The sequence below is a fragment of the Monodelphis domestica genome, chromosome 3, assembly GCF_027887165.1.
Source record: "Monodelphis domestica isolate mMonDom1 chromosome 3, mMonDom1.pri, whole genome shotgun sequence".
Lineage (NCBI taxonomy): Eukaryota > Metazoa > Chordata > Mammalia > Didelphimorphia > Didelphidae > Monodelphis > Monodelphis domestica.
The window spans coordinates 11,921,487-11,990,938 of NC_077229.1; the positions used below are offsets into that span (position 1 = coordinate 11,921,487).

General features: G+C 41.5%; 1 protein-coding gene across 4 annotated transcripts; it reads right to left on the bottom strand.

Moving 5' to 3' along the window:
- Positions 1-14,231: 14,231 nt before the first annotated feature.
- On the bottom strand, positions 14,232-58,917 carry LOC103099696 (zinc finger protein 420-like). 4 transcript variants are annotated; one of them, XM_007490772.3, is made up of 9 exons: positions 58,332-58,917; positions 58,064-58,186; positions 55,363-55,500; positions 52,941-52,997; positions 52,018-52,144; positions 48,836-48,931; positions 45,098-46,531; positions 31,662-31,666; positions 14,232-18,196 (listed from the first exon to the last, which is right to left on the bottom strand). In XM_007490772.3, exons 1-9 carry the CDS (start codon positions 58,482-58,484, stop codon positions 16,184-16,186), a joined length of 4,146 nt encoding a protein of 1,381 aa, XP_007490834.2. In that variant the 5' UTR covers positions 58,485-58,917; the 3' UTR covers positions 14,232-16,183. The 4 variants fall into 4 exon arrangements, 3 of the variants coding, with proteins under 3 accessions (XP_007490834.2, XP_056676512.1, XP_007490795.2); XR_008917146.1 differs by lacking the exons at positions 31,662-31,666; positions 45,098-46,531; positions 48,836-48,931; ... (3 more) ...; positions 58,064-58,186; positions 58,332-58,917 and adding exons at positions 20,919-21,014; positions 24,107-24,233; positions 26,946-27,083; positions 30,248-30,370; positions 30,516-31,101 and having other exon boundaries at positions 14,232-15,301; positions 15,777-18,627; XM_056820534.1 differs by lacking the exons at positions 45,098-46,531; positions 48,836-48,931; positions 52,018-52,144; ... (2 more) ...; positions 58,064-58,186; positions 58,332-58,917 and adding exons at positions 20,919-21,014; positions 24,107-24,233; positions 26,946-27,083; positions 30,248-30,370 and having other exon boundaries at positions 14,232-18,627; positions 31,108-31,836.
- Between the last annotated feature and the right edge of the window lie 10,535 nt (positions 58,918-69,452).

Below are 69,452 nucleotides of genomic sequence, written 5' to 3' on the forward strand. Positions count from 1 at the left end.
GAATATCTGTTAGGGGATTGAATTCTATGTGGCACTTCCTCTTTCTTTCACTGAGCTGGGTTATCAATGGTGTCAGGCAATCTAGACTACAGGGTAAGTCTTTTCTTCCACAGCCTCCTTCTTAACTGATAGATTGAAATTCCCCTCCTTCTACATAAATTCTGAATCAATCTCTGGTATAACTCAAGGTGTCTAATTTATTGGAGTATAGAGTTGTTGAAAGAAGAGGAAAGGAAGGAAAGGGTAGAGGGAAGGGGAAATCCCTGAGATTTTCTTTCCTAATAGCTCTTGAGGATTTGACCAAAGAAGTTTTTCAGGGCTAAGCTCTGGGTTCCCTTAAGGGGAAAAAAAGAGTCTGTATCCCAAAATTAGTTTCAGCAGATAACTGAGATCTTCATTCAATTCAAGCAAAAGGATTTTGAGATGGGTACTTCTTCCACCCAGCTCCCCAGAGTCCCAGATAAGTTTTCTTTGGCTCCAACTGCTTTTGAACTTGGATGGAACTCTCCCATACCCTGCAGGCCTTATGAAGGTTCCATTTGCCCCTCTTCTCAGCATCTCTTCAGATTTCTTTTTGTTCTTGGTCATCCCCTTATTCACAAGAGGGAGGTCCCAGGGCACAGACTGACATCCATCATTCAGGTACAGGAACAGAGTGATTTGTTCTATGTTGTTGCTGAACTAGAGGAAAAAAAGAAAGGACTGGGATGGCAAAGAAGCCAAAATAATAATTGGGCTGGGGAGGTTGGGTGGAAGAAAGGTGGAGAGTGAAGTGATTTCCTGAGGCTTCCCTCCACCACTGATGAAGGAGATGTAGACACTGGGGAGCATTGCAGTCTCCCGGAGCTAAGGGTATGGGCAGGACTTCCTCATGGGTACTTGTTTGTAGTTATGTTTAATTTAAGAGAAGATAGTTTGCTCTCTTGCTAAAACCCATGGCGGGGGGGGGGGGGGGGAGAAGGAAGAAGGGACGGAAGGAGGAAGAGATGCAAAGACAGAAGGAGGAAGAGAGACAGATTAGAGAGAAAGAGATAAAGAGCAGAGGCAGAAAAAGATAAAAACAAGAGACAGAGAGAAAAAACATGAAACAGGAGGACAAGAGAAAGACAAAAATAAGAGAAACAAAGATGAGAGAGAGAAGGAGAGAGAGAGAGAGAGAGAGAGAGAGAGAGAGAGAGAGAGAGAGAGAGAGAGAGAGAGAAGAGATTGAGAGAAAGAGAAAAGGGGAGAGACAGAGAGAGGGAGTCAGAGGGGGAGAGTTCTTAAACTTCATGTGGTTACTCTTTACAAAACGATAGCTGGAAATTTTTCAGCCCTTGGAGACAGGGAAGTGAAATGTGAAACTGCTTCCCCAAAAACCTTGTGAGATAGGTAGAGAGAGGTTTAGGAGTGGCTTAAATGAACACAAAAGATCTGATCAGGCCTTTGGATGGGGACAAAAATGGATTCTGCTCTTAGAAAGGGGACAGGATAAGGTTATTGTTAACTGAGAATTTTCAAACTGAGTAGTGATTAAATGAGATCTTTTTGTTCTTTTAGAGTGGCAACAGTTTTGAGGAAGAACTATAATGCTGTGAAATCCAATGATTCTGCCACAATTGACTATCCATGGGATTTCAACTGTCTAAAAAAGGGTAATATGAAAATATGGGCACTTAAAAGGTTTAGTATCTTACTTTATTTATGGTTGTTTAACTTATGTTAATGGCAGGTCTTCCTTGTCCCACATTCTACCAAGTATCTCAAATTTGGCTCCTACCTGGCTCCTATAATCTAGTTTCTTTTCTGTCTTTCATAGTGTGGCAAACTTTCTATAGTCCTGGCTACCAATTGAGTAAATGCATAATTGCTTAAATCATTTTAATTGGGCCCTGATTCAAGGACCTGTTATAGATTTATTTTTCCTTTACTTAGAATTTTTACACATAAGATAGTCTATTTTTTATACTTGATATTTGATAGTCTGTATTTCATCCAGAAATTATCTTTTTTATTTGGATTTTTAAAATTTTTTTTATTTCTCTTGCCAATTGATTCATATACCTCATAACTCAGCATGCATTCCTAAGTGATCCCTGTGGTTTTCAATCACCCTCTTCATGGGGTTATGTATAATTATTATAATTATAAATTGCAAAGTTTAAATTCTTTTTGAGAGTAATTTTAGATTAAGAAACATGCTACTTTTCCAAATCCAGAAAATGAACTCTTTGGAGAAAGCACCATGAAGATGTTTCTACAGACCACAAGCTGCATCAGGAGATCCAGAATGAACTTTGGGATGTGGTGGTGTGAACTTTGTGGAATTGAATGCATTTGTTTTGTATGCTGAAGGGGACTGCCCACTAACTGCTTTTTGTCAATGAGCCTAGCAATCATTGGTTTTGTTCTCTTTTCCTCTTATCCTCAAATTATTGTAATTTCAAAGTTGGTATGTTTACAAGACCCATTGGAGAGACTAGTCTTCCTCAGCTCTCAGGAGGTATGTATAATTGAAAATCTGTTGCCCTAAAAAAAGAACTACATTTCCCAAGAGCCCACTGACTTCCTGTAGACAGAGGATATAATTCGAGGATGGGGAAGAGTCCTGCTTCTTCTTGTACTTGTAGTCAGCAGTGCTGGTGGTGAGTAGGGATTTTAAAAATGGCTAACCAGCCATGGGCATGTGGTTTTTATTTTGTAACCTCCTTAATCCTTGATTTCTAATGATCTTTAATAAATGTACATAAAATATAATATTTCTATTATTAGAGATTTAATTTTTACAGTATTTTCTTTCCCAACTTGTGTAACAGTTAAAATTCAACTGTTATGATTAAAAATTAGGGGAAACTGAGGCAGGTAGAAATTAGTTTCTCTCTGCAAGGAGTATTATATTTTTATGAGGTTTATTAAAAGTTAAGGATTAAAGAAAATACAGAATAAGAAAGCATGTATCTAAGCCCAGAGAGGCCTGGACAAACTCACCTACATCATGAAAGAGATGCGTCTGCTGGGAAGCGGAAGTAGGAAAAGCCCCTCAGTAGGCAGAGAACTCCTTTAAATAATAATTTGTGATCTCGCCCAGGTGAGAATTCAGTGTGATTACAAAGCATTCTAAGAAGTGAGCAAGGACTTCTAGGGATTGAAGTCCTGGATTCAAGACCCCATTTTTAGACTTGGGAAACACTAGTGACTATCTATTGCAGTTTTATATATTGGTTTATATCTGAGAAGACCAAAGAAAAACCTGGTCTTTGGTTTGGACTTTGAGTCTTAATAGACTGAGTCTACTAAGACTCAGAGTCCTAACTGTATTCTTGTTGAGAATCAACTAGCTAGCCTTTGCTATTTTATCATTTGAAGGTGAAGTTAAGATTTATAAGGATAATACTGGTAGTTTCAATTTAGATAGTATAAATTTGGGTTAGTCAGATCAGGGAGGATTAGTGTAGCCTGTGCAACACAGGAGAATCAGTTCCTTGCAGAACCTGGGAGTTTATTTGGGTGGATTTAGAATCCCTTAGAATTAGAAATCCTTTATTTATCCTTATATATTTCAATAAATATTTTATGTTTATAATAAGAGCCTCTTTAGCATCCTTGAGTCTGGCCCTGAAGGGAAGTTTACATTTGAGCTTCACTTCATCACTGAGGATACTTTTGATTACCTCTATCAAAAGTAACCAAAAGTATGCAAACAGTTTGAACCTGATTGGCAAGTTAAATCGTTTTTAAAAGTTTTGAACCTATATTGGAACTGTTTTTCTATATATTTTATTTTATAACTTGCCAATTTTATTTTTACAATCCCCAGAAAAGAGGGTGCCTTGCTTCTTGCTTAAGAAGGGAGTTAGCGTGATAGTTCAGCCTTAGGATGTACTGAGACCCTGTTAGTTGATATTTCAAGAGACAAGGTGGACTTGGAGACCTCAAATCCTCCCTTATTACTTCTTCAGAGGAGTTAAGACTTCTGCTCAGACCCAGAAATCAGCCAACTGCATCATGAGTCTGGCAGTGCCAAAAGTGAGTGCCAGTTAACGAGGAAATGGCTAAAAAAACTGCAGTGAGATGAATGCCAACAAAGACTAAGGAAGAATGACAGGCATTAGGATTTCAGAGAAAAAGTCTCTGTGATTGTAGTATTTTTACCACAATATGGAATTTGGGGTGTTTAAGAAGGGCTCCCCTGTGGGAAAGTCTGTGATATCTGTGCTATTACAAAATGCCTTTTCTAGTGAATTGGAAGCAATGAATCTTATCTCTAGCAGAATGTGTCCAATGTATAGTCAAGTAGGAAATTAAAGTGAAGGCCTACCATTAATCATTCTAGAAAGAAAGTTGTTCACCATGAATCATGTTTAACCATGGAAAAATACTTTAAAATAATTTCTAAAATTAAAATAAAAAATAAAATCCTAAAATATATATATATACTTAGATAACCAAAAAGAATGTTATTCACCACTGAATATATAACTCTTCTCCATCATTACATATTTTATTTTCTGACAACAATTTTGTGTAAAAGTGATATCTAATATTATAAAAAAAAAATTGTGAGTCTTGGATTTTCTCCTCCATGCCCAAGAGATGATAAGCCTTAGAGATCCGAGCCAGCGGTCTCTTCAAATGCAGGGTCCTCTGTCTAGGTGGAACAGTCAGTAGAGTAAGTAATGAGAGACACTGTATGCTCAATCCTGTGTTTAGGCATCACACAGTGTTGTTCTGCCATACATGGAGTTTGGTTTATTATATAGGTTCAATGATTTTCTGGCATACAATCATTTTTCAACATACACGTTTCCATAGAACCTAACAAGAAATACAAAGCTAGTCAATGAAACATTGTTGCTACAACAGAAATGGAGATAAATGACATGGATAGTGTGATCTGGAGGTTAGGTTCCCCTGACCTGTGGGATGACTAGCTAGGAGAATCATTGATTTTGATCAGCTTTCACAATCAATCACAATAACTTGGGAGATGGGAAACAAAACATTTTGTAGATAGGTACAGGGCTAGAGGGTAATTTAAGACAGACTAGAATTGGTATTTTCCAAGTCACATTTTTCTTGTTTGATTCAGGCACCTGGCAAAGTTGCCTGGTTATGGTAAACATAATGAATCAGCGAAGTGTGGCAATAGCTTGTGTTTCAGAAGAGTGATTAATTTACCTGTCATGCTTTGCCTGCAATGGGTGTGGGGCCTCTGAATGTATCTCTGCTAACAGAAAGAAAGGAGGGGTAATGGGTAGTGACCTTTGAGTTTTAATTTTTTATATTAGATCTAAAAATAGACCTAGCTTAAGGGCTTTTGCCTCACAATAAGTATGGGTTAAGTATTTTTTCAATGTTCAGTAAGGAGTTTTACAACTTTATCTTCCCCTTAAGGTATGCCTAAATATGGGTGGAGTAATTTTAAAGTTCCCAATACATTCCTGATCAAGTATCTCCATTGTTTAAAATGGGGAGTAGCCTTAACCAAATGTTCTAAGGTAGAGTCTGAGAAATTTTAAGATTCATAGTCTTCACAATCTAGTGAGGTACTAAGTAGGGATACTTAAGTTATTATTAACCAGAGTGTTAACTCAAAATAGACAAAGGGAATAAAGGGTTCTCGTTCACTAGTGAAAACTCAGATTAGACAAAGAGAACAAAGAATTCCTTTTTCACAGAATGAAAGTATACACATATATGATGAAACTGTATCATCACATGGAGATGTGTCTAAGCCATGGTGGTGTTCTAGAGCATCACTTTTAGGTGTCCCAGTAGAAAATTACATTTTATCAAAGGTATATAAGATCACATAAGACTGAAAAACAGGCCCAATATCTCTCATAACCCTCTGTTAAGCAAAAACAAAAACAAAAACTGAGAACTATTAAATATTTAGAAAAACCAAGTCTTTAATCAGGAGAGGGATAGTGTTTAATATTTGGGCCTCCACACAGAGTCAAGCCCCCAAAACCACACAGAGCCAAAAGCCTTGGCAGTCTGGCAAACCATATCCCTGGGAGAAATCACCATGCTAGGTAATAACACTGAGGAACAAAAGCATTTGGAGAACTTCTATCCCATTTGGGGAACAGAGGGACAGGGAAATAGGACTGATTGACATGACCATGGCTACAAGGAAATGGGGGTATACAGGCTACACTGACAGGCTGGGAAAGGAACCAGAGCTAGAGGCTGGGCTACCAGGGAGAGGCTGATACTTTACAAGGGATACAAAAGGGAAACATACAGACCAGGGCTGAGGTACCTGAGAGAGGACTTTGACACAATGGGAGAAACTACAAAGAGGGTCCTAAGCATTTGCTTAGGTGGGTTAGTCAAACGCAAGGAGGGCCATTAAGTATCTTAAGATTCAATATGAAATAGCTAAGTCTGAAACTTCCCTCAGTGTATATTCTCAAGGGAACAGGAACAAACTTGGGGTCTCCAGTTTTCAAGCTGACTAAATATAGGGTTTCCAGATTCCAAGCTGACAACTCCAAAGGCTATATTTTGAGAGAAATCTTTCCCGCAGGCAAAATCTAGTGATGAGGATTTCTCGTCCCTTTCTTCCTATTTTCTAGTATTACAGAGATCCAATGAGGGATGGAGGGGAATATATTCAGTTTGGGCACACATATCCCTTATTTTGTGTCTCAGTTTTTCCAGAACTCCATGTCCAGGGGAAGTAGGAACTTTGCTAAAGTCTCAGTGGTAGACAGAAACACCCTCACCTAGTGAAAGGTCCAAGACTCCAAATCTGGATCTGTTATCCTGAAATGCAGGATAGGCTGCTTCTTTCCCAAAGAGAAAGTACCAATCTGCCAAAAAAGAACCATCAAAGCAGGTAAAAGTCTTTAATCAGGACAAGGGAGGTACTGCTATTACAGCCACCATTCAGAGTCAGACACACACACACAGAGACACACACCACAATGCTACTGAGCTCCAAGACTGTGAGAACACTCTGCAGGAAAAATGCCCCAAATGGGAATTTCTACTGAATGAAAGAACTTGAGGTTATACTTATACTTTAGGGCCTATATGAAAGGAAGGACAAGGATGTGTAAACCTCAAAATTTCTTAGACTTATAAATGTTGGAAATTTCACCATTGGGAAATTTCATACTTGAAAAATTTCCTATTGATAGTGGGTCTTGGCTATTGGAATGTGAACCCCATTGGCATGAGAGTTTCCTCCTCTTCCCTTCTTAAGATTACTTTAGGACAGAAACCTTTTGCTGAACAATGGAAAGGACTTTGACCTATGCTTAAGCATAGAACAGGAATTTCTTTGAGTCATGATTGATTTTAGAATTGATACAATGGAGATACTTGGAATCAATCTCCACCCTATTCAGTCCTAACAGGATTGAGTAAGGGCTGCAGCCTAGATAAAAATTTAATTATTCCAATCTCTACCCTACTCAGGTTAACAGGATTTAGAAAGGGCTGTAGCAAAGGATCAAAGATTTAATTATTTGAAAATATGACCTTCAACAGACATGTGCAAAGCCAGAGACCTCTGGGCGGTCCTGGGTTAAGCTAGAGCCTCCATTGGCACAGGGAAATTGATGGACAGGTGATTGGTAGATGTGAGGACTGAGGGGAGGGAACTTGGATGGTTTCCTTAAGGATAGGGGGGTCTGAAGACTCGAGGGGGAGAGGAGTTGGTCGGAGTGGTTGCAGTGTGCTCTGAGAAGCTTGCGCTGAAGGAAGCTGAAGGTGGGGGCCCCTGAGACTGTTTCTCCATTTTTGGTCACGTGAGTAATAGGGACTGATCTCCTTTCATTGCCCCAGCTATCTAAGGGCTTGGGCCTTTTGGCCAAGCCTAAACAGAAGGGGTATTTAAGCCCTATTCCCTTCTCTCCCCTTTCTCTTTCCCTCTATCTCTCTATCTCTAATTCCTTTCTTCCTCCTGTTTGTAATTAAAACTCCATAAAAGGTTGACGGCTGACTTGAGTTTTCATTAAGGAATTACATAGCTGAATTCCTTGGCGACCTTAAATTAATATATATCAGTCTTTTAAAAGTGATTTCCTTGTCACATTGTGGCTGACCACACGGGATTCTAAAGAATCCTCTCAATAAACTTCTGAAATTCCTTGCCTTTTTACTATACGTCTCACCACTTAGTCCCTTTAAAAAAAAAAAAACTTGGCTTAAAGACACAGCTGCTAGAACACGTGAGTATAAAAACCTTTTTCTCTCTTCTCTTTTCTCCTTAAGTTAAATTGGAATCAGCAGTTTTTTCTTTTTCTTCCCTTTAATCTTAAGGGACAGCTGGGTAGCTCAGCGGATTGAGAGTCAGCCCTAGAGACAGAAGGTCCTGGGTTCAAATCGGACCTCGGATACTTCCCAGCTGTGTGACTCTGATAGACAGAAAAGAGCTGTTTTAAATCTCAGCAACAGGACTCTAAAGTCCTGGCTGGAAGAGCTGTTTCTAAATATCCTTTCCCTTAAGGAACAACTTCCTGGATTAGAAAAAAAAAAAAACCCTGTGGAAAGTTTGTTGCTTTGACCTGCTCCCCACATGTTTTGTGAAATTACAAAATATATATATAAAAATGAGTACTACATTCTTTGACAATTATATGGCAGCTGAGGAAGTAGGGGCATTGAGGAATGCAGGATACCTCCAAATTTTTATATTAATAGGTATTGTCATTTTTGTACTCCTCAATACTATATTTAGAGATGATAAAATAAAAAAAATTGAGGATAAAATGGGAAAAAGTGAGGATAAAATGCAAGCCCAATTAGAAGATCTAAAAAGTTTCTTACAGGATCAATTGGCAAACAACCACTCTACCAGAAACAGACCTGTTTCTGAACCTTTGAATGAGGAAATTTCCTTCCCTGAAATAGAGATGGAAAACACCTTCCCTATAGCCCAGTTAACAGACTGCTTCTCTCGTGTAGTGCAAATCTTGTCTGAATTTAATCCCCAAAACCCTTCCCCTGCAATCCCAGCTTCTCATGTTCCTTCTCCTACAGAAAACCAAATTCCAATGCAAGGGAGATCTTGTCCTCCTAGAGAAACCTGTCCTTGTCAAACTGACCCACAGGTGCAAAATTCAACTAGAGGCCTGTTTCCTCTAAGAGAAGTACCTGAAATAGAACGGAATGGGGATGTGGTGACTTTAAGACATAGGATACCGTTTACTCCCCAAGAAATAAATGAATTTACACGAAATATCCCCACATATGAACAAGATCCTTTTCTAGTAACAAAAAAGATGGGAGACATATTTTTTCAGTATAATCCGTCTTACAAGGACGTTGAGAACTTACTACAGGCTTTTTTAAGTGAATGTGAAAAAAATAAAATAATTGCTCATGTCAACAAAACCCGGGGGCGTAATGCAGCACATTGGCCATCTCAGGATCCCGAATGGGACTATAACAATCCTGAGGATTATCTACAACTATACCGTTGTAGAGAGGCCATCCTCACGGCAATGAAGGAATATGCAGACAGTACAGATAAGTGGATGGAACTGGAAAAAATTAAGCAAAAGGAAGAAGAAACACCCTCCAGATTTATGGACAGAATTATTGAGTTTGGGGACAGATACTTAGATTGGGACTTAACTAAAGAGAGTAGTTTAAGACAAGTTAGAAGAATCTTTGTAAACAATTCTTGCAAAGCAATTAAGAATTATTTTTGAACACAATGCCCAAGATGGTCAGATATGGACCTTGAAGAATTGCGAAAAACAGCTATATATGTTTTAAAGGGAAACAAGGAAAAGGAGGAAGAAAATAATGATGACATAGAGGAAAAAGAAAAAAATGATATATTTAATAGATAGGATGACTAAATTAGAAAGTGGGCATGATAATGAACCAACGACAATTGCCCCTCTCCAGAAATCCAATTATCAATCCATTACTTGCCACTTCTGTGGGAAGAAGGGCCACAATATGATGGAATGTAGAACCTTTCTTAAGATGTTTGGAAGGAATACACAGTTTAATAATAGTTTTAGAAATAATAACTATAGAAATGATGATAATGGTTATAGAAACCAGAATTCTAGAAATTGTAATAAAGACTATGGAAATAACTATAATGAATATAGAAATAAGAACTTTAGAAACCAGAATTATAGAAATAGGAATTGGGAAATTAATGACAATGTTCCAATTAAAGAAAATTATAATGATAATGAACAACAACAATATATGAGAAATGGAGCTCGTGCAAAAAATACTCGAGGTGCTAATGATCCTCAGAGAGGTGCCCTTCAGGAGGGTGCCCAGGGAACTTCCCAGTATAATAAAGATGATTCTTCTTAGATTGTATTGATTTTGTTGATATTAATTAACCTTTTTCAGTTTTTTTTTCTCCTCTCCAAATAGTAGGAAAGATGAATAAAGAACTTAAGACTATGATTGCCAAATTATGCACTGAGACCCATTTAAAATGGCCTGAAATTCTCCCTCTGGCCCTATTTTATCTTAGAAGCAGGCCTAGAGGAGACTTATATATTTCACCATTTGAGATGCTTTTTGGACATCCGCCTATACAGGCTAAGCCTTTCTCCCCGGCTTATACATCGCTATTAGGGGGAGATATTACTATTGCTTCCTATATACAGGAGTTACAGCACAAACTACGTGAACTTCATGAATCCGGAGCTGCAGTACAAGCTGGACCATTAGACTTTTCTCTGCATGACCTGAACCCAGGAGATAAAGTTTATATCAAGAATTTCAAGCGAACTGGAGCAACTGAACCTTCATGGGAAGGACCATTCCAAATATTATTAACTACTCCAACATCTATAAAGATTGGAGAAAGAGACTCTTGGATTCACTGCTCACATGTGAAGAAAGCATCTTCTGCTGAGACTGATTGACTCTATCCTATCATATGAATTGTGACTCTATCTTATCATAAGAATTGGAGATAATAATCCATAGACAAATGGATGCTGTTTTTTTTCAAGAATATATTGAATTACTGATTTTTTTCTTATTTTTTCTTATTTCTTTTCTTTTATTTTTTGATCAGAATATTTGATTTTTTTCTCATGTTTTGTACTGAAGGTACACATAATTAATATTAATATTATTTTTCTCTGCAGTAATACAAGTTAATATATATACTCTTGCTATAATATCAATATATGCCTAAAAGCTTTAAACTATGGGAACCTGCCATTTATTGATAAAATATTATAGGACTGTGATTAATGTTTGTGTCTGATTCCAGGAAAAGGGATAAAAACAAGGAGCACAGACTAAACCTGAATAGTGCCAATAGAGCACACATGAAATATTAAAGTGAGACTCGAGGTTGCGACGCTTAACTTATGTTTAAGTCGTAGGACTTCCTTGTATCTACACTCTTTTCGAAGTACTCAAACAAGTACAAAGCTTGACTATCATGCTGGCTCCCTATATCGCTGAGGAAAAAATCAGACAAGGGAATGACATTTCCCCATCAAAATAGAATTCTAATTCTTTTCTTCTCATATTATGGCAACTTCCTGTAGTCTTGGCTACAAATGGCTAAGTGAAATATTACTGCATTCTGTCCTACATACTTGTGGGATAGAAATTACTTTAAACTGGACCTATACAAGGCCTATTTTGAATTTTTCTTATGTTTTTGATTATTTTTCTATTCTTTTGATAATTGACACATACACCCCCATAACTGAATATTGCATTCTGAGCTAAACTTGATATTTTTTTAATACTTACTTCAGGGGGGATTGTATTTTAATTTAAAATCTAAGAATTTTTGAATTTTTTTTGTTTGAGAATGTATTTTTATAAAAATCCAAGAATTTTGTTTAAGATTTTACTTTTATAAAAAAATTCAAAGATTTTGATTCTGTTTGAGAAAAGATCTTCAAGAAAGAAGCTTGAAATTTTTATATCCAGAGAATGAATTGTTGCAGAAAGATGCCGAAAACCTACACTTCATCAAGAAGATCAAGAATGAACTTTGGATGTGATTGATTGGACTGAACTTTGGATTGAACATTTATTGTAACTGTACACATTTATGCCAAAAGGGACTGCCCCTAATTTGGCTTTCTGTCAATGCGCCTAGCAAACATTGGTTTTGCTTTTTTTCTTTTCTATTTCCTCTCTCACTATTCTAATTTCTCTTAGAAAATTGAATATTGTGTATATCTTTAGTTAGAAGTGAATTTAGAACTACAAAATGATTATGTTAAATGATCAATGGGGGAGACTAGTCTCCCAATGATCATCAGGGGGGATTGTAAACCTCAAAATTTCTTAGACTTATAAATGTTGGAAATTTCACCATTGGGAAATTTCATACTTGAAAAATTTCCTATTGATAGTGGGTCTTGGCTATTGGAATGTGAACCCCATTGGCATGAGAGTTTCCTCCTCTTCCCTTCTTAAGATTACTTTAGGACAGAAACCTTTTGCTGAACAATGGAAAGGACTTTGACCTATGCTTAAGCATAGAACAGGAATTTCTTTGAGTCATGATTGATTTTAGAATTGATACAATGGAGATACTTGGAATCAATCTCCACCCTATTCAGTCCTAACAGGATTGAGTAAGGGCTGCAGCCTAGATAAAAATTTAATTATTCCAATCTCTACCCTACTCAGGTTAACAGGATTTAGAAAGGGCTGTAGCAAAGGATCAAAGATTTAATTATTTGAAAATATGATCTTCAACAGACATGTGCAAAGCCAGAGACCTCTGGGCGGTCCTGGGTTAAGCTAGAGCCTCCATTGGCACAGGGAAATTGATGGACAGGTGATTGGTAGATGTGAGGACTGAGGGGAGGGAACTTGGATGGTTTCCTTAAGGATAGGGGGGTCTGAAGACTCGAGGGGGAGAGGAGTTGGTCGGAGTGGTTGCAGTGTGCTCTGAGAAGCTTGCGCTGAAGGAAGCTGAAGGTGGGGGCCCCTGAGACTGTTTCTCCATTTTTGGTCACGTGAGTAATAGGGACTGATCTCCTTTCATTGCCCCAGTTATGTAAGGGCTTGGGCCTTTTGGCCAAGCCTAAACAGAAGGGGTATTTAAGCCCTATTCCCTTCTCTCTCCTTTCTCTCTCCCTCTATCTCTCTATCTCTAATTCCTTTCTTCCTCCTGTTTGTAATTAAAACTCCATAAAAGGTTGACGGCTGACTTGAGTTTTCATTAAGGAATTACATAGCTGAATTCCTTGGCGACCTTAAATTAATATATATCAGTCTTTTAAAGGTGATTTCCTTGTCACAGATGTTAAATGGAGGCTTGGGGGAGAGGTTGTAACCCCAGAGTGGAGTACCTGAGAGCAGCTTACAGACAATAAGAGAAGCTAAGTGTAGGGATATAAGTCAGGGATAGACTGGTTTCAAGGATTAGTTAAAAGAAGGGAATTTTGGTACAAGCCCTGGGAGAGGATTCTGGAAAGGAAAAGGAATTGTGGGAGTTTGAACAGAAAATAACTGACTTTACTTCCTTCTTGGATTTCCACCAAACTGGAAGGAGGGTTTGACTCTCTGCCTGAATATCCACCAAGCTGAAGGAGGGTTTTGCTCTGAGAGATTTTCCCAAGAAAATCAAAATGCCATGGAGAATTTTTTTACTTTTTGGTAGAGAATTTATTTGGAGGAAAGCATTTTCCCCGAGTCCAGAGATCATCTGCCAGTGGTCCATCTGCCAGAAAGCCTCATGGGCTAAGGTAATCCAAAGATTTTATTTGTGACTTTGGATTACTTAGTGCAGCCAAACCCAGGCTTTAACCTACGTTTATTAATCACTAGTGGAAAGTTTAGGATAGACTCAGATATCTTGGGGGGGAGGGAGGGTTAGGTAGAACAGGGACCTGTAAGCAGGGCCCAGAGAAGAAACAGAAGCTTCTCCTTAACTAGGAGATTTAGAAGTTGAGTGGACTTAGTTTTAATAATCCTATGGTCCTACCTAACAGTTTCCCTTATTCCCCTTAGAAACTAAACTTTGTTTTCCATGAACCAAGGGTTTTGTGCTTAACTGGCCCTGGGAAGTTCCTAGATAGGCTGTATCATCAAACATCCCTATAGGACAGTTCCTTATTACATAAGTAAACAAAAAAGAATGCTTTAAAACTATATTTCCTCCTATCCAGGGTGCTCAAAGGGTGCTGGATGGCTGATTGTTCAGTCTAAGAGGAGAGTCAGTCTGGGAGTTCCTTGTAGGCACGTTCCCATGGGACAAAGATGAATTTGAGGTTTCAAAAAACAAGATTGTGTCAACCTTGAGAAACATAGAACCACTAAAGTAGTTCGAAAGAACAAGTCTTTAATCAGGACAAGGAAGACAATGCTATGATTGAACACTACACAGAACTAAATTCTGGGACTCTGGGATCAATGTCTCTGGGAAGAATCACCTGTTTGGAGAATTTCCAATGAACTGAAGAAGGTGAAGTCTCATGTTTATCTTTTAGGGAATAGAGGACAGTAAGGTTCAACTGACAGACTTTACAAGGGAAACAAGGGAAGGAGGAGTCCAGCCAGGGACTGGCCTACCTGCAGAAGGTGATGCTTTACAATGATTGATACAAGGGAAGGATGATTCCAGCCAAGGGCTGGCCTACATGGGAGAAGCATCTGATACAATGGAAGAAACTTCTAAGACAAACTACTGAGGCACAGATTGTCATTTTTCTCTTTTGGTTATAATAGAGAGTTCATTCAAACCTCTTTTGGTAAAAATTCTAGGATTGAGAGACTTTTATCCTGGTCTAATAGTGTAAAAGACAAATTCTCACCATTACATTCACTTATTACTTAATCAACAAATTTTCATCAAGCAAATTAACAATGATTATAATCATAGAATGTGGCCTAATAATTCTTGATTTACATAAAAAACTTTACCCACAAGATTAACAGCAGATGGAGGCATTGGGTGGGCAGAGCTAAGATGGCAGTGTACCACCAGGAGCATTCTGAACCTCCTTCCAACCAATCATAACAAAGCCTCTCAAAAGGACAGAAATCAAAACCAGAGGAGCAAAGGCAATCTCCTATGGGATGTAGCCTTAAAGGAAGGCAGGGTCTGGGGATTCTAATACTATAAGAGGGAAAAACTGCACTTATCAGAATACAAGCTGATCACATCTCCCCCATATCACCTGCCATGCCAGAGTCAGAGAGAGGACCAAGGAAATCTCTGAATTCTCAGGGGCTGGCTGAAGGGACCACAGACTTACCCGAGGGCAATGCAAAGCCTTAGCAGACTTGAGACTCAAAGCTGAAGAGTGTGAAGCCTGGGAAGAAATAAGGCTGGACACAGCCAAGGCAGCAGGGGCAGGAAAGGTAGCTTCAGGGCAAAATGCATTAAGGTTCTCTATACAAAGAAAATAACATTACATGCCGTCACTTGAGTTCCTGGCTAGGAAGTGAAGATACTACAAAGGCAAAGCCCTGCAAAAGAGAATCGTAAAAAGTAATCAACATTCAGGAACGGCAATCCACTCTTGGCCAAAAGAATATGTCCAGCAAGATGGCCCATCTTTGCAAAAGCCTTTGTACATTGTTGACATTCATATTGTTTGGAGTGGAATTTTAGGGTCTGCATCCCGGTTCAAATCAGTAGATAGGAGACTGGATAAGAAGCTTGCAGCAAAATATGCAGCCTTTACTAGGGAAAGGATAAGGACAGGGGCACTGCTCTGAGGGGCTGACTCAACAGTAATGTCCATGGATACACAAATGAACTCAAAACACATCAGAAATTAACACAATACACCCCTTCTAGTCACCCACTACTTGTATATAATACAATGTCTGTGTATGTTACATTTTCTTTATCTTGTCCTTACCTCCATCATGGTTGAACTCATGGGAGCATTTCTTAAGTTTGCAATTTTTAAGTTGAGCCAGAATTTAGATATGGCCAAGACCTTTCAAACGGAAACATTTAGGACAGAGTTAAGATTGTAGTTGCATGTTTTGAGACTTTTCCAATAGAAACAGAAATCAAGCCTCTGAATCCATAAATTAAAAAAAATTGAAAACAGGAGGTTTTGGCCACATTAGAAAAGAGTGAATAAAAGGCGAATATTTATGTATCTAAAAAGTTGCTGTGTGTGTGCGTGGAATTTCGCTACTCTTCAAAAGGAAAGATTAGTATCTTCCTGAAGGATACTCAACTTTCACTAATTTTTACAGCAAGTTTCCAATCTAACATTACTAAAAATGAATGTATAACATAGAATATTGCATAGTTTTATCTGATACAATAAGGTTTTTTCTCTCCAGTATGGATTAGCTGTTGGATTGCAATAGAGGTCCTGTGTGTGAAACCCTTTCCACAGTGTTTAGATTCAAAAGGTTTCTCTCCAGTATGGATTCTCTGATGTGTGGCAAGATTGCCCCTTTGTCTGAAAGTCTTTCCACACTGTTTGCATTCATAAGGTTTCTCTCCAGTGTGGATTCTCTGATGTGCAGCAAGAGAGCTGCTATGTACAAAAGCTTTTCCACACTGTTTACATTCATGAGGTTTCTCTCCAGTGTGGATTAACTTATGTGTAGCAAGATGACTTCCTTGTGTGAAAGCCTTTCCACACTGTTTACATTCATAAGGTTTCTCTCCAGAGTGGATTCTCTGATGTTTAGCCAGAGATCTTCTCTCTATGAAAGTCTTTCCACATTCTTTACATTCAAAAGGTTTCTCTCCAGTGTGGATTCTCTGATGTGCAGCAAGAGAGCTGCTTTGTGTAAAAGCCTTTCCACACTGTTTGCATTCATAAGGTTTCTCTCCAGTGTGGACTCTCTGATGTTTAGCCAGAGATCTTCTCTCTTTGAAAGTCTTTCCGCACTCTTTACATTCATAAGGTTTTTCTCCAGTGTGGATTCTCTGATGGTCAGCAAGATAGCGACTCTGCGTGAAAGCTTTTCCACAGTGCTTACATTCATAAGGTTTCTCTCCAGTGTGGATTAACTGATGTGTAGCAAGATGACTTCCTTGTGTGAAAGCCTTTCCACACTGTTTACATTCATAAGGTTTCTCTCCAGAGTGCATTCTCTGATGTTTAGCCAGAGATCTTCTCTCTATGAAAGTCTTTCCACATTCTTTACATTCAAAAGGTTTCTCTCCAGTGTGGATTCTCTGATGGGCAGCAAGAGAGCTGCTTTGTGTAAAAGCCTTTCCACACTGTTTGCATTCATAAGGTTTCTCTCCAGTGTGGATTCTCTGATGTTTAGCCAGAGATCTTCTCCCTTTGAAAGTCTTTCCACACTCTTTACATTCATAAGGTTTCTCTCCAGTGTGGATTCTCTGATGGGCAGCAAGATAGCGACTCTGCGTGAAAGCCTTTCCACACTGTTTACATTCATAAGGTTTCTCTCCAGAGTGGATTCTCTGATGTTTAGCCAGAGATCTTCTCTCTATGAAAGTCTTTCCACATTCTTTACATTCATAAGGTTTCTCTCCAGTGTGGATTCTCTGATGTTTAGCCAGAGATCTTCTCCCTTTGAAAGTCTTTCCGCACTCTTTACATTCATAAAGTTTTTCTCCAGTGTGGATTCTCTGATGGGCAGCAAGATAGCAACTCTGCGTGAAAGCCTTTCCACACTGTTTACATTCATAAAGTTTCTCTCCAGTGTGGATTCTCTGATGTGCAGCAAGATGACTTCTTTGTGTGAAAGCCTTTCCGCACTGTTTACATTCATGAGGTTTCTCTGCAGTGTGGATTAGCTGATGTGTAGAAAGATGACTGCTTTGTGTGAAAGCCTTTCCACACTGTTTACATTCATAAGGTTTCTCTCCAGAGTGGATTCTCTGATGTTTAGCCAGAGATCTTCTCTCTATGAAAGTCCTTCCGCACTCTTTACATTCATAAGGTTTTTCTCCAGTATGGATTCTCTGATGGGCAGCAAGATAGCGACTCTGCGAAAAAACCTTTCCACAGTGATTACATTCATAAGATTTCTCTCCACTGTGGATTAGCTGATGTCTAGTGAGATATCCCCTTTCAGTGAAAGCCTTTCCACAGTGTTTACATTCATAAGGTTTTTCTCCACTATGGATTAACTGATGTCTAGTGAGAGATCCCCTTTCTGTGAAAGCCTTTCCACAGTGTTTACATTCAAAAGGTTTCTCTCCAGAGTGGATTCTATGATGTATTGCAAGAGAGCCCTTTTGTTTGAAAGCCTTTCCACATTGTTTACATTCATAAGTTTTTTCTCCCGAATGGATTATTTGATCTGGGGCAAGATCAGAGTTTTGCCTGAAAGGTTTCTCTACTTCATTCTGCACAGAAACCATCTCTACCCATTTACTTTTTGTATGTCTAATGAAGTCTAAATTATAGCTAAAGGCCATACCTCCTAGGTTACCTTGATACATGGGCTTTTCAGAAGGCTTCTCATTCAACTGAAAAAGTCCTACTTCTTCAGGAAAGAATTTGCTGTATTGACTATTCTGACAATAGTCATTACCTGAGGTCACTTTCATATACTGATTGAAAACTGAACATTGACTGAATTTCTCTGAACAATCATCAAATTCACATTCACTCTGTATATTTTTGTTTATCTTCATATCAGAGTCAGAGATTTCTCTCAAAACGAAGCCATGGGCATCATTCATCCATCTTTTGGGGTCAGATTCTTGCACAAAAATCCTCAGTTTTGTAGACATGTCCTTCACTTCAAAATTAGTCTCTGCCTCTGAAAAAAACAAATTATGATATAAACACAGAAGGAAGGACACATACACAGAACAATATAAGTTTCTTTCTCTGATGGTAGAAAGTAAACTGATTTTTATTCTGTTTCCCTATCCAAAAAGGAGTTTTTAAACTTAAACAAGTAGAACCAGTCTTTAGATACACCATTTGGTCATATCTGCAAAATGGATGATTTTTAAAAAGCCTATGACACATAATAACAATGAAATCTCACAATGGATCTATGCACAGGCAGGACAAAGATTCTCATCAAACTTTACACCTCATGTCATGAGTAAAGAATGGAGGAATAACCTGAACAACTTCCTTGCAGCTAGACTACAACCCAAACCCTGTGACCGAGTATGATTTGTTCCCCATATTGGACAGTTTTTCTCCCCTGCACTTTCTATCTTTCCTAAAAAATCATTAACCCCTTATTGCTATAATTTTGCGAATCTCAGGTAACCTTCCATATATTCCGTTCTCATCATTTTGGATACACTGTTATATGGTCATTTTTGGTAAATTTTGAATGCTAAGCAGAAAAATAATTTCACTCTTTAACTCTAATGAAACAATTTTCAAAATGAAATATAAATGGAATATTGATTTCCTTCTTCTCTCTACATACTCTGAAAGGAAAATGTAATTGTTCCAAAATGCAAATACATTATGTCATTCAATTTAGAATTATGCCCAACTGGCTTTAAAAGAATGCATGCCCTTTGATCCAGCAATACCACTACTGGGTTTGTATCCCAAAGAGTTAATTTAAAAAAAAGGGCTGTACAAAAATACTCATATCCCAACTCTTTTTGGTGGCAAGAAATTGGAAAATGGGTGGCTTCCCTTGAATCAGCAATGACCGAACACATTGTGGTATATGATGGTGATGGAATACTATTGTGCCATTTGTAATGATGAACTTGAGAATTTCTATATGAACAAGAAGAACCTCCATGAACTGAAGAGGGAAATGAGCAGAACCATTGAATGTGAAACTTTGTGGAATAATACAATGTAATGCACTTTTTTACTAGTAGCAATGCATTGATACAAGACAATCTTGAGGGACTTATGAGAAAGCATGCTATCCACACTGAGGGAAAGAACTGTGGGATTAGAAACACAGAAAAAAACCCATGACTTTTCCCTTATATACAAATAGATACTGTGAGTGTGAAACACCCTGCCTCTTTTATGATTATAATAGTATCATTCTTTATGATTACTTTAATAACATTAGTCTTAAGTTAGTAGTCAAATAATATAGTTTACTTTATAAGAATTAGAAACATTAACTAAAAACAAAATAAAGTTTAGCATGGAATCAAATCTTGTTTAAAGGCTTCTTGACCTGAAGCTATAACTCAAGTTTCCACTTAGCCCACCACATGCCTCTTTTTGTATGACAAAATAGTGAGATGCAAGTGGGAAATTCCTCTCTTTTGTATAACAAGATACTCAGAGGCACCCAGCTGCTGACTCAGAGTATTTCATAATAATTGTCAGAAGAAAAACAATTAGCTCCCGACCCCTTCTTGCAGAGGCCTTGGAAAGGTCAGATATAATAATAGACAAAAGTTACCACCCATAGTGATTTTTTTTACAGTTTCTACCTTAATCAGCACTTGTATCATTAATTAAGAAATTCCTATGTGAAAGATTTTGCATCCATTCGATTTTAATTTTGATTGTATGTTCTGTCACTGAGTCATCAGATGTTTTGTCATAAAAAAAGCTGTCTCCTATACCTTGGGATCGCTGGTTCTGATCCTGATCAGAAAATAGTTTTACTATGAGATTGGCCTCCTCTCAATAAACCTATTGTTTCGCTGGGAGTTTTATACTGGTACCACAGTACATGATGGGGGGTTTTGGTTTTAAAAGGTTGCTCTACTAAACCATGAAAAATATAAAAATTGGTATCAAATGATAACATTTATATATAATCCAGTGGCACTGCTTGTTGGCTCTGAGAGGGAGGGGAGGGAAGAGGGGTTGGAAAGAAAATGAATCATGTAAACATGGAAAAATGTTTTAAAACTAAGAAAGGGAAAAATGATCTCATGCCATTTAGTGCACACATACAAATTATTCATCTTATTTTATGATTACAATATATAATGTCTCATGACCTCTCTACACTTGAGTCCCTCATCCATGTCTCAGAAAATGAGCTGCATGATTCAGCACGGGTCTGCCAGTGCCCACGTCTAGCACTCTCTACTACAACAGATAAGTCTTTTGGGATAACAGGCCTTATATACCTGCTTTCACCTCACTCACCTGGACAGGAGCTCCTGGGGCTTTTTGGCTCTAGCTGCCATGGTACTTTCCCTTGTTGAAAACAGGAGGTACAATATTCTCTAGGAACTGGAAGACCTGGGCATAACAAAGAAGGAATCAGGAGAGGGGAAAAAATAGTTCATCTTAAAGGAAAGGGGGCATAAAAGTAAGGTCTATAGAATGGCTTCTGTTTTATTCATGTCATGGAAAACATTTGCAATCAGCAAATTCTATCTTTACCTCCTGTAATAGAAGAATAGGTATATTCTACAACCTCCATTACACAGAAATTAATGGTAGTTGGTAGTGAAAGGATAAGAAATGAGAACTTGGAGTCAGAAAACCAAATTTAATCCAGGCTCAGAGAGAGATGGTAAGTGAGTGCCCTTTAGCATGTCTCTTAAACTCTGTTTGTCTCAGTTGCCTCAATTGTGAAGTAAGGGCAATAAGGGCAATAAGAGCATCAAACTTATAGGGGTGTTGTTAAATTAATGATAATTATGAACTCCAATTGACCAGTAGAGGATATAGAAGAAATATTTTGAAATACTGATTCCCTTTTTTTCCATTCCCATCATCCTGAATGGGATTTGAAGGGAGAATGAAGGTGGAATTAGGATAAACTTGTATAGGTAGAATTAACTGTGAGCTCGTTTTATATTTCATTTTTTATTTCCATGTTGTTATGGAAATGAAAGTCCTCTTACCATTAATCTCTAAATGTTTACTTGCATACGTCAAATGGATTTCTTATGAACAAAACATCATAGGATTCTGATTTTTAATACACTGTGCTATCTGCTTCCCTTTTTTATGTGAGTTCATCTCATTTATAATCCAAGTTATGATTGCCATCTCAGTATTCCCCTTCATCTTGTTTTCTTCTTTTTATCTTGCACTTTCTCCTTTCACTTTCTATTCACACATTTCCCTTTTAATCACTCCCTCTATTCCACCTCCCTTATATTATTGTCATTTCTCAACCACCTTCCTTATTCTGCTCATGTTCCTCTATAGAATAAGTTAAGATTCTATACCATACTTAGTCTGGGTGTTATTCCCAATGAGGATAAGTAATTTTGATTGCCTGTCATCACCCTCATCATTCCCTCAACTGTGATGTTTTTTTTACCATGTGTGAATTTAAAATTTTCTCCAATTTGCTTAGTCTAGCATCAAGGAATATATACACCCACACTTAAGGATTAAGTGTCAAGGAGGAAGGCCTATGACTGGCATATGCTAACAAGTGACAAATCAGAAACAATTAACTGACCCCTGGGCCAAGGTTAAGCTACGATTGGCACATGGGAGACACAGGAAGTGAGGTAAAGAACTGCCTTTATATTTCACGTTACTTCCTGTGGGGAGGGAGCTTTGTGGAGTTAACCCTGGAACTGGAGCCTGGAAGAGCTCTTCAGATGGCTTCCTTGAGATGGTCACGTGGTGAGTGATAAGACTGATTCCCTTTCACTTGGCTTTCTGGGGAGGCCCCCTTGGCCAAGGTCTCTGAACTCCTCTCTGGGGCAGTTTAAATTCTTTTCCCCTCTCTCTCTCTCTCTCTCTCTCTCTCTAAATTTCTTCCTTGTATTGTAAATAAACCACCATAACATTTCATTCTGAATTGAGTGTTTCATTGGGATTTAGAAATTAAATCCCTGGTGACCAACTAAATTTATATTCAGTCTCAACCCTAAATTTACCCTTAACAGTCTGGCTAATCCATGAAGGCTGTGACAAGTGCCCTCAAAATTAAAATTCCCTGAAATTTTCCTGAAAACATGCCTCTTTATTTGATATAATTTACCCCATGTTACTTCTCTCTTCTATTTTCTTTTAGTGCTATCCTCTTTTCCACTCCTTAAATTTTTTCACATATCTTCCTTAAGACATTAATACCACAGTTTCTGTATAATTCTCCTAACTACTCTGAAAATGATAACAATTTTAAGAGTGACAAATATCTCATCTTTCCACAAGGCACATGAAAAATTTTACCTTCTTGAGTTTTGTAAATTTTCTCTTTCTTAATTACCTTTTATTCCTTCTTTTGAATTTTGGATTGGGACATTAACTTTCCTGCTTTGGTCTGTTCTTTTCCTCAGTAATGCTTGGATCTCCTCTTTATTTATTAAATATTGATATTTCTCCGAGAAGTATATAATCCATCATCATGGATGGGTAATTCATGATTATGAACCCAGTCTCCATGCCTTTTAAAATATCATATTTCAAGCATTGTGATCCTTTAACATAGAACTCCCCAGAACATGTATAATTAACACTGGGGCTCCATGATGTAAGAATTGTTTCTTACTGGCTGAGTGCTATACTATCTCATTACCATGAAACTTCTTAAATTGGGCTATATTCTTGGCACTTGTGATTTGGGGAATTACTGCAGGAGGGGAACTGTGGATTCTTTCCATTTCAATTTAAACCCATGATTGGAGAAGTTTTCTTTGATAATATTATAGAATAAGACATCTAGACCATTTTGTGGGGAGGGGTAGTCTAATGAATCTTAGATTGTCTTCATGGATCTATTTTACAGGTCAGGTGTTTTTTTTTCAGCCACATATTTCATATTTTCTTCACTTTTTAAAGAATTTTGATTTTGTTTTATTATTTCTTAATGTCTCATCAAGTCATTCATTTCTATATGCACAATTCTAATTTTAAAAGAAGGATTTTCTTCCATAAACTTTTCATCCTCTTTTTCTATTTGATACATTTTAGTTTTCCAGGAATGCTTATCTACATTGCATTTTTTTAGCTGTTTTTTCTAGTTAGTCAGTACTACGTAAAACAACAACAACAATTCTTTTCTTCATTAGATTTTATTTGCTTCTTTTGCTACTTAACCAATTTTTCTTTTTCTGCTCTTATTTTCTTTTTACAACACTTTCATTTATTTTGCCCATTTTTCTTCCACTTCACTCATTTCATTTCTGAATTCCTTTTTGAACTCTGCAAGCACCTGAGACCAATTACAATTATTAATTGATGTTTTGCATGTGGAGACTTTTATATGTCAATCTCCAGCTCAGCAAGTGCTTTGATCTTCTTTGCCTCTCAGATTTTTCTATAGTTAGATTTTTCTTGTGCTATTAAATCCTGTACATATGGCTTGGAATAGACATTCCCATAATGACAAATTCATAGGTAACAGTGAAAATGATCCTTACCCACAGAGAATAGATTCTGCACATTCTCCAGCATGACCTCCAGGTACAATTCCTTCTGAGAATGGTCCAATAGGCACCACTCTTCCTGGGTGAAATGCACAGCGATGTCCTTGAATGTTAATGAGCCCTAAGACAACAAAAGTCACAAGATTTAGGGCTTAAGCTTCAGAATTCGTCTACTAAAACCCTCATCCACTGATTGGAGGAAACTAAAGAATACAAAGCTTTTATGCAAATTCCTAACCTTGAACTGTGTCAGAGCAAGCACTAGAGACCAGAACCCAAAAGAATAATCACAAAATCATTTTATGCCTAAAGTGAGAATCATGTGGTGAAGAGTAAAACCTGGGGATGTGTCTCACTTTGAAATGATTTTCCCCATGCAGATGGGAAGTGCTCTCTGAGTGAGATGGGAGATTCTGTGGATGAGAAATAGAGAGGGCGATCTGGGTATACATTGATGAAATAGCAAGTATATATATATATATATATATATATATAATATACATACACACACACATATATATACATATATACACATATATGTATACATATATATAAAACTTATATAACTGGAGAAAAAATAATATTAACTGTATGTACCTTTAGTATAAGAAATGAGAATAAAGAGGGAAAAATAAAAAATTTTAATCAAAAGAAAAGAAAAGAAAAGAAAAGCAATAATAAAAATAAGGGAGAATGAAAAAAATCATGATTTCAATGTGTTCTCAAAAAACAGCATCCACTTGTCAATGCATTATTATCTCCAATGTATATGATAGGGTACAGTCAGTCAATCAGTCTCAACAGAAGATGCTCTCTTTACATGTGAGTAATGAATCTAAGAGTTCATTTCTCCCATCTTTATAGATGTTAGAGTAGCCAACAATATATGGAGTTGCCCTTCCCAGGAAGGCTCAGTTGCTGCAGTACGCTGGACATTCTTAATATACACCTTGTCTCCTGGGTTCAGGTCATGAAGTGAAAAGTCTAGTGGTCCAGCTTGTATTGCAGCTCCAGATTCATGGAGTTCCCGCAATTTGTGCTATATTTCCTATATATAGGAAACAATAGTAGTATCTCCCCCTAACAGTGATGTATATGACTTAAGAAGTTAATTACTTTTATAAACGATAACTACGACAACTTTTTAAAATTCTTATATTTAGTCAAACCAATTCTAAATCTTACACTGGCAAGAGAGTCCCTGTGCATGAAAGCCTATCCACATTATTTGCATTCATCAGGTCTCTCTCCAGTGAGTATTCTCTGATGTTCAGCAAGAAGGTCCCTCTGTCTAAAAGCCTTTCCATGGGGCAACTCAGTGGCTCAGTGTATTGAGAGCCAGACCTAGAGATAGGAGGTCCTAGGTTCAAATCTGGCCTCAGACACTTCCTAGCTGTGTGACCCTGGGAAAGTCATATAACCCCCATTGCTTAGCCCTTACCATTCTTCTGTCTTGGAGTCAATGGCTCCAAGATGGAAGGTAAATGCTTAAAAGTAAATAAATACATAAAAGCTTTTCCACATTGTTAACATTCTGTAAGGATTGTAAATGAACTAGATTTTGGTGTTGTTATAATGATGGTTAAGGATGTCCTAAAGGGAGACTGTTGTGAAGGAAACAGAGTGCTATGAAACAGGAACCTTGATGGGTTGACTCCTATTCTCCCTCACTCCAGCTAGGTGGTGGTATCAGGGGTACTACAATGAAAATAGGGGATCCCCCGTTACATGAGGTTGATAGGAAGTTGAAGGGAGATCTTATGTATCAAATGAAGTAATGGCTATGCCCAAATTCCCTGTCAGGGAAAGATCAGGGAGACACACTTCCCCAAGTGCTTGAACTCAGCAGGGAAGGGTCTGGATTAACACTTTGCTGAGTCTGATCTATAGCTTCAGCATATCACCTTCCATTAGTTTAGGAGATAAACCAAGAGAAATATCTGACTGTGATTAAGAAAGGTTTAATAAGCAATGGCTATAAGGCTTGTAGGGGGTTGGAAAGAGGGAGTCAGAGTCCCTGGTATGTATTTGTCCTACAAGGTCCCTCACACAGACAGCAGTCCAGCTAAATCTGAGTTTCTCCTTCCCAAACCCAGCTAATTCCCTCACTCCTAATTTTAATACTATCAGGCTAAGGAATAGTCAAAACAGGTGCAAAAGGCAAAGGGAGAGGGCCAGGCTCCAGAGCAGGGAGTCCATGTCACTCCTTGGTCAGAAGAGTCTTGAAACTCTGCTGAGATGTTTCCTTGAAGGAACTACTTAGTAGCAGTGGTCTGAGGACAATACTCAGCTGAAACCTCTATTTGGCTCTTGACAAGAGCCCAGCAGGGGAATGCTTCCTGCCTCTTTGGGATCTCCATTCAAAAGCCCACAATTCCCCACGGAGTTTTGCCAAGTCTGCTCTTCTCTCCCAGAATCCTCTGCTCCTTAATGGTCTTTGCTGTTAGTAAGGTCAGGCCCACCTTTATATAACTCAACTAATCACCAACCCACACTACCAGCAACTGAACCCCAAGGCCCAACTCATGCCCAGCAGCCAACTTTCCCTGAACTGCCAGCCTTAACTGCCCAACCCACTGTCAGCCACTGACTCTCCAGTCATCAACTGACAGTCTGCAACTCACCCCCACTCAGCAGAATGCTCTGACTGAGACATCTTTCTGCCCCCTTGCCTCTTGAAGACAGAGGGAGAGATGAAAAAAACTCCTATAACGCTATTCTGTCAACAGACATTTCCTGAAGTCTATTTCAGATACTGACTTAGGACCGAACATGGGCTGCATTTCTCTGCAGCTTCATCAAATTCACAGCTACTCTTTAGCTTTTTATTTACCTGCATATCAGAGTCACAGATTTCTCTCAAAATGCATTCATGGGGAACCTCATTCATGCACCTTTGGACGCCAGATCCTTCCACAAGAAGCCTCAGCTTCGTAGACATCTCTGTTACTTCAAAATTATATCTCTGCCTCTGAAGAAAACAAATTATGATATAAACACAGAGAGAAGGACACACATAGAGCAATATAAGTTCTTTCCTTTGATGGCAGAAAGTAAAATGATTCTTATTCTATTTTCTCAGGCAAAAAAAAACAGTTTTTAAACTTAAACAAGCAGAGCCAGTCTTTGGAAACACCATTTGGTCTTATCTACGAGATGGATTTTAGAAATATTTTCACACATAACAACAATGAAACCTCACAACAGACCTGTGACACAGCCAAGTCCAAGATACTCATCACACTTTACAACTCATGTTCTGAGTTTGACTACAACTCAAACCCTGTGCCTGAGCATGCTCTGTCCTCCAGATTGGACACTCTTTCTCCACTGTTCTTTATATCTTTCCTAAAAGTCACTCATCTATTGTTGCTATAATTTTGTGGATCTCAGGTATCCTTCCAGATATTTTGAATGCACTATCACATGGTCATTCTTGGTAAATTTTGTATGCTAAGCAGAAAAATGACTTTTCTCTTTTTAACTCTCATGCAGTAATTTTCAAAATGCAATATAAATTTCCTTCTTTTCTCTATACATGAAAGATATTATGACCTTCAATTTGGAATCATGGTCAACAGGTTTAAAAGAATGTATGGCCTTTGATCCAGCAACACCACTACTAGGTTTGTATCCCTAAAGAATGATAAAAAAGAGTTGTATAAAAATACGCATATCCCCACTTTTTGTGGTGTATGAAATTGGAAAATGAGGGGATATCCCTTGACTGAGAAATGACTGAACAAACTGTGGTATGTGAAGGTGATAGGATAATATTGTGCTATAAGGAATGATGAATTGGAAGACTTCTAGATGAACTAGAAGCTCCACGAACTGATGCAGAGCAAAATGAGCAGAACCAAGAGAACATTGAACACAGAAAGTGAAATTTTGTGGAATGATCCAATATAGTGAACTTTGCTACTAGTAGCAATGTAATGGCACGGGACAATCCTGAGAGACTCATGAGAAAGAACGCTATCTATATTGAGGGAAAGAAGTGTTGGAGTAGAAACACAGAAGAAGAGTATATGATTTATCACCTGTATATATGGGTACTAGGGGTGTAAAATGCCCTACCTCATTTAAGATTATAACAGTATTATCCTTTAGGATTATTTTAATAACATTAATCTTAAGTTAAAAGTCATAAATATATTCTGTAGTATAAGAATTATAAACATTAGCTGAAACAAAATAATTTAGGTTGGTGTCAAATCTTGTTTACAGGAATTTTGACCTTAATCCTGTCACCCAAGTTTACCCAAGAAATTTCACAGAGTGTATTAAATATACACATTACATTTTTCAATTAAAGAATAACAAGGAAATCATGAGGAGTTTCAAGAGCCATTTTATTATAAGTGTAATTTTAGGGTTGTGAGTTAATCTCAATGAATTTGGTCACCAGGGAATATCCCAAATAAAAATACCCAAGTCAGTTTGGAAATTTATGGTGTTTAATATAGAGGGAAGGAATTAAGGAGAAGAGAGAGGGAAACAGTATAGGATTTCTCCTGCCTGGCCTGTGCCAGGGTGTAGCAGTCCACCCCTAGCTATGGGCAAGGGAAACAGTTGGTATGTAAGAGGGCATGCTCAGTCTTAAGCATGCTCAGTATTGCACGAGGATGGGGAAGCCTCTGACCCTTGACCCCAGCTTCCTTCAGGTTAGGGAGGAACACAGGTTTCTTTGTGCTCATCTGGTTAAGAGAAACCACACCTATACCTTGTCATTAACCAATGAAAATCATCCCTATGTACTATGAATATCTGCATATCAAAGATTATATATAGCCCAGCAAGCTCCGCCTCTATCTCTCTCTCTTTCAGGCTAGCTGATGGCTGTCCTGGCAGGAGCTTGGCCTATGGCCAAGCTCCGTCTTCAAACCTTCTCTATCTCTCTTTCATCTCTCCAACCTGTGTGGTATTAAATGTGGATCTCAGGACTGGTAAAAGTCTTCGGAAGGGTCCTTTGATCAGAGCTTAGCTGTGGCTAAAGGAAAATTAATAAAGACTCATTCCTGCCACCTCATATATATCTCTAATTTGCCTCCGTCATCCCCCTCATGGTATCTAAAACTTCTATCCAGTCTCTATCTTCCTACCTTAAAGCTTCTCTCCCCTCTGAGGAAGCTTTAACGGGGGAGTTCAAAAATCTCTGCCAAGAGGTCTTTGAAGAAGATTAGAGGCTTCTACGAGAATAAAGTTTGGAAAGTAAAGGAGAAAAACTCAGCCAGAAACTCACCACTTTACTGGATAGTAGCTGTAGCCACCCCAAGATGCCAAAAGGCCCAGCATGCTGCCACCAGTCACCTCTCCACCACCAAAATTACCGGAGAAAGTGACATGAAATATATAGACGGTTTACTCGTGTGTCCCCTCCTCTAAATATTCACATCTAACAATCACATCAGAGGCTTTTCTCGAGGACTGCCCATTTTTTAGTTCTCATCTTTTCCTTTTACTGCCCTGCCCATTGTAAAGGATGCAGCTCTGAAGTCTACTCTGGGTCACCAACAGCAACAACATCCTGCTCAACTCAGCCTATTGGCTGCTGGTGTCTCATAGCAGGTGCTGACCATTGACAAGGAGCCTAATATTCTCCACACTGTCTGTGCCCTGAAAGACAACTTGCCGGGGTTCAATTAATTTACACGAAGCTAATAATTAGGGATACTTATCTGATATTTGTAATCCTACACTGTAAACTGATACCTCCAAACTGTGAGCCATGGCAGCTTCCTCATTCTCCCAGAACCTCGTGCTCTGAAATGGTGTCATTGTCCTGGCAGGCTTCTTTCCACCCTAACCAGCTCCTGTAATGGCTGCCTGAAGTCAGTGAAAGCACCCAAAAGCTCCAGTCATGGAGATTCCGGTAACTAAAGATGTCACACTCCAGGGTAGATGAATCAGACAGCCCCTGAGCCTGGCTGGCTGGAACCTGGGCCGGCTCATCCAGGCAAGGGCTACGGCTGGAAAACCCAGAGAACACAGCATATGTGGGGGCAGCCAGGGTGAAAAATTGATATCAAGCAGTGATGGCACCCATGGAGGCCTGGCAAAGACACAGTTCTTGGTTCTACTGTATTCCAGGGTGGGGGAGGATGGCCAGGGCTGGGGATGGGCTGCACTCACCTGGGATGGGGGCCTCAGGATCTTGGGAGCTATTCCCTCTGGCTCTGGGGTCTCTGCTTGGGGTAGACTCAAGTTCTTCTGGGAGTGGGAGCCCCAAGGTAGGGAGACTTCCTCTTTGGACACCTGTGGGGAATTAGGGGGAGGTGCTTAGTTAGAGGAGCTCCCTGGACCTTCTGATGGCCTCAGGGGAGACTCTCCCCAACAGAGGAGAACAGGGAGCCTCAGGCTTGGGAAGGGCCTTGGACTGGTCAAGAAGAAACTTCCTCACCTTTTCTGCCGCCATCTTTGGTTCCATTCCATTCATAAACTGCACTGCTGGATTGTGGGAGATGGGGGGGGCAGAGGGGAAGATGGGCATCAGGTGGGGGTGGGGGAGAGCCTGTTGGCATTTCTTCTGTGCCCAAGATCCGGCTCCTTCCATGGCATGTGGGCACAGGAACCCCCACCCTCGTTGCCCACTGACAGGCTCACGTTGCCTGCTTCTCCCATCAGGGCTGGGGATTCATTCTCTACTATGGGGGAGGGCAAAGCCCTCCATGGCTCCTGGTATAGACAGAGCCACCCCGGCCTGAGCCAGGCACTTCCGTGTTTGTCCCTTTTCTGTGGTCCTTTAAAGTAATGGTCAGTCAAGGACACACACATAGAGACTGCCACTCCCCCGACCACAAGCATTTACATGGGAAGCCGGGCTCCTGCCCCTCCTCTGCTTGCACATGCGCCTCCCCCTCTCCCCCAGCTCAGCAATCTGAAACTGCACCACCCGGGTCTTCCTGCGGCCCAGGAACTGGGAGCAGAAAGTCTCAGTAGCCAACACGGGGAGCCAGAGCTGCGCCGGCGCACTGACTCCCTCCAAGCCTCACCTAAAAAAAGGGTCCAAAAACCGCAAATGTGAGCCTTCCCAGAGCTGAGACTACCTATAAGAGGTTCCCAGAATGCCTTGGGGATGCCACAGGGGAAGGAGCCAAGACTGCAGTCACTTCAGAAACTAAGCATTCTGGGAAATGGAGAAAGCCTGGGGAAAGGGTAGGGTTTACATGAAATCCTGAGTCAGGAATTCTGGGAAATGGAGTCCAGCTTGGGTTCCTGGGTTTAGAGCTATGATGGGGGAGCAGTTATACAGGAATTCGGGGAGTCGTGTTGGACTGAGGCGGGGGCGGTGCAGCCTCCTCCTCCCCACCCCGATTTCCCCTCCAGCCCAGCCCAGATTCTTCTTTAGCCTTCAAAATGCCTCAGGCGAAAGCCTGGCACACGGAAAGCTGCTAATGGGCGTCTATTGATTGAATGAATGAATGACGGATCAATGGATCTGTGCTCTCCGCGGCCCGGGAGGTGGCGCTAGCATCCTCCAGTGGGACGCACATAGACACACTCACAGACTCTCCCCTCCCCCCAGCACACTTTTACAGCCCCGCACACCACCTCTGCCAGTCCCGGCTTGTTGCACATGCGCGCCTGCTTTCGGCCACACTCCCAGGCTCAGTCACCCGGAAAGGGTGCATCCGGGTCTTCCCCTTTCCCGGGAGTTACGGAGCAGAAAGTCTCAGCTGTGAGAGCACGGAGCCCCAGGGAGCCCCAGGGAGCCCCGGCCCCCCCACCCCACCGCCAGCACCACTGACTCCCTCCCCTTCTCCTCTCACCTAGCAAAGATCCTAGAAGCACAGCAGCAAGTCTTCCAGGAGCTGAGACTGGCCACGTGAGTTCCCAGCATGTCCGGACATGGCCACGATGGGGAAGAGTCAAGACTAGGGAGAAGACGGCTCTCTGGGAAATGGAGTCCTCCTTGGCGGGGGAGGGGGGGGGGGAAGCCCTAAGACCTGCACAGGTATTCTGGGAAATGCAGTCCTCCTGTCTAGGCCACTCCGTGTAGAGACTCGCCCAACGTGGCGGGCTGCAGGCTTCAACCCCCACCCCCAAGTACCCTTCTCGCCCAGCCGGGCTGCTTCTTTAGACTGGAAGCTGCCTCAGGCCACAGCCTAGCACACTGCAGGTGCCTCATAAGTGTCTATTCATTGACTGATCAGTGAATGGATCTCTGCTCTCCCAGGGCCAGTGGAAGTGGCTCTTGGATCCCTGGTTCTGATAGAGAAGGAAACTGAGGCAGAGAGCAGACAGTCCAAGCCCAGGCCCAGGTTCGCCTCCTCCAGGGATCTCTGTGAACATCCTGCTCCTTCTCCTTTGGGGGGAACCAGGGAGTTCCCCAAAAGAGAGGCCAACCGTCTCCCCAGGTGGAGGAATCAGGCGACTGGGGCTGCCCTCCTGGGCCTGGAACCCCCAAGATCTGGGCTGAACCTTGGCCTCCAACACTGCCCAGAGTGGGAAGCCTGGCCAAGGCCCTCCCCAGCCTTTGCCTCAGTTTCCCCCACTGTGGAATCCAGAGAATAAGAGTCTGAGCCTGGGGCTATGGGGAAGCTGATCCAGAGAGGATCTGGGGGAAACAGAGCTGCTTCCTCCTTGTCTCCTGGGCCTCTGGAGCAGCTGAGGAGGGTCTCCCTCAGCATCTCTCTCAGCCCACAAGGCCCACAGACCCTTCAGAGGCCTGGGGGAGGCCCAGGAACCCCCTCCTGCCCTTTGGGAGGCCACACAAGGTAGCGGCATCCACTGAGCCCAGACTCTGAGCCCTGATGAACAGAAAACAGTTTGGGGGTGTCTGTGTGTCTGTCTGCAGAGCTGTTGGGTCAGGCTGTTCAGGCCTGGCTGCCTCTTCTCCTCTCCCCCCTTTGGGTTTTCTGGGCAGAGGCTGGGAGGCTTTATTCTCTCCTCCTGCAGCCCAATGGACAGGGAAGGAAACAGGCAAGGAGGCTTAAGTGACTTCTTCAGGGTCCCACAGGGGAGATCTCAGGCCTCCCTGACTCCAGGCCCTGAGTTCTACCAGGCACTGAGGGGCTAAAGACCCTGGAAGGGCTTCTCTCCCTGCACAATTCTTCCTTTGCTTTCCTCAGAGCCCAGGGCTGCTGCTCTGAATTCCTCTCTGCTGTCTCTGGGGTTCAAGAGGGGAGAACATACAGGCCTGGACTGGGCATGACCTGCTCTCCCCTGGGATGGGGGTCTTGGGGGTCACCCAGGGCCTTCCCTGGACTCTAGACTCTTCTTCCAGGCTTTGGGACTGTTGAGGCTGAGCTGGGAGGCAGCCCAAAAGGGAGGCCCAGAGGAGGAGGCCTCTAGGGAGGTGGCTGGTCCTACCCTCAGGATAGGCGGCAAGAGGGATCCAGCACCCTTTGAGGGGTCCTCTGAGGCCTGCCAGCCCCCAGGAGCCCATGAGGAGCTCTTTCCTGCAGGCATCCCCTGGCCTGACCTTGTTCATGACCTCCCCCAGCAGGGGCTTCCTGGCCTCCCCTCCTCCTCCCTGTCCCTGTCCCTCCCCAGCACAAGCCCTGCCTTTTCCCAGCTCTCTCCTGCCATGTGCCCCTTCTTGTTTAAGCCTCCCCTTCTGTGTCAGTCAGGGCTGAGGCTGGGCTCCAGAAGGGCTCCCAGGTGTCCCAGGACACATTTGCACCCAGAACCTCTGCTCTCCAGGCCATGATCTATCCTTGGGGCCATCTGACAGCCCTGGACTCAGCTTCTTCTGTGACAAGGAAATCACTTTAAAAGACTGATATATATTAATTTAAGGTCGCCAAGGAATTCAGCTATGTAATTCCTAAATGAAAACTCAAGTCAGCAGTCAACCTTTTATGGAGTTTAATTACAAACAGGATGAAGAAAGGTATTAGAGAGAGAGAGAGAGAGAGAGAGAGAGAGAGGAGAAAAAAGGAATAGGACTTAAATACCCCCAGAAAGCAGGGGCAGTCCCTTTTGGCATAAATGTGTAAAATTACAATAAATGTTCAATTAGAAGTTCAGTCCAATCAATCATATCCAAAGTTCATTCTTGATCTTCTTGATGAAGTGTAGGTTTTCGGCATCTTTCTGCAACAGTTCATTCTCTGGATATAAAAGTTTCAAGCTTCTTTCTTGAAGATCTTTTCTCGAACAAAATCAAAATCTTGAATATTTATAAAAGTACAATCTTAAACAAAAAATCAAAATTCTTGGATTTTTATAAAAATACAATCTCAAACAAAAAAAAATTCAAAAATTTTAGATTTTAAATTAAAATACAATCCCCCCTGAAGTAAGTATTAAAAAAATATCAAGTTTAGCTCAGAATGCAATGTTGAGTTATGGGGGTGTATGTGTCAATTATCAAAAGAATAGAAAAATAAGAAAAAAATAAGAAAAATTCAAAATAGGCCTTGTATAGGTCCAGTTTAAAGTAATTTCTATCCCACAAGTATGTAGGACAGAATGCAGTAATATTTCACTTAGCCATTTGTAGCCAAGACTACAGGAAGTTGCCATAAGATAAGAAGAAAAGAATTAGAATTCTATTTTATTGGGTAAATGTCATTCCCTCGTCTGATTTTTTTTCCCCCTCAGGGATATAGGGAGCCAGCATGATAGTCAAGCTTTGTACTTGTTTGAGTACTTCATAAAGAGTGTAGATACAAGGAAGTCCTACAACTTAAACATAAGTTAAGCGTCGCAACCTCGAGTCTCACTTTAATATTTCTTGTGTGCTCTATTGGCACTATTCAGGTTTAGTCTGTGCTCCTTGTTTTTATCCCTTTTCCTGGAATCAGACAGAAACATTAATCACAGTCCTATAATATTTTATCAATAAATGGCAGGTTCCCATAGTTTAAAGCTTTTAGGCATATATTGATATTATAGCAAGAGTATATATATATATATATATATATATATATATATTAACTTGTATTACTGCAGAAAAAAAATAATATTAATATTATTATGTGTATTTTCAGTACAAAAAATGAGAAAAAAATCAAATATTTTGATCAAAAAAGAAAAGAAAGGAAATAAGAAAAATAAGGAAAAAAATCAGTAATTCAATGTATTCTTGAAAAAAAAAGCATCCATTTGTCTATGGATTATTATCTCCAATTCATATGATAAGATAGAGTCACAATTCATATGATAGGATACAGTCAATCAGTCTCAGCAGAAGATGCTTTCTTCACATGTGAGCAGTGAATCCAAGAATCTCTTTCTCCAATCTTTATAGATGTTGGAGTAGTTAATAATATTTGGAATGGTCCTTCCCATGAAGGTTCAGTTGCTCCAGTTCGCTTGAAATTCTTGATATAAACTTTATCTCCTGGGTTCAGGTCATGCAGAGAAAAGACTAATGGTCCAGCTTGTACTGCAGCTCCGGATTCATGAAGTTCACGTACTTTGTGCTGTAACTCCTGTATATAGGAAGCAATAGTAATATCTACCCCTAATAGCGATGTATAAGCCGGGGAGAAAGGCTTAGCCTATATAGGCGGATGTCCAAACAGCATCTCAAAAGGTGAAATATGTAAGTCTCCTCTAGGCCTGCTTCTAAGATAAAATAGGGCCAGAGGGAGAATTTCAGGCCATTGTAAATGGGTCTCAGTGCATAATTTGCCAATCATAGTCTTAAGTCTTTATTCATCCTCTCCACTTGGCCTGAGCTCTGGGGGTGATATGGAACATGGAATTTTGGAGTTATCCCCAAGCAAGAGTATATTTGGGTTAAGACAGAATCGGTAAAATGACTCCCTCTATCAGAGTCAATACGTGCTGGCAGGCCAAAACAAGGAATAATTTCCTTTAAAAGTATCTTTGCAACATAATCTGCTGTGGCTCGGGTCGTAGGAAATGCTTCCGGCCATCTGGTTAGTTGATCTACAATTACTAGACAAAATTTATAACGTCCACCCTTTGGCATCGTTATGAAATCTATCTGTAGATGTTCAAAAGGTGTGTAAGCCAGAGGACTTCCCCCAAAGGCTTTTCCACGATATGCATGTTGGTTATATGCCTGGCAGATAGGGCAGGCTGAATATACTTTAGAGGCTATAGTAGTTATACCAGGGGCTATCCATACTCTCTTGACAGAGTCCACGATGCCCTGGGTGCCAAAATGACCATTTTTATGAATAGATTGGAAAATTTGGTTATAGAAACTTCTAGGGAGCAGGAGTTTTCCTTCAGATGACACCCATACTCCATTAATCTGTTTTGCTTTAAATTTTTGTTTCCATTTTTCCACTTCCTTTTCATTATAGGAAAGTGATAAATTTAAATTATCAGTGGTTGTTAATGTTAAAATTAATCCAGGTCCTTCTATGGCTGCTAGTTTTGCAGCTGCATCTGCTCGGTCATTTCCTCTAGAGACAGGGTCAGAGCCACCTGTATGGGCAGAGCAATGAACTACAGCTAGGGCTTTAGGCAGTTTGAGAGCAGAACGAACTTCATTAATAATTTCTGCATTAGCTATGGATTTTCCAGCTGAGGTTAAAAATCCTCTCTGGAGCCATAGCATCCCGACTGAGTGACAAATGCCAAAAGCATATCTAGAATCCATATAAATTGTTGCCTTTTTATCCCTGGCAATTTTACAAGTTTTATATTATTATATTTGTTATACTTGTTTTAGAGGTATGAGTTCTGCTCCTTGAGCACTAATGTTAGAAGGTAGTGAAGCTGACCATTCAGTGGCAAATTCTGAGACTACGATAGCTCCAGTGTAACGTATGCCATCCCTCATAAAAGAGGAACCATCGGTAAATAAAATCAAATCTGCATCGTCTAAGGGAGTGTCCAAGAGATTATCTCGAGGCTTTTCTGCCATGGACACTAATGTTTCACAGTTATGTAATGGTTCTCCTGAAGTAGGTAAATCTGGAAGCAAGGTTGCAGGGTTAAGATTTGAACAGCGTTTCAAGGTAATATTTTCACTATTTAATAAGGTTATTTCATACCTTGTAATTCTCTGATCCGAGAATGCCTGTGTTCTATGTTTTATCAATAATGCTTCTATTTCATGTGGGCACATTATTGTTAATGGACATCCCAATACTAAATCAATGGTTTTTGTTACTAGTAAGGCTGTAGCAGCTACTCCTCTAAGGCATGGTGGTGCTCCTGCTGCTACTGGGTCTAGTTGGGCAGAATAATAAGCAATTGGGAGCTGAGAAGGTCCCAAAGTCTGAGTTAACACGCCAGAGGCTACTCCTCTTCTCTCATGCACATATAAAGTAAATGGCTTGTTGTAATCTGGGATGCCTAGAGCAGGGGCAGACATGATAGCCTTTTTTAGATCTGATAGAGCTGACAAGTGTTCAGGCTCTAATTTGAGGGGTTCAGGAACCGAATCCTTTGTTAATGCTATAAGGGGTTTAGTGATTTCCCCATAGCAAGGAATCCATTGTCTACAAAACCCTGTTGCTCCTAAAATTGCTCTCAGCTGTTTCTTAGTGGTAGGAGCACTCAATTTTTGAATGTTCTCAATTCGTTTTGGAGAAATATAATGAGCACCCGCAGTCAAGATGAATCCCAAATATTCTACTTTTTGGAGACACCATTGAACTTTATCCTTAGAGATTTTATGTCCTTTTTTGTGCAATTCCAAAAGAAGGTGTTTGCTATCTTCTTGACATGTTTTTGCATCTGTTGAAGCCAAGAGTAGATCATCTACATATTTGATTAATTTGCTATTTTTAAATTCTATATTGTCTGTGTCTTGGCTCAAAATTTGCTCAAATAAGCTCAGACTTTTGACATAACCCTATGGCAGCCGACACCAAGTATAATTTGAGCCCTTCCAGGTGAAAGCAAAAATATGCCTGGAGTTCTCATGTATTGGTATGGAAAAGAAACCTGAACACAAGTCTACTACTGTAAAGTATGTAGCTGTGCTAGGAATAGATGAAATAATAGTATGTATGTTAGAAACTACAGAGTGTCTCTTTATATTGTGATTATTTACTGCCCTTAGATCCTGTACGAATCTATAGATGTGCTTGCCATCGGGCCCTTTTTTTGGTTTTTTAATTGGCAGGATGGGCATGTTGTATTCAGATTTGCAAGGGATTATTATTCCCTGTTCTATTAATGAGTTAATAACTGGTGTAATACCCTCAATTGCCTCCTTTGAGAAGGGATACTGAGGGATAGAAGGAGGTGGACTAGATTTAGTTTTTATCTGCACAGGAACAGCAGATTTAAGTAAGGCTACATCAGAAGAAGATGTGGCCCAAAGGGACTGTGGTATATCTTTAGGTATTTCAAAAGTGGAAGGCCCTTTTGCCTCCTGGTTTTCCGAGAGAAGTACAGGGAGTAAATTTAAAGATTCCTCTGGTACTTCTAATGATAATGAGCCATCTGGGGAGCAGGTTATTGTGGCTCTGAGTTTGCATAGAAGGTCCCTCCCCAGCAAATTTAAAGGGAAGTCAGGCATCAAAAGGAAGGAGTGTTGTACCTCTAGGGGTCCTACAGACACCATTCTAGGAGGAAGTCTTTTAACTCTTTGGGTTATTCCTGATACTCCCATTACATTCTCTGAGCCAACAGAATAACATTGTAAATCAGGTGTTCTCTTTAATACAGACCATGAAGCTCCGGTGTCTAAAAGACAATCATAATAGGTGTTACCCACCTTTAAGGTAATATGGGGTTCATTAGTATGGGGAGGGCAGTGGATAGGGACAACGGGTAGTAGGACATCAGGGTGCGGGAAATCAAAGGTTGTATCCTCTGATTCCTGTGCCCCAGCCGCTCCCCCCCGGACACCATCATTGTGTTTGGGATATTCCTTGGGCACACCCCTGAAGGGCACCTCTCTGAGGGTCATTAGTACCTCGAGTATTTTTTGGACGAGCGCCATTTCTCATATATTGTTGTTGTTCATTAACATTATAATTTTCTTCAATTGGAGCATTGTCATTATTTTCCCAATTCCTATTTCTATAATTCTGGTTTCTAAAGTTCTTATTTCTATATTCATTATAGTTATTTCCATAGTCATTATTATAATTTCTAGAATTCTGGTTTCTATAACCATTATCATCATTTCTATAGTTATTATTTCTAAAGCTATTATTAAACTGTGTATTCCTTCCAAACATCTTAAGAAAAGTTCTACATTCCATCATTTTGTGGCCCTTCTTCTCACAGAAGTGGTAAGTAATGGATTGATAATTGGATTTCTGGAGAGGGGCAATTGTCGTTGGTTCATTATCATGCCCACTTTCTAATTTAGTCATCCTATCTATTAAATATCTCATTTTTTTCTTCATTTCCTCCATGTCATCATTATTTTCTTCCTCCATTTCTTTGTTTCCCTTTAAAACATATATAGCTGTTTTTCGCAATTCTTCAAGGTCCATATCTGACCATCGTGGGCATTGTGTTCTAAAATAATTCTTAATTGCTTTGCAAGAGTTATTTACAAAGATTCTTCTAACTTGTCTTAAACTACTCTCTTTAGTTAAGTCCCAATCTAAGTATCTGTCCCCAAACTCGATAATTCTATCCATAAATCTTAGGGTGATTCTTCTTCCTCTTGCTTAATTTTTTCCAGTTCCATCCACTTATCTGTACTGTCTGCACATTCCTTCATTGTCGTGAGGATGGCCTCTCTACAACAGTATAGTTGTAGATAATCCTCAGGATTGTTATAGTCCCATTCGGAATACTGAGATGGCCAATGTGCTGCATTACGCCCCCGGGTTTTGTTGACATGAGCAATTATTTTATTTTTTTCATGTTCACTTAAAAAAGCCTGTCGTAAGTTCTCAACGTCCTTGTAAGACAGATTATACTGAAAAAATATGTCTCCCATCTTTTTTGTTACTAGAAAAGGATCTTGTTCATATGTGGGGATATTTTGTGTAAATTCATTTATTTCTTGGGGAGTAAAGGGTATCCTATGTCTTAAAGTCACCACATCCCCATTCCCCAGAAGAGATCAGTCCCTATTACTCAAGTGTCCAAAATGGAGAAACAGTCTCAGGGCCTCCACCTCAAGCACCAGGCACCAACAACCTCCTCCCCCCCTCCCCACAGGAAGTCCCCAGACTCCTCAGCTGTCCTCTACCTCACTTCCTGTGTCTCCCCAGTGCCAATGGTGGCTCTAGCTTAACCCAGGATCGCCCAGAGGTCTGTCCCCTTTGAACATGTCTGTTGAAGGTCATATTCTCAAATAATTAAATCTTGAGCTTTGCTGCAGCCCTTCCTAAATCCTGTTACCCTGAGTAGGGTGGAGATTGTAGTTTCCAAGACCTGATTCTGTCATTCCAAGTATCTCTATTATTATTTATCAGGAAATAGCCAAATCCCATCCTCTAAAGAATGGTTTGAACAGGGTTGAGTGGTTTTGAAATTCACATGAGGTAAAGTCTGAGAAATTTTAAGATTCACAGTCTTCACAATCTAGTGAGGTACTAAGTAGGGATACTTAAGTTATTATTATTAACCAGAGTGTTAACTCAAAATAGAAAAAGGGAATAAAGGGTTCTCGTTCACTAGTGAAAACTCAGAATAGACAAAGAGAACAAAGAATTCCTTTTTCAGAGAATGAAAGCATACACATATATGATGAAACTGTATCATCACATGGAGATGTGTCTAAGCCATGGTGGTGTTCTAGAGCATCACTTTTAGGTGTCCCAGTAGAAAATTACATTTTATCAAAGGTATATAAGATCACATAAGACTGAAAAACAGGCCCAATATCTCTCATAACCCTCTGTTAAGTAAAAACAAAAACTGAGAACTATTACATATTCAGAAAAACCAAGTCTTTAATCAGGAGAGGGATAGTGTTCAATATTTGGGCCTCCACACAGAGTCAAGCTCCCAAAACCACAAAGAGCCAAAAGCCTTGACAGTCTGGCAAACTATATCCCTGGGAGAAATCACCGTGCTAGGTAATAACACTGAGGAACAAAAGCATTTGGAGAACTTCTATCCCATTTAGGGAACTGAGGGACAGGGAAATAGGACTGATTGACATGACCATGGCTACAAGGAAATGGGGTGTACAAGCTACACTGACAGGCTGGGAAAGGAACCAGAGCTAGAGGCTGGGCTACCAGGGAGAGGCTGATGCTTTACATGGGATACAAAAGGGAAACATACAGACCAGGGCTGAGGTACCTGAGAGAGGACTTTGACACAATGGGAGAAACTACAAAGAGGGTCCTTAGCATTTGCTTAGGTGGGTTAGTCAAACGCAAGGAGGGCCATTAAGTATCTTAAGATTCAATGTGAAATAGCTAAGTCTGAAACTTCCCTCAGTGTATATTCTCAAGGGAACAGGAACAACCTTGGGGTCTCCAGTTTTCAAGCTGACTAAATATAGGGTTTCCAGATTCCAAGCTGACAACTCCAAAGGCTATATTTTGAGAGAAATCTTTCCCGCAGGCAAAATCTAGTGATGAGGATTTCTCGTCCCTTTCTTCCTATTTTCTAGTATTACAGAGATCCAATGAGGGATGGAGGGGAATATATTCAGTTTGGGCACACATATCCCTTATTTTGTGTCTCAGTTTTTCCAGAACTCCATGTCCAGGGGAAGTAGGAACTTTGCTAAAGTCTCAGTGGTAGACAGAAACACCCTCACCTAGTGAAAGGTCCAAGACTCCAAATCTGGATCTGTTATCCTGAAATGCAGGACAGGCTGCTTCTTTCCCAAAGAGAAAGTACCAATCTGCCAAAAAAGAACCATCAAAGCAGGTAAAAGTCTTTAATCAGGACAAGGGAGGTACTGCTATTACAGCCACCATTCAGAGTCAGACACACACACAGAGACACACACCACAATGCTACTGAGCTCCAAGACTGTGAGAACACTCTGCAGGAAAAATGCCCCAAATGGTAATTTCTACTGAATGAAAGAACTTGAGGTTATACTTATACTTTAGGGCCTATATGAAAGGAAGGACAAGGATGTTAAATGGAGGCTTGAAGGAGAGGTTGTAACCCCAGAGTGGAGTACCTGAGAGCAGCTTACAGACAATAAGAGAAGCTAAGTGTAGGAATATAAGTTAGGGATAGACTGGTTTCAAGGATTAGTTAAAAGAAGGGAATTTTGATACAAGCCCTGGGAGAGGATTCTGGGAAGGAAAAGGAATTGTGGGAGTTTGAACAGAAAATAACTGACTTTACTTCCTTCTTGGATTTCCACCAAACTGGAAGGAGGGTTTGACTCTCTGCCTGAATACCCACCAAACTGAAGGAGGGTTTTGCTCTGAGAGATTTTCCCAAGAAAATCAAAATGCCATGGAGAAAATTTTGACTTCTTGGTAAAGAATTTATTTGGAGGAAAGCATTTTCCCCGCGTCCAGAGATCATCTGCCAGTGGTCCATCTGCCAAAAAGCCTCATGGGCTAAGGTAATCCAAAGATTTTATTTGTGACTTTGGATTACTTAGTGCAGCCAAACCCAGGCTTTAACCTACGTTTATTAATCACTAGTGGAAAGTTTAGGATAGACTCAGATATCTTGGGGGGGAGGGAGGGTTAGGTAGAACAGGGAGCTGCAAGCATGGCCCAGAGAAGAAACAGAAGCTTCTTCTTAACCAGGAGACTTAGAAGTTGAGTGGACTTAGTTTTAATAATCCTACGGTCCTACCTAACAGTTTCCCTTATTCCCCTTAGAAACTAAACTTTGTTTTCCATGAACCAAGGGTTTTGTGCTTAACTGGACCTGGGAAGTTCCTAGATGGGCTGTATCATCAAACATCCCTATAGGACAGTTCCTTATTGCTAAGTTGTTGTTAAGTAAACAAAGTAAACAAAGTAAACAAAAAAGAATGCTTTAAAACTATATTTCCTCCTATCCAGGGTGCTCAAAGGGTGCTGGATGGCTGATTGTTCAGTCTAAGAGGAGAGTCAGTCTGGGAGTTCTTTGTAGGCACGTTCCCATGGGACAAAGATAAATTTGAGGTTTCAAAAAACAAGATTGTGTCAACCTTGAGAAACATAGAACCACTAAAGTAGTTAGAAAGAACAAGTCTTTAATCAGGACAAGGAAGACAATGCTATGATTGAACACTACACAGAACTAAATTCTGGGACTCTGGGATCAATGTCTCTGGGAAGAATCACCTGTTTGGAGAATTTCCAATGAACTGAAGAAGGTGAGGTCTCGTGTTTATCTTTTAGGGAATAGAGGACAGTAAGGTTCAATTGACAGACTTTACAAGGGAAACAAGGGAAGGAGGAGTCCAGCCAGGGACTGGACTACCTGCAGAAGGTGATGCTTTACAATGATTGATACAAGGGAAGGATGATTCCAGCCAAGGGCTGGCCTACATGGGAGAAGCATCTGATACAATGGAAGAAACTTCTAAGACAAACTACTGAGGCACAGATTGTCATTTTTCTCTTTTGGTTATAATAGAGAGTTCATTCAAACCTCTTTTGGTAAAAATTCTAGGATTGAGAGACTTTTATCCTGGCCTAATAGTGTAAAAGACAAATTCTCACCATTACATTCACTTATTACATCAACAAATTTTCATCAAGCAAATTAACAATGATTATAATCATAGAATGTGGCCTAATAATTCTTGATTTACATAAAAAACTTTACCCACAAGATTAACAGCAGATGGAGGTATTGCGGAGCGGGGCTAAGATGGCAGTGTACCAGCAGGAACATTCTGAACCTCCTTCCAACCAATCATAACAAAGCCTCTCAAAAGGACAGAAATCAAAACCAGAAGAGCAAAGGCGATCTCCTATCGGATGTAGCCTTAAAGGAAGGCAGGGTCTGGGGATTCTAACACTATAAGAGGGCAAAACTGCACTTATCAGAATACAAGCTGATCACATCTCCCCCACATCACCTGCCATGCCAGAGTCAGAGAGAGGACCAAGGAAATCTCTGAATTCTCAGGGGCTGGCTGAAGGGACCACAGACTTACCCGAGGGCAATGCAAGGCCTTGGCAGTCTTGAGACCCAAGGCTGAAGAGTGTGGAGTATGGGAAGAAACAAGGCTGGACACAGCCAAGGCAGCAGGGGCAGGAAAGGTAGCTTCAGGGCAAAATGCTTTAAGGTTCTCTATACAAAGAAAATAACATTACATGCTGTAACTTGAGCTCCTGGCTAGGAAGTGAAGATACTACAAAGGCAAAGCCCTGCAAAAGAGAATCGTAAAAAGTAATCAACATTCAGGAACCACAATCCACTCTTGGCCAAAAGAATATGTCCAGCAAGATGGCCAATCTTTGGGAAAGCCTTTGTACATTGTTGACATTCATATTGTTTGGAGTGGAATTTTAGGGTCTGCATCCTGGTTCAAATCAGTAGATAGGAGACTGGATAAGAAGCTTGCAGCAAAACATGCAGCCTTTATTAGGGAAAGGATAAGGACAGGGGCACTGCTCTGAGTGGCTGACTCAACAGTAATGTCCATGGATACACAAATGAACTCAAAACACATCAGAAATTAACACAATACACCCCTTCTAGTCACCCACTACTTGTATATAATACAATATCTGTGTATGTTACATTTTCTTTATCTTGTCCTTATCTCCATAATGGTTGAACTCATGGGAGCATTTCTTAAGTTTGCAATTTTTAAGTTGAGCCAGGATTTAGATATGGCCAAGGCCTTTCAAACTGAAACATTTAGGACAAAGTTAAGATTGTAGTTGCATGTTTCGAGACTTTTCCAATAGAAACAGAAATCTAGCCTCTTAATCCATAAGTTTAAAAAAAAAATTGAAAACAGGAGGTTTTGGCCACATTAGAAAAGAGTGAATAAAAGGTGAATATTTATGTATCTAAAAAGTTGCTGTGTGTGTGTGTGGAATTTCTCTACTCTTCAAAAGGAAAGATTAGTATCTTCCTGAAGGTTACCCAACTTTCACTAATTTTTACAGCAAGTTTCCAATCGACCATTACTAAATGATAAATGTATGACATAGAATATTGCATGATTTTATCCGATACAATAAGGTTTCTTCTCTCCATTGTGGATTAGCTGATGCATTGCAAGAGAGTTCCTGTGTGTGAAAGTCTTTCTACACTGTTTGCATTCATAAGGTTTCTCTCCAGTATGGATTCTCTGATGTGAAGCCAGAGAGCTCCTATGTACAAAAGCTTTTCCACACTGTTTGCATTCATAAGGTTTCTCTCCAGTGTGGATTCTCTGATGTGAAGCAAGAGAGCTGCTATGTACAAAAGCTTTTCCACACTGTTTACATTCATGAGGTTTCTCTCCAGTGTGAATTAGCTGATGTGTAGCAAGAGAGCTGCTATATGTAAAAGACTTTCCACACTGTTTACATTCATAAGGTTTCTCTCCAGTGTGGATTCTCTGATGTTTAGCCAGAGATCTTCTCTCTATGAAAGTCTTTCCACATTCTTTACATTCAAAAGGTTTCTCTCCAGTGTGGATTCTCTGATGGGCAGCAAGAGAGCTGCTTTGTGTAAAAGCCTTTCCACACTGTTTGCATTCATAAGGTTTCTCTCCAGTGTGGATTCTCTGATGTTTAGCCAGAGATCTTCTCCCTTTGAAAGTGTTTCCACATTCTTTACATTCAAAAGGTTTCTCTCCAGCGTGGATTCTCTGATGTGCAGCAAGAGTGCTGCTTTGGGTAAAAGCCTTTCCACACTGTTTGCATTCATAAGGTTTTTCTCCAGTGTGGATTCTCTGATGGGCAGCAAGATAGTGACTCTGCATGAAAGCCTTTCCACACTGTTTACATTCATAAGGTTTCTCTCCGGTGTGGATTCTCTGATGTGCAGCAAGATGACTTCTTTGTGTGAAAGCCTTTCCACAGTGTTTACATTCATAAGGTTTCTCTCCACTGTGGATTAGCTGATGTCTAGTGAGAGATCCCCTTTCTGTGAAAGCCTTTCCACAGTGTTTACATTCATAAGGTTTCTCTCCAGAGTGGATTCTATGATGTACTTCAAGAGAGCCCTTTTGTTTGAAAGCCTTTCCACATTGTTTACATTTATAAGTTTTTTCTCTCGAATGGATTATTTGATCTGGGGCAAGATCAGAGTTTTGCCTGAATGGTTTCTCTACTTCATTCTGCACAGAAACCATCTCTACCCATTTACTTTTTTTATGTCTAATGAAGTCTAAATTGTAGCTAAAGGCCATACCTCCTTGGTTACCTTGATACATGGGCTTTTCAGAAGGCTTCTCATTCAACTGAAAAAGTCCTACTTCTTCAGGAAAGAATTTGCTGTATTGACTATTCTGACAATAGTCATTTCCTGAGGTCACTTTCATATACTGATTGAAAACTGAACATTGACTGAATTTCTCTGAACAATCATCAAATTCACATTCACTCTGTATATTTTTGTTTATCTTCATATCAGAGTCAGAGATTTCTCTCAAAACGAAGCCATGGGCATCCTTCATCCATCTTTTGGGGTCAGATTCTTGCACAAAAATCCTCAGTTTTGTAGACATGTCCTTCACTTCAAAATTAGTCTCTGCCTCTGAAAAACAACAACAAATTATGATATAAACACAGAAGGAAGTAGGACACATACACAGATAGAACAATATAAGTTTCTTTCTCTGATGGCAGAAAGTAAACGGATTTTTATTCTATTTCCCTTTCCAAAAAGGAGTTTTTAAACTTAAACAATAGAACCAGTCTTTAGATACACCATTTGGTCATATCTGCAAAATGGATGATTTTTAAAAAGCCTATGACATATAATAATAATGAAATCTCACAATGGACCTATGACACAGGCAGGACAAAGATTCTCCTCAAACTTCACACCTCATGTCATGAGTAAAGAATGGAGGAATGACCGGAACAACTTCCTTGCAGCTAGACTACAACCGAAACCCTGTGCCCGAGTATGATTTGTTCCCCATACTGGACAGTTTTTCTCCCCTGCACTTTCTATCTTTCCTAAAAAATCATTAATCCATTATTGCTATAATTTTGCGAATCTCAGGTAACCTTCCATATATTCCATTCTCATCATTTTGGATACACTGTTATATGGTCATTTTTGGAAAATTTTCTATGCTAAGCAGAAAAATAATTTCACTCTTTAACTCTAATGAAACAATTTTCAAAATGGAATATGAATGGAATATTGATTTCCTTCTTCTCTCTACATACTCTGAAAGGAAAATGTAATTGTTCCAAAATGCAAAGACATTATGTCATTCAATTTAGAATTATGCCCAACTGGCTTTAAAAGAATGCATGCCCTTTGATCCAGCAATACCACTACTGGGTTTGTATCCCAAAGAGTTAATAATAAAAAAAGGGTTGTACAAAAATACTCATATGCCAACTCTTTTTGGTGGCAAGAAATTGGAAAATGGGTGGCTTCCCTTGAATTAGCAATGACAGAACACATTGTGGTATATGATGGTGATGGAATACTATTGTGCCATTAGGAATGATGAACTTGAGGATTTCAATATGAACTAGAAGAACCTCCATGAACTGAAGAGGGAAATGAGCAGAACCATTGAATGTGAAACTTTGAGGAATAATACAATGTAATACACTTTTCTACTAGTAGCAATGCATTGATACAAGACAGTCTTGAGGGACTTATGAGAAAGCATGCTATCCACACTGAGGGAAAGAACTCTGGGAGTAGAAACAAAGAAAAAAAAAACATGACTTTTCCCTTATATACAAATAGATACTGTGAGTGTGAAACACCCTGCCTCTTTTATGATTATAATAGTATCATTCTTTATGATTACTTTAATAACATTAGTCTTAAGTTAGTAGTCAAATAATATAGTTTGCTTTATAAGTATTAGAAACATTAGCTAAAAACAAAATAAAGTTTAGCGTGCTATCAAATCTTTTTTAAGGCTTCTTGACCTGAAACCAATAACTCAAGTTTCCATTTAGTCTACCACATGCCTGTTTTTGTATGACAAAATAGTGAGATGCAAGTGGGAAATTCCTCTCTTTTGTATAACAAGATACTCAGAGGCACCCAACTGCTGACTCAGAGTATTTCATAACAATTGTCAGAAGAAAAACAATTAGCTCACAACCCCTTCTTGCAGAGGCCTTGGAAAGGTCAGATATAATAATAGACAAAAGTTACCACCCATAGTGATTTTTTTTTACAGTTTCTACCTTAATCAGCACTTGTATCATTAATTAAGAAATGCCTATGTGAAAGATTTTGCATCCATTCGATTTTAATTTTGATTGTATTTTCTGTCACTGAGTTATCAGATGGTTTGTTATAAAAAAGGCTGTCTCCTATACCTCGGGATCTCTGGTTCTGATCTTGATCAGAAAGTAGTTTTACTATGAGATTGGCCTCTTCTCAATAAACCTATTGTTTCGCTGGGAGTTTTATACTGTTACCACAGTACATGATGGGGGGTTTTGGTTTTAAAAGGTTGCTCTACTAAAAAATGAAAAATATAAAAATTGGTATGAAATGATAACATTTATATATAATCCAGTGGGATTGCTTGTTGGCTCTGAGAGGGAGGGGAGGGAAGAGGGGTTGGAAAGAAAATGAATCATGTAAACATGGAAAAATATTTTAAAACTAAGAAAGAGAAAAATTATCTCATGCCATTTAGTGCACACATACAAATTATTCATCTTATTTTATGATTACAATATATAATGTCTCATGACCTCTCTACACTTGAGTCCCTCATCCATGTCTCAGAAAATGAGCTGCATGATTCAGCACGGGTCTGCCAGTGCCCACGTCTAGCACTCTCTACTACAACAGATAAGTCTTTTGGGATAACAGGCCTTATATACCTGCTTTCACCTCACTCACCTGGACAGGAGCTCCTGGAGCCTTTTGGCTCTAGCTGCCATGGTACTTTCCCTTGTTGAAAACAGGAGGTACAATATTCTCTAGGAACTGGAAGACCTGGGCATAACAAAGAAGGAATCAGGAGAGGGAAAAAAATAGTTCATCTTAAAGGAAAGGGGGCATGAAAGTAAGGTCTATAGAATGGCTTCTGTTTTATTCACTCTTGATATATTTGCAAGAGGGAAAATATCATGGAAAACATTTGCAATCAGCAAATTCTATCTTTACCTCCTGTAATAGAAGAATAGGTATATTCTACAACCTCCATTACACAGAAATTAATGGTAGTTGGTAGTGAAAGGATAAGAAATGAGAACTTGGAGTCAGAAAACCAAATTTAATCTAGGCTCAGAGAGAGATGGTAAGTGAGTGCCCTTTAGTATGTCTCTTAAACTCTGTTTGTCTAAGTTGCCTCAATTGTGAAGTAAGGGCAATAAGAGCATTAAACTTATAGGGGTGCTGTGAAATTAATGATAATTATGAACTCCAGTATGACCAGTAGACGATATAGAAAAGATATCATCTTGAATGGGATTTGAAGGAAGAATGAAGGTGGAATTAGGATAAACTTGCTACTATAGGCAGAATTAACTGTAAGCTCGTTTTATATTTTCATTTTTTATTTCCATGTTGTTATGGAAATGACATTCCTCTTACCATTACTCTCTAAATGTTTACTTGCATACGTCAAATGGGTTTCTTATGAACAAAACATCATAGGATTCTGATTTTTAATACACTGTGCTATCTGCTTCCCTTTTTTATGTCAGTTCATCTCATTTATAATCCAAGTTATGATTGCCATCTCAGTATTCCCCTTCATCTTGTTTTCTTCTTTTTATCTTGCACTTTCTCCTTTCACTTTCTATTCACACATTTCCCTTTTAATCACTCCCTCTATTCCACCTCCCTTATATTAGTGTCATTTCTCAACCACCTTCCTTATTCTGCTCATGTTCCTCTACAGAATAAGTTAAGATTCTATACCACACTTAGTCTGGGTGTTATTCCCAATGAGAATAAGTAATTCTGATTGCCTGTCATCACCCTCATCATTCCCTCAACTGTGATGGTTTTTCTTCCCATGTGTGAATTTAAAATTTTCTCCATTTTGCTTAGTCTAGCATCAAGGAATATATACACCCACACTTAAGGATTAAGTGTCAAGGAGGAAGGCCTATGACTGGTATATGCTAGCAAGTGACAAATCAGAAACAATTAACTGACCCCTGGGCTGTCCTAAGCCAAGGTTAAGCTACGATTGGCACATGGGAGACACAGGAAGTGAGGTAAAGAACTGCCTTTATATTTCACGTTACTTCCTGTGGGGAGGGAGCTTTGTGGAGTTAACCCTGGAACTGGAGCCTGGAGGAGCTCTTCAGATGGCTTCCTTGAGACGGTCACGTGGTGAGTGATAAGACTGATTCCCTTTCACTTCTTTCTGGGGAGGCCCCCTTGGCCAAGGTACCTCTGAACTCCTCTCTGGGGCAGTTTAAATTCTCCCCCCCCCACCCCCTCTCTCTCTCTCTTAATTTCTTCCTTGTATTGTAAATAAACCACCATAAAATTTCATTCTGAATTGAGTGTTTCATTGGGATTTAGAAATTAAATCCCTGGTGACCAACTAAATTTATATTCAGTCTCAACCCTAAATTTACCATTAACAGTCTGGCTAATCCATGAAGGCTGTGACAAGTGCCCTCAAAATTAAAATTCCCTGAAATTTTCCTGAAAACATGCCTCTTTATTTGATATAATTTACCCCATGTTACTTCTCTCTTGTATTTTCTTTTAGTGCTATCCTCTTTTCCACTCCTTAAATTTTTTCACATATCTTCCTTAACACATTAATACCACAGTTTCTGTATAATTCTTCTAACTACTCTGAAAATGATAACAATTTTAAGAGTGACAAATATCACATCTTTCCACAAGGCACATGAAAAATTTTACCTTCTTGACTCTTGTAAAATTTCTCTTTCTTAATTACCTTTTATTGCTTCTTTTGAATTTTGGATTGGAACATTAACTTTTCTGCTTTGGTCTGTTCTTTTCCTCAGTAATGCTTGGATCTCCCCTTTATTTATAAAATACTGATTTTTCTCCGAGAAAGTATATAATCCGTCATCATGGGTGGGTAATTCATGATTATGAACCCAGTCTCCATGCCTTTAAGAATATCATATTTCAAGCATTGTGATCCTTTAACATAGAACTTCCCAGAACATGTATAATTAACACTGGGGCTCCATGATGTAAGAATTGTTTCTTACTGGCTGAGTGCTATACTATCTCATTACCATGAAACTTCTTAAATTGGGCTATATTCTTGGCACTTGTGATTTGGGGAATTACTGCAGGAGGGGGACTGTGGCTTCTTTCCATTTCAATTTAAACCCATGATTGGAGAAGTTTTCTTTGATAATATTATATAATAAGACATCTAGACCATTTTGTGGGGAGGGGTAGTCTAATGAATCTTAGATTGTCTTCATGGATCTATTTTACAGGACAGCTGTTATTTTTCAGCCACATATTTCATATTTTCTTCACTTTTTAAATTTTTTTGATTTTGTTTTATTATTTCTTAATGTCTCATGAAGTCATTAGTTTCTATATGTACAATTCTAATTTTAAAAGAAGGATTTTCTTCCATAAACTTTTCATCCTCTTTTTCTATATGATACATTTTAGTTTTCCAGGAATGCTTTTGTACATTGGATTTTTTTAGCTGTTTTTTCCAGTTTGTCAGTACTACGTAAAACAACAACAACAATTCTTTTCTTTATTAGATTTTATTTGCTTCTTTTGCTACTTAACCAATTTTTCTTTTTCTGCTCTTATTTTCTTTTTGCGACACTTTCATTTATTTTGCCCATTTTTCTTCCACTTCACTCATTTCATTTCTGAATTCCTTTTTGAACTCTGCAAGCACCTGAGACCAATTACAATTATTAATTGATGTTTTGCATGTGGAGACTTTTATATGTCAATCTCCAGCTCAGCAAGTGCTTTGATCTTCTTTGCCTCTCAGATTTTTCTATAGTTAGATTTTTCTTGTGCTATTAAATCCTGTACATATGGCTTGGAATAGACATTCCCATAATGACAAATTCATAGGTAACAGTGAAAATGATCCTTACCCACAGAGAATAGATTCTGCACATTCTCCAGCATGACCTCCAGGTACAATTCCTTCTGAGTATGGTCCAATAGGCACCACTCTTCCTGGGTGAAATCCACAGCGATGTCCTTGAATGTTAATGAGCCCTAAGACAACAAAAGTCACAAGATTTAGGATTTAAGCTTCAGAATTCGTCTACTAAAACCCTCATCCACTGACTGGAGGAAACTAAAGAATACAAAGCTTTTATCCAAATTCCTAACCTTGAACTGTGTCAGATGTAAACCTTCATGATCTTCAACACACATGTGCAAAAGCCAGAAACCTCTGGGCGGTCCTGGGTTAAGCTAGAGCCTCCATTGGCACAGGGAAATTGATGAACAGTGATTGGTAGATGGGAGAACTGAGGGGAGGAACTTGGATGGTTTCCTTAAAGATAGGGGGTCTGAAGACTCCAGGAGGTGGAGAGTTGGTCGGTGTGGTTCCTGTGGGCTCTGAGAAGGCTTGCTCTGAAGGAAGCTGAAGGTGGGGGCCTCTGAGACTGTTTCTCCATTTTGGACACGTGAGTAATAGGGACTGATCTCTTTTCTTTGCCCCAGCTATCTAAGGGCTGGGTCCTTTTGGTCCAGCCTAAACAGAAGGGGTATTTAAGCCCTATTCCCTTCTCTCCCTTTTTCTCTCTCTCTATCTCTAATTCCTTTCTTACTCCTATTGTAATTAAACTCCAAAAAAGGCTGACGGCTGACTTGAGTTTTTCATTTAGGAATTACATAGCTGATTCCTTGGCGACCTTAAATTAATATATATCAGTCTTTTAAAGTGATTCCCTTGTTACACAGAGCAAGCACTAGAGACCAGAACCCAAAAGAATAATCACAAAATCATTTTATGCCTAAAGTGAGAATCATGTGGTGAAGAGTAAAACCTGGAGATGTGTCTCACTTTGAAATGATTTTCCCCATGCAGATGGGAAGTGCTCTCTGAGTGAGATGGGAGATTCTGTGGATGAGAAATAGAGAGGGTGATCTGGGTATGCATAGATGATATAGCAAGTACACACACACACACACACACACACACACACACATACATATATATATAAAGTTTATAGAACTGCAGAAAAAATAATATTAACTGTATGTACCTTTAGTACAAGAAATGAGAACAAAGAGGGAAAAATAAAACATTTTAATCAAAAGGAAAGAAAAGAACAGCAAGGGAGAATAAAAAAATCATGATTTCAATGTGTTCTAAAAAACCAGCATCCACTTGTCAATGCATTATTATCTCCAATGCATATGATAGGGTACAGTCAGTCAATCAGTCTCAACAGAAGATGCTCTCTTTACATGAGAGTAATGAATCTAAGAGTTCATTTCTCCCATCTTTATAGATGTTAGAGTAGCCAACAATATATGGAGTGGCCCTTCCCAGGAAGGCTCAGTTGCTGCAGTACACTGGACATTCTTAATGTACACCTTGTCTCCTGGGTTCAGGTCATGAAGTGAAAAGTCTAGTGGTCCAGCTTGTATTGCAGCTCCAGATTCATGGAGTTCCCGCAATTTGTGCTATATTTCCTATATATAGGAAACAATAGTAGTATCTCCCCCTAACAGTGATGTATACGACGTAAGAAGTTAATTATTTTTATAAACGATAACTACGACAACTTTTTAAAATTCTTATATTTAGTCAAACCAATTCTAAATCTTACACTGGCAAGAGAACCTCTGTGCATGAAAGCCTATCCACATTATTTGCATTCATAAGGTCTCTCTCCAGTGAGTATTCTCTGATGTTCAGCAAGAAGGTCCCTCTGTCTAAAAGCCTTTCCATGGGGCAGCTCAGTGGCTCAGTGTATTGAGAGCCAGACCTAGAGATGGGAGGTCCTAGGTTCAAATCTGGCTTCAGACAGTTCCTAGCTGTGTGACCCTGGGAAAGTCATATAACCCCCATTGCTTAGCCCTTACCATTCTTCTGTCTTGGAGTCAATGGCTCCAAGATGGAAGGTAAATGCTTAAAAATAAATAAATACATAAAAGCTTTTCCACATTGTTAACATTCTATAAGAATTGTAAATGAACTAGATTTTGGTGTTGTTATAATGATGGTTAAGGATGTCCTAAAGGGAGACTGTTGTGAAAGGAAACAGAGTGCTATGAAACAGGAACCTTGATGGGTTGACTCCTATTCTCCCTCACTCCAGCTAGGTGGTGGTATCAGGGGTACTACAATGAAAATAGGGGATCCCCCATTATATGAGGTTGATAGGAAGTTGAAGGGAGATCTTATGTATCAAATGAAGTAATGGCTATGCCCAAATTCCCTGTCAGGGAAAGATCAGGGAGACACACTTCCCCAAGTGCTTGAACTCAGCAGGGAAGGGTCTGGATTAACACTTTGCTGAGTCTGATCTATAGCTTCAGCATATCACCTTCCATTAGTTTAGGAGATAAACCAAGAGAAATATCTGACTGTGATTAAGAAAGGTTTAATAAGCAATGGCTATAAGGCTTGTAGGGGGTTGGAAAGAGGGAGTCAGAGTCCCTGGTATGTATTTGTCCTACAAGGTCCCTCACACAGACAGCAGTCCAGCTAAATCTGAGTTTCTCCTTCCCAAACCCAGCTAATTCCCTCACTCCTAATTTTAATACTATCAGGCTAAGGAATAGTCAAAACAGGTGCAAAAGGCAAAGGGAGAGGGCCAGGCTCCAGAGCAGGGAGTCCATGTCACTCCCAGGTCAGAAGAGTCTTGAAACTCTGCTGAGATGTTTCCTTGAAGGAACTACTTAGTAGCAGTGGTCTGAGGACAATACTCAGCTGAAACCTCTATTTGGCTCTTGACAAGATCCCCAGCAGGGAAATGCTTCCTGCCTCTTTGGGATCTCCATTCAAACGCCCACAATTCCCCACGGAGTTTTGCCAAGTCTCCTCTTCTCTCCCAGAATCTTCTGCTCCTTAATGGTCTTTGCTGTTAGTAAGGTCAGGCCCACCTTTATATAACTCAACTAAATACCAACCCACACTACCAGCAACTGAACCCCAAGGCCCAACTCATGCCCAGCAGCCAACTTTCCCTGAACTGCCAGCCTTAACTGCACAACCCACTGTCAGCCACTGACTCTCCAGTCATCAACTGACAGTCTGCAACTCACCCCCACTCAGCAGAATGCTCTGACTGAGACATCTTTCTGCCCCCTTGCCTCTTGAAGACAGAGGGAGAGATGAAGAAAACTCGTTTAATGCTATTCTGTCAACAGACATTTCCTGAAATCTATTTCAGATACTGACTTAGGACTGAATATGGGCTGCATTTTTCTGCAGCGTCATCAAATTCACAGCCACTCTTTAGTTTTTTATTTACCTGCATATCAGAGTCACAGATTTCTCTCAAAATGCAGTCATGGGGAACCTCATTCATGCACCTTTGGACGCCAGATCCTTCCACAAAAAGCCTCAGCTTCGTAGACATCTCTGTCACTTCAAAATTATATCTCTGCCTCTGAGGAAAACAAATTATGATATAAACACAGAGAGAAGGAGGACACACATAGAGCAATATAAGTTCTTTCCTTTGATGGCAGAAAGTAAAATGATTCTGATTCTATTTTCTCAGGCAAAAAAACAGTTTTTAAACTTAAACAAGCAGAGCCAGCCTTTGGATACACCATTTGGTCTTATCTACAAGATAGATTTTAGAAATATTTTCACACATAACAACAATGAAACCTCACAACAGACCTGTGACAGAGGCAAGTCCAAGATACTCATCACACTTTACAACTCATGTTCTGAGTTTGACTACAACTCAAACCCTGTGCCTGAGCATGCTCTGTCCTCCAGATTGGACATTCTTTCTCCACTGTTCTTTATATCTTTCCTAAAAGTCAATTCATCTATTATTGCTATCATTTTGTGGATCTCAGGTATCCTTCCAGATATTTTGAATGCACTATCACATGGTCATTCTTGGTGAATTTTGTATGCTAAGCAGAAAAATGACTTTTCTCTTTTTAACTCTCATGCAGTAATTTTCAAAATGCAATATAAATTTCCTTCTTTTCTCTATACATGAAAGATATTATGACCTTCAATTTGGAATCATGGTCAACAGGTTTAAAAGAATGTATGGCCTTTGATCCAGCAACACCACTACTAGGTTTGTATCCCAAAAGAATGATAAAAAAAGAGTTGTATAAAAATACACATATCCCCACTTTTTGTGGTGTATGAAATTGGAAAATGAGGGGATATCCCTTGACTGAGAAATGACTGAACAAACTGTGGTATGTGAAGGTGATAGGATAATATTGTGCTATAAGGAATGATGAATTGGAGGACTTCTAGATGAACTAGAAGCTCCATGAATTGATGCAGAGCAAAATGAGCAGAACCAAGAGAACATTGAACACAGAAAGTGAAATTTTGTGGAATGATCCAATATAGTGAACTTTGCTACTAGTAGCAATGTAATGGCACGGGACAATCCTGAGGGACTCATGAGAAAGAACGCTATCTATATTGAGGGAAAGAAGTGTGGGAGTAGAAACACAGAAGAAAAGTATATGATTTATCACCTGTATATATGGTTACTAGGGGTGTAAAAAGCCCTACCTCATTTAAGATTATAACAGTATTATCCTTTATGATTATTTTAATAACATTAATCTTAAGTTAAAAGTCATAAATATATTCTGTAGTATAAGAATTATAAACATTAGCTGAAACGAAATAGTTTAGGTTGGTGTCAAATCTTGTTTACAGGAATTTTGACCTTAATCCTGTCACCCAAGTTTTACCCAAGAAATTTCACAAAGTGTATTAAATATACACATTATATTTTTCAATTAAAGAATAACAAGGAAATCATGCGGAGTTTCCAGAGCCATTTTATTATAAGTGTAATTTTAGGGTTGTGAGTTAATCTCAATGAATTTGGTCACCAGGGAATATCCCAAATAAAAATACCCAAGTCAGTTTGGAAATTTATGGTGTTTAATATAGAGGGAAGGAATTAAGGAAAAGAGAGAGGGAAAGAGTATAGGATTTCTCTTGCCTGGCCTGTGCCAGGGGGAGTTAAAAGATCTCTGCCAAGAGGTCTTTGAAGAAGATTAGAGGCTTCTATGAGGATAAAGTTTGGAAAGTAAAGGAGAAAAACTCAGCTAGAAACTCACCACTTTACTGGATAATAGCTGTAGCCACCCCAAGATGCCAAAAGGCCCAGCATGCTGCCACCAGTCACCTCTCCACCACCAAAATGACCGGAGAAAGTGACATGAAATATATAGACCTTTTACTCGTGTGTCCCCTCCTCTAAATATTCACATCTAACAATCACATCAGAGGCTTTTCTCGAGGACTGCCCATTTTTTAGTTCTAATCTTTTCCTTTTACTGCCCTGCCCATTGTAAAGGATGCAGTTCTGAAGTCTACTCTGGGTCACCAACAGCAACAACATCCTGCTCAACTCAGCCTATTGACTGCTGGTGTCTCATAGCAGGTGCTGACCATTGACAAGGAGCCTAATATTCTCCACACTGTCTGCGCCCTGAAAGACCACTTGCCGGGGTTCAATTAATTTACATGAAGCTAATAATTAGGGATACTTATCTAATATTTGTAATCCTACACTGTAAACTGATACCTCCAAACTGTGAGCCATGGCAGCTTCCTCATTCTCCCAGAACCTCGTGCTCTGAAATGGTGTCATTGTCCTGGCAGGCTTCTTTCCACCCTAACCAGCTCCTGTAATGGCTGCCTGAAGTCAGTGAAAGCATCCAAAAGCTCCAGTCATGGGGATTCCGGTAACTAAAGATGTCACACTCCAGGGTAGATGAATCAGACAGCCCCTGGGCCTGGCTGGCTGGAACCTGGGCCGGCTCATCCAGGAAAGGGCTACGGCTGGAAAACCCAGAGAACACAGCATATGTGGGGGCAGCCAGGGTAAAAACCTTGATCTCAAGCAGTGATGGCACCCATGCAGGCCTGGCAAAGACACAGTTCTTGGTTCTACTGTATTCCAGGGTGGGGGAGGATGGCCAGGGCTGGGGATGGGCTGCACTCACCTGGGATGGGGGCCTCAGGATCTTGGGAGCTATTCCCTCTGGCTCTGGGGTCTCTGCTTGGGGTAGACTCAAGTTCTTCTGGGAGTGGGAGCCCCAAGGTAGGGAGACTTCCTCTTTGGACACCTGTGGGGAATTAGGGGGAGGCGCTTAGTTAGAGGAGCTCCCTGGACCTTCTGATGGCCTCAGGGGAGACTCTCCCCAACAGAGGAGAACAGGGAGCCTCAAGCTTGGGAAGGGCCTTGGACTGGTCAAGAAGAAACTTCCTCACCTTTTCTGCCGCCATCTTTGGTTCCATTTCATTCATAAACTGCACTGCTGGATTGTGGGAGATGGGGGGGGCAGAGGGGAAGATGGGCATCAGGTGGGGGTGGGGGAGAGCCTGTTGGCATTTCTTCTGTGCCCAAGATCGGGCTCCATCCATGGAATGTGGGCACAGGAACCCCCACCCTCGCTGCCCACTAACAGGCTCACGTTGACTGCTTCTCCCATCGGGGCTGCAGACTCATTCTCTACTATGGGGGAGGGCAAAGCCCTCCATGGCTCCTGGTATAGACAGAGCCACCCCGGCCTGAGCCAGGCACTTCCGTGTTTGTCCCTTTTCTGTGGTCCTTTAAAGTAATGGTCAGTCAAGGACACACACATAGAGACTGCCACTCCCCCGACCACAAGCATTTACATGGGAAGCCGGGCTCCTGCCCCTCCTCTGCTTGCACATGCGCCTCCCCCTCTCCCCCAGCTCAGCAATCTGAAACTGCACCACCCGGGTCTTCCTGCGGCCCAGGAACTGGGAGCAGAAAGTCTCAGTAGCCAACACGGGGAGCCAGAGCTGCGCCGGCGCACTGACTCCCTCCAAGCCTCACCTAAAAAAAGGGTCCAAAAACCGCAAAAGTGAACCTTCGAAGAGCTGAGACTACCTATAAGAGGTTCCCAGAATGCCTTGGGGATGCCACAGGGGAAGGAGCCAAGACTGCAGTCACTTCAGAAACTAAGCATTCTGGGAAATGGAGAAAGCCTGGGGAAAGGGCAGGGTTTACATGAAATCCTGAGTCAGGAATGCTGGGAAATGGAGTCCAGCTTGGGTTCCTGGGTTTAGAGCTATGATGGGGGAGCAGTTATACAGGAATTCGGGGAGTCGTGTTGGACTGAGGCGGGGGCGGTGCAGCCTCCTCCTCCCCACCCCGATTTCCCCTCCAGCCCAGCCCAGATTCTTCTTTAGCCTTCAAAATGCCTCAGGCGAAAGCCTGGCACACGGAAAGCTGCTAATGGGCGTCTATTGATTGAATGAATGAATGACGGATCAATGGATCTGTGCTCGCCGCGGCCCGGGAGGTGGCGCTAGCATCCTCCAGTGGGACGCAGATAGACACACTCACAGACTCTCCCCTCCCCCCAACACACTTTTACAGCCCCGCACACCACCTCTGCCAGTCCCGGCTTGTTGCACATGCGCACCTGCTTTCGGCCACACTCCCAGGCTCAGTCACCCGGAAAGGGTGCATCCGGGTCTTCCCCTTTCCCGGGAGTTACGGAGCAGAAAGTCTCAGCTGTGAGAGCACGGAGCCCCAGGGAGCCCCAGGGAGCCCCGGCCCCCCCACCCCACCGCCAGCACCACTGACTCCCTCCCCTTCTCCTCTCACCTAGCAAAGATCCTAGAAGCACAGCAGCAAGTCTTCCAGGAGCTGAGACTGGCCACGTGAGTTCCCAGCATGTCCGGACATGGCCACGATGGGGAAGAGTCAAGACTAGGGAGAAGACGGCTCTCTGGGAAATGGAGTCCTCCTTGGCGGGGGAGGGGCGGGGGAAGCCCTAAGACCTGCACAGGTATTCTGGGAAATGCAGTCCTCCTGTCTAGGCCCCTCCGTGTAGAGACTCGCCCAACGTGGCGGGCTGCAGGCTTCAACCCCCACCCCCAAGTACCCTTCTCGCCCAGCCGGGCTGCTTCTTTAGACTGGAAGCTGCCTCAGGCCACAGCCTAGCACACTGCAGGTGCCTCATAAGTGTCTATTCATTGACTGATCAGTGAAAGGATCTCTGCTCTCCCAGGGCCAGTGGAAGTGGCCCTTGGATCCCTGGTTCTGATAGAGAAGGAAACTGAGGCAGAGAGCAGACAGTCCAAGCCCAGGCCCAGGTTCGCCTCCTCCAGGGATCTCTGTGAACATCCTGCTGCTCCTTCTCCTTTGGGGGGAACCAGGGAGTTCCCCAAAAGAGAGGCCAACCGTCTCCCCAGGTGGAGGAATCAGGCGACTGGGGCTGCCCTCCTGGGCCTGGAACCCCCAAGATCTGGGCTGAACCTTGGCCTCCAACACTGCCCAGAGTGGGAAGCCTGGCCAAGGCCCTCCCCAGCCTTTGCCTCAGTTTCCCCCACTGTGGAATCCAGAGAATAAGAGTCTGAGCCTGGGGCTATGGGGAAGCTGATCCAGAGAGGATCTGGGGGAAACAGAGCTGCTTCCTCCTTGTCTCCTGGGCCTCTGGAGCAGCTGAGGAGGGTCTCCCTCAGCATCTCTCTCAGCCCACAAGGCCCACAGACCCTTCAGAGGCCTGGGGGAGGCCCAGGAACCCCCTCCTGCCCTTTGGGAGGCCACACAAGGTAGCAGCATCCACTGAGCCCAGACTCTGAGCCCTGATGAACAGAAGACAGTTTGGGGGTGTCTGTGTGTCTGTCTGCAGAGCTGTTGGGTCAGGCTGTTCAGGCCTGGCTGCCTCTTCCCCCCTTCCCCCCCTTTGGGTTTTATGGGCAGAGGCTGGGAGGCTTTACTCTCTCCTCCTGCAGCCCAATGGACAGGGAAGGAAACAGGCAAGGAGGCTTAAGTGACTTCTTCAGGGTCCCACAGGGGAGATCTCAGGCCTCCCTGACTCCAGGCCCTGAGTTCTAGCAGGCACTGAGGGGCTAAAGACCCTGGAATTCCTCTCTGCTGTCTCTGGGGTTCAGGAGGGGAGAACATACAGGCCCGGACTGGGCATGACCTGCTCTCCCATGGAATGGGGGTTTTGGGGGTCACCCAGGGCCTTCCCTGGACTTTAGACTCTTCTTCCAGGCTTTGGGCCTGTTGAGGCTGAGCTGGGAGGCAGCCCTAAAGGGAGGCCCAGAGGAGGAGGCCTCCAGGGAGGTGGCTGGTCCTGCCCTCAGGATAGGCGGCAAGAGGGATCCAGCACCCTTTGAGGGGTCCTCTGAGGCCTGGCCGCCCCCAGGAGCCCAGGAGGAGCTCTTTCCTGCAGGCTTACCCCGGCCTGGCCTGGTTCATGACCTCCCCCAGCAGGGGCTTCCTGGCCTCCCCTCCTCCTCCCTGTCCCTGACCCTCCCCTGTACAAGCCCTGCCTTTTCCCAGCTCTCCCCTGCCATATGCCCCTTCTTGTTTAAGCCTCCCCTTCTGTGTCAGTCAGGGCTGAGTCTGGGCTCCAGAAGGGCTCCCATGTGTCCCAGGACACATTTGCACCCAGAACCTCTGCTCTCCAGGCCATGATCTATCATTGGGGCCATCTGACTGCCCTGGACTCAGCTTCTTCCCAGAGCTTTTCCCCCACATCCCTCCTAGTGCTGTCAGGTATTCCCCACCCTGCTGCCCCCCAGGCGAGGTTCCCATCCCCCCTGTTGGCTGGACCCCCCAACTTAGCTCTCCTTCAGCCAGAAACATCTCCCCCCTCGGCCTGCCTCCATGCTGGCCTCCCTGTCCCTCTGTGCCTCGTCAGAGCCCATCTGAGCCCCACAGACTTTGTCTTCCACTGGACAGTGGGGGGCAGGGAGGCCCTTGGGAGGCACAACTTCTTGGGCTGGGGGGGCCTCAGGGCATGAATGGCCCCCCATCCTCCAGGAACTGGAGCACAGCAGGATGGGGTCTGGGGCCTTGGTGGCTCCATGGGAGGGGAAAGGAGACCACCAGCCCCCTTTTCTCTTAGAAGTCTCCCCCTGGACCCCAGCCTTGGATGGGATGCTAACAGCAGCCCCTGCCAGACAAGGCCATCCCATCTCCTCCTCTTCCATTCTGTCTCCATCTTGCTGATGATTTCCTGAGAACATTCATGAGTTGTGTGAATTCTAAAAGTACTCTACCCTACTCAGACTGTACTTTAGAAGATCTGATTTAGCTATTTACTGATCAGTAACAATGGAGATACTTGGGTTAACAGAATCAAGTCTTGGGAAGTATATATTTCTCCACCCTTCTTAGTTTAGAAGATCAGGAATGCCTGCACCATACTCAAAGATTTAATTATCTGAGGAAATGGCCTTCAACAGATATGTGCAGAAAAAGTAGACAGACGCCTGGGCTGTCCTAAGTCAAGCTAGGCAATCATTGGTATAGATGAGAAGCAGGGAAGTGACATCTATATAAGGCACATCATAGGCTCTCTTTCTTTTTTTTCCCCCTGGAGAGGCGACTCTGGATGGCAACGTGGTAGGCCTTCGGATATTTTGGAGTGGTGGCAATTATTTGTCTGGGTTTGGCCCTGAGTTTGCCCTTCAGCTGATTCAGGTTCTGGCATCTTGGCTGAGCCCCTTTGGAGGTCAGGCTGATTCCTTCCTCCTTCACACTCAAAACCTTATTTTCTACATCACCTAATCTTCCAGCCCAGTACTAGCACCTTCCTCCTTCTTTCTTCTTAATCCCCTCCTCTATATCAATTAAATCACTATAAAATTTTCCATCTGACTTGGGTATTTTATTATTTGGGATTTTCCCTGGAGACCAAATTAAATGTAGGTTTTAAGACACAACACTAAAATTGTCTTTACAGTTTGAATGTGTTCACTGAGCATGCAGTGGAATTGGGGATCCACCCCCACCCCTAGAGTGGCTTTTATAACAGCAGAGACAAGTGGCTTCGTTTAGAGAAAACCGCCTTTGAGGGCCATCCCAGACCTCCCTCACAGCCCGGCCGGAGACTCTCCTCCTCCCTCTGTCCAGCCTCATACAAAGAGGGTTGTGATGGTCCCTGTTGGCAGCACCTGATTCTCTACTCAACATGGCCCTACCGACCTCCATGGCCCAGAGTATCCCGGGACTGTCCACGGGATTCCCAGGCGGGGACCCCAGCGATCCTCTAGAAACTGCCTGCTGCCTCCCTCCTTCACCTTCTCTTGCACTTGACTCCTCCCTGGCTGCACAGAAACTCTCCTAGGGGCTTTGGAAAACGAGAAGGGCTGGGGCGGGGGGTGGGGGTGGGGCTCTCTAGTGTGGGGAGCAGTAATACTGAGGGGTCACACCCAAGGGCGACTCTGAGGAACGCCCCGGAGTCTCTTCTTCGCCACCCTGCAAAGCCCCCGGAAAGCTGTTCAGCCCGTGGGCTGCAGCCCCGTCAAACTGCCGCAATCCCTTCTGGGAGGCTGGATGGCCGCAGGATTCTCCGGGAGGGCATTTGTCTGGCGTCGGTGTCTTGAGCTGCCCCCATTTCTCTCTCAGTGAAGCTCTATTTAAGTGATGGTTTCCCCAGTCGGAGTTTTATTGTGGTGCTTAAAGAGGCTTTACTTGGACATGTTCAGGGTCCCCTTCATTTGTTCTGGGCACAAGGCAGAGAAGAGGCTGGGGGGACGAGGGACTCCGCGGCTCCCCCTAGCGGTGAGCAATAGGACCTTCCGGGGCTCAGTCTGCTCAGAACCCTTTTTGACCAGGACGTCTTTACAAGCCAGGCTTGACCTCCTACATCCCTCCCCCGCCTCGCCCCCCCCCCCCCAGAGGACCCTCTGGTCTCCCTTGGGCTTGGTGGGGGGGCTGTCCTCTGCAGCCTCCTCCAGGAAGGAGGGCGACAGAATGAACAGTATTAATGGGTTCACGGCCTTAGGAGAGGCGCTCAGGGACCGGCAGCACCAGGCTCTTCCCCGGCTTCCTGCACAGGCTCCTGTCTGGGACTAGATCCCTCCTGCCAAATAGTAGGAGGAGGACCCGAAGTCCCCGAGGGTGGATGACAAGCCTAGGAGGGGCACCCACACACCAGGGACCCTCGAAGCAAAGCCTTCTGGGAAATCAAACAAGGGGTGGGGCCTGAGTCTGGGCAGAGCTAAAATACAGAAGAGTGGCAGGACTTAGGTGAGAGGGAGAGTCTGGGAGGATCACCAAGTAGGTGAGGCCCTTCCCGCTGTGGGCTCACTCTGGAGGGGGCTGCAGAGGGGAGGGAAAGAACGTGAATCCTGGAACCCTGGATCAATATTCTAAAGAAATTTTTAAAAGAAAAGACAAAAGGGACAGACACCATGCGGGAGAGGAGCCCTAGACTGCCATGAGTGGGAAAGGCCTGCTGCCAAAATACAGATCTTTCATTGCTTGAAAAACAGATTCATGACACGAAGAAGTCCTGGAATTGCAGTGAATGTGGAAGGAAGGCCTCCCTCTGGATCACAGCTGCTTCCTCAACCTGAGAGGATTCCTGATGGAGAGCCTTAGTAGAATCAGAGAAGCAGTACTTTCTCTGGGGGACTCTGATTAATTTCCTTCTCATTGGAAAGAAACCACAGGAATGGGGCGCCTGTGGAAAGCCCTTCTGTTAATGAGGGTGAGCCATCTCTCCTTATTAGAGGAGTCATTGGCTGGAGATGCCAAGGAGGCACATGCTCTCTCCAGGAGCCAGAATGTTGACTGATCTTCCTTGACACCATGGTGCTGTTACCTGGGAGCTTTTTATTGGGGACAGGAGAGTCAGTGGTCCCAGTGGTCACCACCAGTAAAACAAAAGCTAATCCTTAACTCTGATCGCTGAACTTCCTAAATATACTTCCAGCAAGAGAGACAGATGGAGGAGAGACAGGAGAACAGTTCAGTGCTGCTCCAGTGGTTTGGAAGAGTTTAACAACAGCTGGAAGTGGTCAGCCCCCAAGAGCCTCGGGGATTTGGGCTGAATCTTGTTCCACCAAACATTTTTATCAGTGGCTTGAGATCATATAGGTCAGACTTTGTCAATGTTTAAGCACCATCTACATGTAATCTCTTGTTATTAAAGGCAATGGTGGTCTGCTTATCTAGTTCATTGATGAAGCAGGAAAAGGTAACTTGGTTTTCTCCTTTTTCCCTATACCTAGTTCAGGGAAGCTGGGGATTCCCTGAATGGATGGATAGCCAAGTATCCATCTCAAAAAGAAAGAATAAGTGGAACATAGGGCACGAGCTAAGCGATTTACAAATACTTGTTGCTAACAATAGTCTTGGGCTAGATGCCATTATGACCCCAACATTACAGGGGAGGAAAATGAGGCAGGTTAAGTGTCTTGGTCAGGGTCATGTAGTAGGTATCTGAGGCTGGATTTGAACTCAAAGTCTTCCAACTCCAGGTCAGAGTCTCTTGTCTATAGACCCATTGAGCTGCCTGAGGTATAGATCTAGGACTGACCTACTTGGACAGCTTTACTACTACTTCCAGTCACTCCTCTTCCCCCAAATCATCTTTAATTTGCCTTTTTAAAATTCTCTATGCCAGGACAATGAAAACTCCTTTGGGTTGGATATTATTTGATCTTGGTGTAGCCAGTGCCTTCTGTGATTTAGACCAGCATTGTATCCAACATTTAGCATCATGGTAAGTACAGGATGGGCTGCTGGGGAGCCCAGTGGATAGAACTGGTCTTGGCATCAGGAAAGTCTAAGTTCTCATTCAATCTCAGACAATCACTATCTGTAACCCTTGGCAAGTCACTTAACCCTTATTTGACTTAGTAACTCTTTTGTAAAATGGGGTCACACTGGAGAAAGAAATGACAACTGACTCTATTATTCTTTCCAAGAAAACCACATGGACAAAGGCCACAACCATGAGGTCCCAATGAATTGGATATAACTGAATGGCCAAAAACATATTAGTTGTTGACCACAATTTTTAAAAACTTGTGGTAGCCCAGTGGTACAGTGGGTAGAGGACTGAGCCTTGAGTTAGGAAGACTCATCTTCTAGAGTTCAGATCTGGCCTCAGACTATCTACCAATTATGTACCCCTGAAAAAATCCCTTGACTGCCTCTATTCCTCATCTATAAACTGAACTGGAGAAGGAAATGGCAAACCACTTCAGTGTCTTTGTAAAGAAAACTCCAAATGAGGTCAGGAAGAGTTGGACAAGACTGAAGAATAACAACCAATGTAGGGAAGTGTGTGACAAGGAAATCACTTTAAAAGACTGATATATATTAATTTAAGGTCGCCAAGGAATTCAGCTATGTAATTCCTAAATGAAAACTCAAGTCAGCAGTCAAACTTTTATGGAGTTTTTAATTACAAACAGGAGGAAGAAAGGTATTAGAGAGAGAGAGAGAGAAAGAGAGAGAGAGAGAGAGAGAGAGAGAGAGAGAGAGAGAGAGAGAGAGAGAGAGAGAGAGAGAGAGAGACGGGGGGGGGGTGGAGAAGGGAATAGGGCTTAAATACCCCCTCTGTTTAGGCTGGGCCAAAAGGCCCAAGCCCTTAGATAGCTGAGGCAAAGAAAAGAGGTCAGTCCCTATCACTCACGTGACCAAAATGGAGAAACAGTCCCAGGGGCCTCCACCTCCAGCCTCCTTCAGAGCAAAACTTCTCAGAGCACAACCTCTCAGAGCAAAACCTCTCCAACCCTCCAGTCCTCAGACCCTGCTATCTTTAAGGAAACCATCTAAGTTCCCTCCCCTTAGTTCTCACATCTACCAATCACTGTCCATGTCTTCCCTGTGCCAATGGTGGCTCTAGCTTAACCCAGGACGGCCCAGAGGTCTGTGGCTTTGCACATGTCTGTTGAAGGTCATATTCTCAAATAATTAAATCTTGATCCTTGCTGCAGCCCTTCCTAAATCATTTTACTCTGAGTAGGGTGAAGATTGTAGTTTCAAGACCTGGTTCTATCATTCCAAGTATCTCTATTGTATCAATTCTAAAATCAATCATGACTCAAAGAACTTCCTGTTCTATGCTTAAGCATAGGTCAAAGCCTTTTCCATTGTTTAGCAAAAGGTTTCTGTCCTAAAGTAGTCTTAGGTAGGGAGGAGAAGGATCCTCCCATGCCAAGGGGGTTCACATTCCAATAGAGTTCTTACTATCATGAAATTTTTTCCAGTATGAGATTTCCCAATGGGGAAATTTCCAACATTCATAAGTCTAAGAAATTTTAAGGTTTACAGGTCCAAGAACATCCAAAAACACTCCCTTCCTGGAGGACCTTACAGTGTACTTAGGAGAGGCCACCGGAAACTAGGTAGGTGCATTTATGGTCAAAGAGCAGAGGGAAGAAGGCCATTGACAGATCGTGGGACCAAAACACCCCTTTCCCAGTCCCTAGTAGTAGTCTCTCTGTAACCGAGGATGACGATTGTGCGTTTTCATCTATAGTGTATAGATGAGTGTGCACAAAGACACTTGTGTGTGAAGGAGATTTAAGTGGAAAAGTTGTTGCACAGAGACAGTCCCACTCCCTTGGCATTGGAAGCCTGGGTCCAATGGCATGAAAAATCATTACACCATGAGGCTTCCTCAGCTGCATTGGATGGCCGTGTTGTCCTTTGTTCTCCAACACCCCGTAAGCACTACACAGTGCTTTACTGCATCACCATCTCAGCTGTTGAACCTTCTTATTGGTTTCTTCCATCTGTTCAGCCAAAGCAGTCTTCACATGCTGGGTGAGCAAAGCCCTGGTTCACCAGGGGTAGACGACGACCCGATGGCTACCCTCACAAGGTTTAGCTGGTGTGATATGGAAATCACTTTAAAAGACTGATATATATTAATTTAAGGTCGCCAAGGAACTCAGCTATGTAATTCCTAAATGAAAACTCAAGTCAGCAGTCAACCTTTTATGGAGTTTTTAATTACAAACAGGAGGAAGAAAGGTATTAGAGAGAGAGGGAGAGAGAGGGAGAGAAAGAGAGAGAGAGAGAGAGAGACAGTGATAGACAGAGAGAGGGGGAGAGAAGGGAATAGGGCTTAAATACCCCTCTGCTTAGGCTGGGCCAAAGGCCCAAGCCTTTAGATAGCTGAGGCAAAGAAAAGAGATCAGTCCCTATCACTCATGTGACCAAAATGGAGAAACAGTCTCAGGGCCTCCACCTCAAGCACCAGGCACCAACCACCTCCTTTCCTTCACCCAGGAAGTCCCCAGATTCCTCAGCTGTCCTCTACCTCACTTCCTGTGTCTCTCCTGTGCCAATGGTGGCTCTAGCTTAACCCAGGACCACCCAGAAGTCTGTCCCCTTTGCACATGTCTGTTGAAGGTCATATTCTCAAATAATTAAATCTTGAGCTTTGCTGCAGCCCTTCCTAAATCCTGTTACCCTCAGTAGGGTGGAGATTGTAGTTTCCAAGACCTGATTCTATCCATTCCAAATATCTCTATTGTTATTGATCAGGAAATAGCCAAATCCCATCCTCTAAAGAATGGTTTGAACAGGGTTGAGTAGTTTTGAAATTCACAATACCCCCTGAGGCCCAAGGAAGGCTAACCTCTCCAATGGGTCTTGTAAACATACTAGCTATGCAATTACAATAGTTAGAGATAAAGGAAAAGCAGGAGAGATAGAGAGAGACAGCAAAAACCAATGTTTTGCTGGGCACATTGACAAAAGCCAATTAGGGGGCAGTCCCCTTTGGCAGAAGAGTGTACATTCAAAATAAATTCAATCAACCTTCAGTTCAAGCAACCACACCCCAAGGTTCATTCTTGATCTTGATGTAATGTAGGTTTTCTGGCATCTCTCTGCAACAGTTCATTCTCTGGATTTAGGAGTTAGCAAGCTTCTTCCTTGAAGATATTTCGCGAACAAAAAAAACTGTTCAAAATCTGGGAGTTTTATTAAAATAAAATCCCCCCTGAAGTGGGTGTTAAAAAAATACAGTTCAGCTCAGGATTCATTGTTGAGTTATGGGGGTATATGAGTCAGTTATTAAAAGAATTCAAAAACAATAAAAACAAAACAAACAAAAAACCAAAAATATATAAAGGGAAAAATATGGAAGAAAGTTAAACTTTTGGGAGAAAGGGAAGAAAAAATTCAAAATCAGAATCAAAATAACAAAATCTATGTATAAAATGTTGAGTAAACAAGAATAACTTCATAATGGGCCCTTGTAAAGGTCCAATTTACAGTAATTTCTATCCCACAAGTCTCTAGGACAGAATGCAGTAATATTTCACTTACCCATTTGCAGCCTAGACTACAGGAAGTTGTCATATTATAAGAAGGAAAGGAACTAGAATTTTATTTTGATAGGGAAGAGTCATTCCCTGGTCTGACTTTTTTCATTCTCAAGGATATAGGGAGCCAGCATGATAGTCAAATTTTTGTATTTGTATGAGTACTTCATAAAGAGAGTAGATACAAGGAAGTCCTATGACTTAACGTTTGTCAAGCATCACAACCTTGAGTCCACATTAGTATTTCCTGTGTGCTCTTTTGGCACTATTCAGGTAAAGTCTGTGCTCCTTGTTTTTATCCCATTTCCTGGAATCAGACAC

Bases quoted from the DNA above. Each gene is read 5' to 3' on its own strand.
- LOC103099696 (XM_007490772.3), bottom strand. From the start codon at position 58,484: ATGGATGGAGCCCGATCTTGGGCACAGAAGAAATGCCAACAGGCTCTC. The intron at 48,932-52,017 runs GTAAGGATCATT...TGTTATGCCCAG, and splicing joins GCAGAATCTATTCTCTGTGG to GTCTTCCAGTTCCTAGAGAA. The intron at 46,532-48,835 runs GTGAGTGAGGTG...GTTGTTTTTCAG, and splicing joins CTCCAGGAGCTCCTGTCCAG to AGGCAGAGACTAATTTTGAA.